At 52.4% G+C, this 57,013-nt stretch overlaps 2 protein-coding genes and 1 non-coding gene across 9 annotated transcripts; 1 reads left to right on the top strand and 2 right to left on the bottom strand.

Annotated features, from left to right (window-relative positions):
* Nucleotides 1–14,091: 14,091 nt before the first annotated feature.
* LOC116910695 lies at nt 14,092–14,223 on the bottom strand. The gene has a single exon (XR_004389223.1). It is a non-coding gene; the product is annotated as a small nucleolar RNA SNORA33 (small nucleolar RNA).
* A 926-nt stretch (nt 14,224–15,149) lies between these two features.
* Hdac5 (histone deacetylase 5) lies at nt 15,150–49,882 on the top strand. Of its 6 annotated transcripts, none has more exons than XM_032911978.1 (27): nt 15,150–15,297; nt 20,752–20,962; nt 27,281–27,352; nt 38,385–38,644; nt 38,733–38,877; nt 38,964–39,078; nt 39,678–39,808; nt 39,970–40,116; nt 40,205–40,317; nt 40,647–40,778; nt 40,961–41,183; nt 42,689–42,900; nt 43,123–43,401; nt 44,045–44,216; nt 44,917–45,050; nt 45,365–45,485; nt 45,798–45,847; nt 46,010–46,117; nt 46,561–46,616; nt 46,740–46,827; nt 47,817–47,936; nt 48,186–48,283; nt 48,446–48,564; nt 48,974–49,107; nt 49,313–49,397; nt 49,507–49,672; nt 49,761–49,882. In XM_032911978.1, the coding sequence occupies exons 2-27, from the start codon at nt 20,941–20,943 to the stop codon at nt 49,798–49,800; spliced, it is 3,342 nt and encodes a 1,113-aa protein (XP_032767869.1). In that variant the 5' UTR covers nt 15,150–15,297; nt 20,752–20,940; the 3' UTR covers nt 49,801–49,882. The 6 variants fall into 6 exon arrangements, with proteins under 6 accessions (XP_032767869.1, XP_032767868.1, XP_032767870.1 ...); XM_032911977.1 differs by having other exon boundaries at nt 27,278–27,352; XM_032911980.1 differs by lacking the exon at nt 15,150–15,297 and adding an exon at nt 31,788–31,903 and having other exon boundaries at nt 20,757–20,962.
* A 1,765-nt stretch (nt 49,883–51,647) lies between these two features.
* G6pc3 (glucose-6-phosphatase catalytic subunit 3) lies at nt 51,648–55,955 on the bottom strand. 2 transcript variants are annotated; one of them, XM_032913509.1, is made up of 6 exons: nt 55,938–55,955; nt 55,510–55,755; nt 53,631–53,737; nt 53,135–53,225; nt 52,475–52,948; nt 51,648–52,273 (listed from the first exon to the last, which is right to left on the bottom strand). In XM_032913509.1, the coding sequence occupies exons 2-5, from the start codon at nt 55,725–55,727 to the stop codon at nt 52,804–52,806; spliced, it is 561 nt and encodes a 186-aa protein (XP_032769400.1). In that variant the 5' UTR covers nt 55,728–55,755; nt 55,938–55,955; the 3' UTR covers nt 51,648–52,273; nt 52,475–52,803. The 2 variants fall into 2 exon arrangements, with proteins under 2 accessions (XP_032769400.1, XP_032769399.1); XM_032913508.1 differs by lacking the exon at nt 55,938–55,955 and having other exon boundaries at nt 55,510–55,884.
* Nucleotides 55,956–57,013: the final 1,058 nt, after the last annotated feature.

Below are 57,013 nucleotides of genomic sequence, written 5' to 3'. Positions count from 1 at the left end.
GGTGAGTCATTGAGGAACTGCTCGCAGCCGGCCCAGCAGGCGGGAAGCGAACGTCAGCCAGCTTCGCAGCGCTACCCCCACCCTGCGGTGGGATCACTCAGCCCCCCACGCACTGCAGATGTGGGGAAGAAATTGACGCGGGCCAATCGAGGCACCGGAGCGACTCTCCTCCGCCCCTTCCTTTGACTTGCAATCCATTCATCCCCTAGCCCCTCTTTCCCTCTCCCTTCGGGTGGCATGTGAGTCATCACAGGATCTCTCGAGGACAGATGCATACAGCTCAGTCCTTTAAGCTCCATCCAACACCCACCTCTCCAAACCGAATTCAGTGGGTTTTCTAAGGCAGGGCGGGGAGGGGGTGCGGGGGAGGGAGGAAGAGGAAGGGAAGTTGGACGCCTGGGGCAGGTTTTTGGCTCCTTTTTAGCAGTGAAGGCATCCCAGTCAGGGGCTGTGCAGGGTGAGACAGGACTTGGGGTGGATTGCAGCTGGCTGGTCCCACGGACTGGCATCTAGTTTGCTTAGGAGGATCATATAGACAACATGGCTGGAAGGAGTTGTTTGCAGGGTGTTTTCTGGAGCATCTGTGGCAGGTTGGGAATAGGGCACAGGGGCAGAACTAGCGTGTTCCTCTATTCCCCTGGGAAGTCCCACACAGTGTCTCCCCATTGCCTGGCCATCTGCAGGACCTAATGGCCTCTTCCCTTTGTACATCCCTTTCCCAGCTTCTCTCAGCCTTCCTCTCTAGGACTGGACAGTCCCTGAGGTTTCTGGGACTATTGGGTCCCACGAGGCTTATTGAGCCAACCTTAAAAGAGCAGTTCAGTGAGGGAATGCTTCTCTGACACATAGGAAGCCCAGGGATATATTCCCATTACTAAACCAAACCAAACCAGAATTGAGCAGGGGCCTGTGGGCTCAGTCGTATAAAAACGAAGAAGAGGAGGAGGAGGAGGGAAGGAGAGAAAGGGCTGGAGTGATGGCTCAGTGGTTAAGAGCACCTGCTGGTCTCGCAGAGGACTGGGGCTCGGTTCTGAGCACCCACATAATGGCTCATAACTGTTCACTGGGATCCTTTTCTGACCTCCGTGGATACCAGGCTTCCATATGGTGCAGTACACTCACATGAAGCACACATACAAAGTAAAAATATCTAAAAAAGCAAAACAAAATAGAACGGGTAATATTATATGCAGTGCAATACAATTTTATTTGGGGAAAAAAGTAGTAGAGGAAAAAGAATAGAAAGGTGCTTGCCTAATTAACAATTATTCTTTTACATTATGGGTTTAAGAATGTGTTTATTGGGCTGGAGAGATGGCTCAGCGGTTAAGAGCACTGACTGCTCTTCCAGAGGTCCTGAGTTCAAATCCCAGCAACCACATGGTGGCTCACAACCATCTGGAATGGGATCTGATGCCCTCTTCTGGTGTGTCTGAAGACAGTCACACAGCTACATTGTACTTTTAAAAATTAAATAAAAATTTTTTAAAAAGGGGGTTTGTTTCCCTGTGTTTCTTTCTTGGCTCCCCTTCCTCAGGAGTTTTCTACAACCAGAGTTCATGACTTTTAATAGAAAAAAAAATTAAGCATTAGGAAGCCATCTGTGGGGGTGGTAGTGAGGATTAACTGTAAAAAGACATTCTCTGTGGTGATGAGACTGCTCTAAGACTGGATCGTGACAGTTCAGTAAACTTACTGAAAGCTCTTCAGTCGCACACTTAAAACTGGTAAGTTTCCTGCTTGAAGATTGGTGAATGCATGTGCACTGTGCATAAAGTTTAATTTTTTATTTTTACTCTATTTTTCATAAATACCTCCTGAACTTTTTTTTCTTTAACTATGTGCACGTATGCGCATGCGTGTGAGAGCGTGTGCGCGGGTTTCCATGGAGGATAGGGGCGTTGGCCCCTCTGGAGCTGCAGGCGGTTGTGAGCCACCAAACGTGAGTGTTGAGCACTGGTAACAACCAGGCGGAAAGCCAGACTTGCCTTTGAAAGGCTCCGCTGCACATGCGATCGTTCTAATGGCACCTCTAGAAGGCAGAGAGCATGCATTCCCTCTCACAGATATGGCGATGGTGACTCAGAGACGTTTAGTAAGCAGCGAGTGACAGTTCAGTCTTCCCCAACACTGAAGGGGCTCCCCTCGAGAGCAGAGATCACCACATCTGTTTCTTCCAGCAATTCACAAGCCCTTAGGACTCTGCAAACAAAAGTCCTTCACTCATAGAATCTGGAACATGTTCCTTCACCCTCAAACAACAGGACCCTGGCACATGTACGAACACACGTAGCCAGTTTACCTGCACCCTTGTGTTTAATCTTCCCAGCAGCCCTCAGGGTGGGTACAGTTATTATAGCTATTTTTTTTGAGAGGGGGGTCTCATGCAACTCAAGCTAGCCTCAAATTCTTGATTTTCCTTCCTCTCCACATCTTGGGATTCAAGCATATGCTATCACACCTGGTTTTCCACTTTAAAACCATTTAACGCCTGGAGGTGTCAGTACACTTCTTTAATCTCAGCACTCAGGAGGCCGAGGCAGGGGAATCTCAATGAGTTCGAGGCCAGCCTGGCCTACAGAACATCGGGACAGCCATAGCTACACAGAGAAACCCTGTCTCACCAGGAAAAAAAAAAAAAATCATCCCCACAACCATTTAAAAATTTTTCGGGGTTGGGGATTTAGCTCAGCGGTAGAGCACTTGCCTAGCAAGCGCAAGGCCCTGGGTTCGGTCCCCAGCTCCGAAAAAAAGAAAAAAGAAAAAAATTTTTTTTTCTATGAAATGTGTTTTATTTTGCCTGATTGTATGTATGTGCACTATATACATGCAGGGCTGCTGGAGACCAGAAGGGGGCGCTAGTCCCCTAGAACTGGAATTACAGAGCGTGGTGCGCTGCAATGTTTGTGCTGGGAATAGAGTCAAGTTCCTCTAGAAGGACAGCAAATGCTCTTAGCCCCTGAGTCATCTTTCCAGCCGTATCCCCCCCCCCTTTTAAAATAATGCCAGGGATCGAACCCAGGCCCTTTGCAAAGACTAGGCTCTACTACTGAGCGGCACCTTCAGGCTCGCTCCCTTTAGAATGGGTTTAAAGCTATGGAGAGTTCAGGTACTTTCCAGAAACCCCAAACCCAGGGAATAAAGATGTTGGATCGGATTCCTAGTTATTGGAATCCAGAAGCGGGCTTAAGCACTGGTTTAGTTGGTGGACTCCATCCCCTCTGTGGAAAACAAAAAGACAGTGGTCTTAGCACTGGGCACGAGCACACTTAGAAGGTGGAGGCAGGAGAATTAGACCCTGAGGCCGGCCTCTGATGCATACTGTGTTTGAGGGCAGCTATATTAGACTTTTAAACATCGCTTTCCTGATCTGTGAAAGTGGACCCCATACCTTCCTGGGTGGGCTGTTGAGAATGGCACGGAGTGCCTATGCGGAGAGCTGGCTTTGGACAAGGTCAAAGGTGAACCACAGGCCCTCTTTTCCCGGCCTTCTTGTTTCTGGCTTTCAGCCACACTCACTCACTGACCTGGTTTTAGCCACACTTGATCACTCACTGACCTGGCGTTTACCTGCCATCCTGGAAGTGATCTTTGCCTCCTAGATGTCTACAGCATCTGGATTCCCCATTCATGCTTCCTGGTTTGTAGAATCAACCTGGGGGAGAGGTTAGGTTGAAGGATAGATAGCAGCCCGCAAGTCTCTTTCCATGTTCCGAGGATCCTGCAGGAATAAGGACCCCATGTCAGAGCCTCCTGGGTTCCCTGCAGTGTTTCATCCCCCTTGTCAGACCCCGGTGGGGCACGCCTGTAGTCCCAGCTATTCCGGAGGCTGAGACAGGAGGATCGCTTGAGTCCAGGAGTTCTGGGCTGTAGTGCGCTATGCCGATCGGGTGTCCGCACTAAGTTCGGCATCAATATGGTGACCTCCCGGGAGCGGGGGACCACCAGGTTGCCTAAGGAGGGATGAAACATTGCAGGGGACCCAGGAGGCTCTGACAAGCCCAGACTCACTGGGCTTGCTGGGATTAGCAAGTCATTAATTTAATCAATTTACTTATTTTGATACCTTTAGAAATTAGGCTTGATTTGGGAACCTAGCAGCACATCTCAACGGCAGACTGCCTGGCAAATGTTTTGGGGGGGGGGTTGCTTTCATTTTTAAGACAGAGTCTCACTAGGTAGCATAGACTGGCCTCCAACTTTCAGCTCTCTTGCCTCGGTCCCTGCAATGCTCGGGCTACAATAAAGTTGGCAAATCGCTTTTGTTTTACGTTTATCTCAAGGAATTTTTAAAATTTTAAATCCTTTCTATGTGTGCGTGCATGCTCGGGGACATGAAGAAGTGGACGACCAGATGGCGGGCCTCAGTTCTCTCCTTTCCACCTGTGGGTCCTGAGGTCATCAGACGTGGTCGGGGGTCCCTTTACCCAATAGGCCATCTCACCGGAACTGGGTTGTTTTGTTTTTCGAGACAGGGTTTCTCTGTGTAGCCCCAGCCATCCTGTAACTCACTCTGGACACCAGGGTGGCCTTGAACTCGGATATTTGCTTCCTCTGACTCCTGATCTCACCTGAACTGTTTAAACATTTTTTTTTTCTTTTTTTCGGAGCTGGGGACCGAGCCCAGGGCCTTGCGCTTGCTGAGCTAAATCCCCAACTCCCCTGTTTAAACATTTTTTTTGCTTTTGTTTTTGGAGACAAGGTTTCTGGCTATAACAGTCCTGGCTGTCCTGGAACTCGTAGACCAGGCTGACCTAGAACCCACAGAGATCCACCTGCTTCTGCCTCTCGAGTGCTGGGATTAAAGGCCTGTGCCATCATGCCTGGCTCTTCTGTTTACTTATTTTAATGTTTGTTAGTTTTTATTTTATTTTAAACTCATTCACTTTTTTAAAAGATTTATTTATTTGTTTAATGTATATGAATACACTGTCCCTCTCTTCAGATACACCAGAAAAGGGTGTCAGATCCCATTACAGATGGTTGTGAACCACCATGTGGTTGCTGGGAATTGAACTCAGTCCCTCTGGAAGAGCAGTCAGTGCTCTTAACCACTGAGCCATCTCTCCAGCCCTTGTTTGTTTGTTTTTTAAAGACAGGGTCTCTCTACATAGTCGTGGCTATCCTGAAACTTCCTGGGTAGACCAGGCTAGCCTTGAACTCACAGAGATCCACCTGCCTCTGCACCCCCACCCCCACCCCTAAGTGCCGGGATTAAGGATGCTCATCACTCTTGCCCGGCTTTGTTTTCATCTTTTTTTTTCTTTTCTTTTCTTTTTTTTTCGGAGCTGGGGACCGAACCCAGGGCCTTGCGCTTGCTAGGCAAGCGCTCTACCACTGAGCCAAATCCCCAACCCCTTGTTTTCATCTTTTTAAAACTTTTATGGGTATGGGTTGTTCTCTGTTTTTACTTTAAATAAACTCTTTAAATTATTTTTGTTGTATTTCATGTGCATGGGTGTTTTGCCAGGGAAGCCGGAATCGGGCATCAGATCCTCTGGGATCAGAGTTATAGGTGGCTATGAGCTGCCACACGGGTGCTGAGACTCAAACCCGTGTCCTCTGGTAGAGCAGTTAGTGCTCTAACCATTGGGCAGCCTCTCCAGCCTCAGAGGAGAACAGTGTAAGGCTAACCTGGGCAGCTCACCAATGCCCTTTCTTCAGTGAAGAGATGTGGGAACACAGCTCAGAGATAAAGCTACTGACTATCAGGTAGGAGACCCTGGGCTCAACCTTAGTAGAGATTTATGAAATGCGGTTGCAAAACGTATGTCAAGATTACTTCTTGGACAGAGCATTCGGTAAGTGTTTTCTTTGATTGTTTTGAGACAATATTCTTAATGACAACCCCAGGTAGCCTTGATGTTACCACTTTCCTGCCTCAGATCCCCAACTTCTAAGATTACAGTTGTGGACCACTACACCTGACTTTGGGCCAGGACCACATAGAGAGACCACGCAGCCACCCCTCACAGACACAAAATAATGCATTCATCTCCATGTAAGATGTTCAGTCCGCTGGCTCGAATTTCCCATTATTTTATGATGTCAAAATTTCAAATGTCAGAGTCTGGCTCTAATCATCCAGGGGAAACTGAGGCTCAGAGAGGGAAAGTGATTTGCCTGAACTTCTACAGTCAGAGGTGAGCTGTGTCACCTCGCAGGGGACGTGCCATCTTGTTTCCGTCAAGATGGCAGGTTTCTCTAGAGCAGGCCCTTTTACATCCTCTGCCCTCTCCCAGAATGCTTGGGGCACACTTGGCCCAGAGAAGATTGTCTGGAAGGAACTCCAGACATGTGGCATGCATCTGACAAGAGCTGATACTTGCACTGTCTAATCCATGTAGCCCAGACTCCCAAGCAGTTAGGGAGAAACCCCAGACACTCCAGGAACATCTTGGTCCCAGCTCCAGATATGAGGTACCAGGGGGGTGAGGGCAAACAGGCTTTCTTCTAGGCCAGCTGCTCTTCCGATCTTCTCATTGCTGGAGGAGTAAGAAGGCTCCTGTGGGCTCCTCTGGTCCCTAGAGAGCACCGTATGCTGAAGCCTCATCCTAGGGTCCTGGGTGTGCATCAGGCCTCTGATCACTTGTTCTCCTTTAGTCCCGATCTAGTAGCTGGCAGCCAAGCGTCTCCATCACAGTGATGTCTGCAGAGGAGGGGGTCGTCAGCCGTTCTTTTCCCTTTTTCCCGTCTGTACGTTTAAAAAAAACACATCATTATGTTCCCAAGACCATGGCCAATGGCAGCCACGGCGCCAGGCGTGATCTTGATTCTTAAACATATTCCCAGTTTGTCGTAGGAACTACCGAGCATAGCAACAGTGACCTGCCTGCCCCCGGTCTCCAGAGCAGTAAGGTAGGAGGCAGCGGGCCTGGGGAAGTTCACAGGTGCAAGAGTCAGCTAATGCTGTCAGCACAGAGTGACTCAGGAACACACCTTGAGTCAGCCCTTCCTAATTTGTTGCTGTTGTTTATTTTCATCTACAGCTCCCAGACAAGAGCTAGTTGGAGGAGCTGGGACCTTAGACACCATCAACATCTATCCAACCAGCACTCCCCTTCCTCTCAAGCTTCATCTCTGAGTCTTATCTTTAGTCCTGACTGGACTCAAACTCATGACACTCCTGCCTCAGCCGGGGACCATGCCCTTTTATAGATGAAGAGACCGAGGCCTAGGGGGCTGTTGTTAACAGCTCTGGTCTGTTACTATTCTTCCGAACATTAGAGAGTCGAGCATGACTTCTGTCAGATGTTGAGCTTCTCTCTGCCTCCAACCCAGAGGTAAGGCCCCTAAGGGATGGGGAAGGAAGGGAAAGGCCTTGAGTTCCATCTTGACACCTTGTATTTCTATAATCCCAGCACTAGGGAGTAGAAGCCAGAGGATCAGAAGTTCAAGGTCATTCCCGGCTATATAACAGGTTCAAGGCCCACATGGGGTAGATGAGACATATCTCAAGCTAATGGGAGGAAGAGACAGGTGAAACACTTGGAATATTCATGGGCTAGCTAGCCTGGAGTATGGGACTCCATGTCAGAAAGGATTAAGATCCTGCTGCAAAAACAGGATGAAAAGCAAAAACCAGCTCCCAGAAATTGTCCGATGATCACCAAACAGGCATCGTGGCACATAGGTACCTGCCAGTATGCATACATGCATACATAGGCAGGCCCACCAACCCCACCCCTGCCCATGAACAGATAGTCCCATTCATATCCCATTGCTGTCACAAAAAGAGAAGAAATGAAAAGTGAGAGAAAGGGGGAGAAAGGAAACTTCCTCACTGTCCTGGGACAGAACATTTTCTGAGGAGATACAACACATTCATTGATTTGTCCCAAATAGGGAACCTAGGGACAGGTTAAAGTACAGATGTCACCAAAGTCCAACATGGCCAGCCAATGATCTTTATTGGGGTTCCTTGCAGGGATAGGGGTGAGGGATAGAGGGGTTCTTACAGGAGCAGAAATGACTCAGAGACAGCTGTACCACCAAAGCCCACCCCAGCATGGCTGACAGCTCACAGAGTTGGGAACCTGGAGCCCACTGCAGAGCCTGCAGGCATCTCAACAGGCCAGAGAGTATCCTTCCTCTCCAGGTGCCTCAGTTACTCTAGGCCTCCCCCAGGCAGCTCTTCTTGTCCGAGTCTTCCCTGCAACGGGGGCTTTGCTTTCTCTGACAAGGAGGCACCTATGGAGTCTGGTCAGTTTCTGGGAGTTTTTTAAGCTCCCAGGTAAGATAGAATGTTTTGATCTCCTAGGAAACTGCTACACAATACTAACCTCCCCAAAAAAGAAACCAAGGGGGAGAGGAGGAGGGAGGAAGAGAGGGAAAGAGGGAGGGAAGGAGGGTTGGAAGAGGGGAGGGAGGGTAGGCTTACAGAAGGTCACACAGGAGACCTATGCCAAACCTTGGCTTCCTAGGGACAATTTTCATTATAGAGTTTTCATGTAGCGCTCGGTCATGAGTAACATGGAATCTACATACAGTGTTATTCTTTAAACTTTCCTGTCTTTTCCCTTTGAATAGGGTCTTGTATAGGCCACGCTGGCGATATGAAGGCAAGAGAATGACCTAGAATTTCTGATCCCCCTGTTTCTACCTCCCATGCTGAGGATCAAACCTAGGGCTTTGTGCATGTCAGGCAAACACGTCACCAACTGAGCCACATCCTGGCCCCTGACTTAAACTTTCTTCCAGCGCTGGAGTTTATTGTAAATAGTCCTGGGGCAAGACTGGCCTTAAGCAACCTGAGATGGAGGTATGCCATAAATTTCAAAGCCTGGGACTGTGCTGGACACTGTCGTATCTGCCAACACATCTAATTTTGTACTCTCTGAGTGTTGGGACTGAAAGAGACCTCAGAAAACAGAAGTCCTGTTTCCCAGTTAAGGAGACCAAGATCCTGAGGGGAAGTGAGTTCTGACATCTTATCTCTGTGTGATTCTAAGGATCTAGGCGCCCTTCCCTCCTGACCTGTCCTTTGATCTTCTCTCTAGTTTCCACAGTGTTTAGCACCGTGCAGGCCTTGGGACTTTCAGTGTGCTCAGTGAAGTCTTGCTGGACGGAATGTGTACAAGCCGCCTTTGTGTGCAAGCCGCTTTTGGCGGTTGACAAAAGCTTTGGGTTGTCTTTGATAAATGTCTCATACGTGACCGTTGGTTAGGCCAGGCAGCCCCGTTCTTCCTCAGCCTGTATTACTTTCTGCCTGTGGCTGTATTGACTGCAGTCACTCAGAATACAATTATTCCTTGGAGAGGCACAGGGGCCACTTAAAGATGGCCCCTCTGAGGACCAGAAGCAGAGGCTGGAGCTCTTTGTCCTCCGGAATCCTGCTGAGGGAGCTAAAGGTTTTCCACTGGGTGAGAGGTTAAAGGTGAGGGCACATCAAGCTGGGTACCCTGTTTATTTCCAGGTATTGTTGACTTCCAGGGCACAGACCTGGGATATCCGAAGGGTTTGAAGGAGGTGGGTGCTGCTAGCCTCTTAACCGGGGAATAAGCTGACTTTATTTCCTGCCCCAAGTCATGGCCAGAACATCTTCATGATTCCAAACAGGAGAGTAGCAACTGCAGTATCCTCAGCTGTGACATTTAACTGCTCCCCACCCCTCTCCCAGCCCAGGTCCAAAGTCCTTTTGTGTCACCACCTGTCAGGCCCTATGGTAAGTGTGTGGCTCTCCACTGAGACATATATTTCTACCAAGAAGCTAAAATCACCATCGGTTCACAGGACTGGAAGTTCCCCAGACAGCTGCTGGAATCCATTTGCAGGTTAACTCTACCTGGAGCAACTGACTGAGCAGGTAACAGAGATGCTCAGTTCCTGTGTCCATGGTAAACAGTCCTAGCAGGAGTAGGGGACTCGTGACACCAGACTGACATATTCTGTGTAAGAACTGGGAGAGAAGCGTTTCTGTCTCCCCAGAAAGGAGCATGTGCAGAAGGGTTGACAAATTACTCAGTGTTGACCTACTTGAGAAGGGGAGATCTGGAAACTACTCTTCAGTATGGTAAATCTTTTTTTTTTTTTAACTCTTTTTTTCCCCCTTTTCTTTTTTTTTTTTTTTGAGCTGGGGACCGAACCCAGGGCCTTGTGCTTGCTAGGCAAACACTCTACCACTGAGCTAAATCCCTAACCCCAAATCTTTTTTTTTTTTTAAGTTACTGTTATTGTTATCTTTTGAACGGGCTCTGATCATTCAGACCACGCTGGCCTCTAACTCACAGAGCTCGACTTGCCTCTGCCTCCAGAGTGGCATCGAAGATTGAACCTAGGGCCTTGGACTGACATTTTTGGACTGTCACTGAGTTGACCCCTTGACCTACCATGCGGAAAATCCTTGTGGGGTCTTTGGCTGATGGGAGCCAGAGGTGATGATCTCAGAGAGCTCCAAAGGAGAGTTTTGGCCTTGAGAATCCTGCTTCCTCCCAGTCCTCCCTGTGAGTAGCGAATTGAGATCTGGCTTTGACTCCCAGGATTGCTTTTATGAACCTTTGCCAGCTACTTAACCTCTTTCGGTCTTTGTTCTTTCACTCGTAGAACGAGGTGTGACTGACTAAGGTGCTGCTGGAGAGAGTTATTAGCTGATGTCTGTCATACCATGTCCGAAACCTGTCCTGAATACCTAGGATTGTGTGAGGCGAGAGACTAGATGCTCGAAAGGCAAAGGAATGTGCCATCTTGTCATCTCCCCTTTCTCCAAATAGCCCACGAAGCAAAACATAAGCATCTGGGAAATTCCAAGCCCACTGCTGCATGGTATCTTTTTTTTTTTTTTTTTTTTTTTCTTTCTATTTTTCGGAGCTGGGGACCGAACCCAGGGCCTTGCGCTTTCTAGGCAAGCCCTCTACCACTGAGCTAAATCCCCAACCCTGTTGCATGGTATCTTAAGGGAGCCAGAGCGTTGGCTCAGTGACTTAGAACAATTAAGGCTCTTGCAGAGGACCCAGGCTAAACTCCCAGCTCCCACATGGTGGATCACAGCCATCCAAGCTCTAGTTCCAAGAGGACCTAGACCTCCAAGGGTTACCAGACACACACGGTACTCTCACCTACTTGCAAGTAAAATGCCCACATACGAAAATACAATAAAATAAATCTAAAAAAGTTTAAAAAGAGGTATCTTAAAATTAGGTAATAGAGGCAGGTGGTGGTGGTGGTGGTGGTGGTGGTGGTGGTGGTCCACCCCTTTAATACCAGTACTAGACAGGCAGAAGCAGATGGATCTCTGAGTTTGAGTCCAGCCTGGTCTACAAAGTGAGTTCCAGGACAACTAGGGCTGCTCAGAAAAACCAAACCAACCAAACAATAAACATTGTGTAACAGTAAAAACAGAATGGTCATGAGAGTAAACACTCGTAATTCCAGCACTTTGGAGGCTGAGGCAGGAGGATTATGAGGTCTTGGCCAGCTGATATAGTGAGGAGACAGAAAGAGAGAGAGGGAGAGGGGAGAGGGAGAGGGAGAGAGGGAGAGGGAGAGAGGGAGAGGGAGGAGGGGGGAGAGAGAGGAGGAGGAGAGGAGGGAGAGGAGAGGAGAGGAGAGAGAGGAGAGGAGAGGAGAGAGAGGAGAGGAGAGGAGAGAGTCAAGTTGACACAATGCTAGCCAGCACAATGGGTTTGTGTTACAGGAAGAAGGACAGGAGGACGCCTAACTCAGAGTGATGTGGGATGTCTGTGTTGTGTCCTTTCTGCCCAGAGTCTACTATCTAGTCAGAGGATGCTACCTTGGCTTGTCCTTATAACACTCCATCATCTCCTTAACAGAGTTCATCAAGCTTTCCAAGTACATTCTAGGAGATGCGCAGATTCTGAGATTAAGACCCTTAGTGCTTAGAGGGTGTAGCTCAGTGCTTAGGACTTATGCTTGGTATGTGTAAGGCCCTAGTGGAATACCCAGCACCCTCCCCACAAAGAGCTGATATTAGGGCAGGAGAGAGATACTGAACCAACAATGCTATAAAGGGACAAATGTTGGGCTGGAGAGATGGCTCAGCGGTTAAGACCACTGACTGGTCTTCCAAAGGTCCTGAGTTCAATTCTCAGCAACCACATGGTGGCTCACAACCATCTGTAATGGGATCTGATGTCCACTTCTGGCGTGTCTGAAGACAGTTACAGTGTACTTATATAGAATAAATAGATCTTAAAAAGAGAGAGAGAGGGGTTGGGGATTTAGCTCAGTGGTAGAGCGCTTGCCTAGGAAGCCCAAGGCCCTGGGTTCGGTCCCCAGCTCCGAAAAAAAGAACAACAACAACAAAAGAGAGAGAGAGAGAGAGAGAGAGAGAGAGAGAGAGAGAGAGAGAGAGAGAGAAATGTTTACAAGTTATTATGGGGTCTCGTTTAATTAAAAGACAAAGAAAGGCCTCTTTCAGGAAGTAATATTAAATTGGACTCTGGGAAATGAGTTAGAAGTAAAGAGAAGGGAATGGAGCATTCTGGAAATGGGGCACAGGAAAAGGAGAGAAAGGTACAAGCCTGGACTTCCAAAGGCTAAACTTAGGAGGGGAAGCTTAGATCATGTCATGCTCAAACTCTGGGCTGGTGTTCTCCCAAGATCCAGGAGAGGACCGACTGCATCAAAATCTATTAAAAATGAGGATTTCTGGGACTCTTTCCCACTCTGAACAGTAAGTGTTGCAGGTGAGCTCCAGGAGTGAACAATTCCGAACAAGCTGCTCTGGTGACTTGCTCTACACACTTCTGGACCACAGACAGGTGCTAGTGACAAAATCAGAATTGTTTTCCAAACTGTTCTTCAGTAGACTTGCATTCTAAACGATCATTCCGACTTTTGGAGGAGACCCAGAGGGAATCAGGGACGGTATTAGTTGCCGGGATCCAGCTGCAGTATTTAAGGAAGGTGTGATCCGGCTAGGACGGAGGTGTGAGGATACAGATGACGGCATGGACAGAGTCATGAGGTACTTTATAGGAGAAACCTTTACTGTTCACCATTTCAGCACCATTTACACATGTCCTTTTTTTCATTTTCTATTTATTTATTTATTTTTTACACGTAACTGTTTCAGATTTCAGGGGCCATAGAAGAAGTCAACAAAGAAAGTAAACATTGCTGGGCATGGTGGTACATGCCTTTAATCCCAGCACTTGGGAGGCCAACCTGGTCTACAATTGAAGTCCAGGACAGCCAGGGCTGGTTACACTGAGAAACTCTCTCCTGAAAAACAAAACAAAACAAAACAAAACAACAAAGCAAACAAACAAAGAGAAGAAGAAGAAGAAGAGGGGCTGGGGATTTAGCTCAGTGGTAGAGCGCTTACGTAGGAAGCGCAAGGCCCTGGGTTCGGTCCCCAGCTCCGAAAAAAAGAACCAAAAAAAAAAAAGAAGAAGAAAAAAAAAGAAAGAAAACATTTGGTTTATGTCTCCTAGGTTTTTTTTATGCATACAGTGTCAGGCACATGAACTTTTGCATCTAGTACTGGAACAAATCAATATTCTGTTTTGTTTGTTTTGAGACAGGTTTCTTTGTGTAGCCCTGGCTGTCCTGGAACTCATTCTGTAGTTCAGGCTAGCCTTGAAGTCAGAGATCTGCCTGCCTCTGCCTCCCTCCCAAGTGGGATTAAAAGTGTGCACCACCACCGCCTGGCATAAATCAATGTCCCTGTTGGGTATGGCTTTGTTTTTTTTTTTTTTTCTCATATGCTTTTTTTATTTTTGAAATAGGAGCTCATGACACTCAGCCTGACACTGGACTCTAACTCACTGGTGTGGAGGATGACCTTGCGCGCGCTCTCTCTTTCTCTCTCTCTCTCTCTCTCTCTCTCTCTCTCTCTCTCTCTCTCTGAGAAAATTTCTTTCTATGTAGCTCTGGCTTTCCTGGAACTTATTAAGTAGTTCATGCAGGCCTTGAACTCACAAAGATCTGCCTGCCTCTGCCTCCCAAGTGCAGAGACTACAGGCGTTCACCATCATCTTCTGCTTTAAAACAAGTGTGTGAAGTGAATATGTCATTATGTTGTTTTGTTTTGGATGCTAGGTATCGAACACAGGCCTCAGATGCTACCCACCTGGTCTACTTCCGAGCTCTGCTCCAGGCTGTAGACCCGTATAATTATAACTTTTACAATATTGTAGCCATTTTCAGGGATCTTAAAAACAGTCACTTGTCTTTAAGGCTCATTACATGACAACACTATTACCAACATTTTCTAAATTATTGCAGAAACACATTCAGATAAGCAGATTAATTGGCTGGCCATAAATAAATAAATATACACACATTTCTGTATAATTTTCTCTCTATATATTTCTATATAATTTTGTGTCTGCATGATAACTTACTGAATAGAGGTCCCCTAGTTTATTCGCAGATACCTACATGATGGAAATTTAGGTTGTTTCCAACATCTCATATTATAAGCAATCTCCTTCTATGCTCATTTTGGAGCACAATATTTTCTTAGAATACATTTTCCCTAGGAGAATTGCTAGGTCATTGACAAAACTATGTAGGGTTAATAACATAGTTATGTTCAGTTCCACTGACGTGGTGGTATGTGTGGTATCAAAGTTGGAGACCAGCGGTCTTTTAGGTTCTTGGTCGGTTCCTTTGAAGGCCAGGGACAGTGACAACCTACGTTGGCTTTCTCCAAGGAATTTCTTCATTAAGATGCAGCATTTTGCCTGATTAGGCACGATGGGTTAGAGATTGTCCAAGCTAATCTTTCAGCTTCGACGCTCCTGCAGAGGCTTCCACTTCCGAGGCAGCCTCTAGGATTCCACACCCCACCTCCACCCCATACCCTCCTCCTAACAAGGGAAGGGCGTGTTAGGGAACAGCTCAGGCGGGCAAAGATTGCACCATCCACCGTTTGAAAAGGAAGTCGAAAAAGCACAGAGAACAAAATCGTAAATCCCACACATCCAGCCCCTGCAGCAGCTGGGATCTGGCTTCTACTCATTTCATTACTTGGCGAAGAGATCGAGACCCCTTCCCTGCCGCCTCCACCCCAGCCTAACCTTGGGCTGGGTTTTGGCCCTTTAAGAAGCTGTCACGGTGGCGCTATTGGTCCCGCCCATCTGAGGGGAGGGCCGATTGGGAGGGGAGGGTTCTCCGCTGAAGCCCGAAAAAGGGGGGTCTGAGCCTATTTTTAGCTCGGGGTCGGGTCACGTGACGGGAGTGACGTCTCCGAATGTTGTTGTTGGTGGCGGCGGCGAGCGGAGCCGGAGGAGCCGCCGCAAAGATGGAGGAGCCGTCGAGGAGGCGCTGCCGCTGCTGTTGCCGCCGCTGCTGCCGCCGCCGCCCGCGAAGCCGGAGCTCGAGCCTCAGCGGGTGAGCGCGCCGCAACCGCCAGGACCCCACCTCCCGCGGCCCGGGGACGCCCCGCAGTGTCTCGTCCTCCCGCCGTCGCTGCCCGCGGGCTCCCCACGACCCTGTCCTTCCTCCCGGCGCGCGCGCCGAGCCAGCCTGCACCCCCAGGGAGCGTCGCGGGGCCCGGGGAGTGTTGCCTCTGGCTCGCCGCGCGCTCCCCTCCTCATCCCTCCCTTGCAGGGCTCCTTCTCTGCAGGTAAGGGAGGGGCCGATCTTCCCGCACCCCGCGCCCCCAAATGGCCCGCAGACCAGTCGGGGATGTCTGATTTGTCTCCTCCCCAGCGGCTCATAATCCGTTGCAACCGCGACTTGAGCCTTGCTACCCGGATTCTGGGCAGACCCTCTCTCTCTTCACTAGACACCCTTGCTTGTTACTCTGAGGTGAGGGGCACAGCCCACCCACAGTGCTTCTCCAAGTGGCGAAGAACATACCCTTGATTTTATGTCCTTGACGTCCCTGCAGGTGGAAGAGGACTGCGGGGCCCACCTTACTTGTCTGTGCTATTCACCCCCTCGCCTGTGAGGCGTTACTGCGTTTATTACCACCCTCTTCTGTCTGACACCCTGGAGCTCGGGAAAGAGCTGGGAGATGAATTGGTGATCTTTCTTGGCTAGGGCAGATCTCCCCACCCCACCCCTGCGCCCAGTTTTCATCTTGGGTTTGTTTCTCATGGGGCAGAGGTTCTAATAGTGCCTTGTTAACTTGGGGGTAGTCGGCTTCCCCCTCCCCACTCATCCCTGGGGCCCTCAGGAAGATGAGAACTGGCTGGATGATAAGTAATTAATCTAAGAGCTGGGGGCGGGGAGTCGAGTGTGTTTCATTTCGGGGAGAAGGTGACCACTGGATGTCCCTGCGTTTGGCCTTCTGAGATGAGCTTTGTCCCTGAAGAGGAAGGGTAGCAACTGCAGTTGCTTTTGGTGTGTGTGTGTGTGTGTGTGTGTGTGTGTGTGTGTGTGTGTGTGTGTGTGTACGTGGACTCTCACTCTGGTAGTGACCACTATGCTTCTGGGTCCTGAAATTAGCTTTGGATCTTGGGGGTGGTATGGAGGGGAGTTTAGGGTTCAATGGGAAGGAAGGTAGAGTCAATTCCTAGGAACAAAAGGAGACGGGGAATGGGAGGTTGATTTGGGCCAGAAGACCTCTGGCTAATCCTGTCATTGGGACCTGTTGGCCCTCCACTTGGGTTCTAAGGTTGCAGGCAGGGAGGATCCCCAGTCTCTTAAACCCTACACAGTGGGACCCAGGAGCCCAGACTAGCTGTGGAGATGCGATGCGCTAAGGGTGAGCCCTGTTACGGGCTCCTGCCAGCTCGTTCCAGTCTTCCCTTTTCTTTCCCTCCCTAAACAAAGCTCTAGGAGAACTTGCTTTGCCTCCTCCTCCTTAAGTCTTTCCTTTTCTCTCTCGCCTCTTAGACTTGGATCTGGACTAGATCTTGTTAGAGACAGAGAGCCTGAATTAAAGGAGCAGGCTGCACCTCCTGACACACTAGGGGCAGGAGAGACAAGTCCCGGGTGCACGTGTAGCAAATGTTCCCTGTCTTCCTCAGTGTATCCTCCAAGGATCGTGGAATCTGGAGGTGGGGGGGGGGTAACCGTATCACACGCACCATCTACCCCCAAGTAGCTGCAGAGCTAAAAGCTCTGCTTTCTATTTCTTGGGGCTGGTATCTTAGCTGTGCGCTTAGGCACGGGGCTTGGGAAGGGGGGGTCATTGTTGTTTTGTATGGCAGAGGAGGGGGGGACAGCCTTAGGAACTGGGGGTAAGGCAGTCGGTGCTGAAGTACCAGCTGCTCTTCAATAATTAATTCTTCCTACTCACGTCCCTCTGAGGAGGGGTGTCTGGAACACAGCATCGGGCTCAGCCAGCCTGCTAGAGGACTCACTCCTGTTGGGGGGGGGTGAGAGAAAGACTCAGTGAGGGGGGGCGGCAGTTCTTGGCACTTTGGAGCACTGTCGCTTGCTTATGAATGAAAACGCGGTGCAGCCAGTGAGGGGGCCTATTGTAGCTGACTTTGGCTAATTAAACTTTCTCTCCCTTTCTTTTCCCCTACCCACCTCACCCCAGCCCCAACCTCAGCCCTTTCTTGAATGAGAGCCCTGTCTGGTAGTGCTGGGGAGGGGGGGGGGATCATCACTCTGTCTGAAGTTTTAGGGCAAACAGACCCAGTCTAATGCCCTCTGTCTCCACCTCCTCCCCTCCCCCCCTTTTTTTTTTTTTTTTTCTAGAAATAGCAGCCTCCTCCATCTGGTTTGTACAGATGCCTGGAGCTGCGTCTGGAGCAGACAAACAGAAATGGGCTGGTTGCAAAAATGAATTTGTCAGCCTGGTGCCTCCCCCGCTCCCTGTTGTCTTCCCCCTTTCCCTAGTTTGGGGGCCTGCGTGGCTTCCATCCTCTTGGACTTCTGTTGGCTCAGCTGGAGGGTAGGTACAAGGCAGTGGAGGCTCCGGGAAGAGGCTGGGAACAGTTGTCTGCTGTGGTTGTAGCCGGGAGGGGTCGAGATGAGAAACTGCTGGTGTCTTTCGATGGGATGTCTGGGCTTTGAGCTTTGCCAGGCGATGAGCGAAGCCCATCTTGGGTGCATAGGATTTGGTACAAACTGCTAGGCCTTGTTCTCTGATTTGGGGAGTAGCCCTTGACCTGAGAGTGGCCCTGGCCTAGGGGCTTAAGACTTGGGCCTGCCTCTCTCAGGCTCCCTTGGCATGTCGGGAGTGGGAGGCTTGGTGATTCTGGAGGGGAATTTGGAGGGAGCTGTTGGAGGGACAAGATCTTTGTAGGAAGGCGTAGTGATGTGGCCCTCGGGTCATGGTATGGCTCTGGTCACCTTTTCCTGTCTCCTTTTCCTCCCACCTTCTGCTAGAGTTTTTATTGCTGATGAGTGGTGAAGGACTGTGCTGCTGCCCTAGGGTTTCTGCCTTGCCTTCTTTAATAGAGCTTGTAGGTGGGGGTTCTGCCCTTCCCTCCTCTCTTCCTTGTCAGGATGCCTTGGATGGAGGTAGAAGGTAGGTTCAGACCCTGGAGTAGCCAACCCTAGAAGGATAGAGTTGACTATTGGGGGGAGGGGAACAGGACTTTGGGGGTGCTGAAGTTGGCACACTGAGTTGTCACCCACGTGGTGGCTAGCGTAGCAGCTGTACAGCTCTGGTCCCCAGCTACCCACCCATGTAACAATAGCAGGCCACTTCTCTGTCGAAGAGGCGTGCAGACGCCTCAGACTGCCTGCTCTTTCCTTGCCTGGCCCTAGACAAGAAGTTAGGTCGGTTCTGATGAGGCTGGGGAGGCTCTACTGTTTCTCAGGAAGCCCTGCTGGTGGGTCTCGTTCACTTGGAAGATCTGTGAACTGGGTCTTGGGGCTTGGTAGAAGCCATTATTTGCAGGTGGATGGCGCCTCTGGGTCCCACTCTGTGGGGGGAGCAATAGCGCATGACTACATCCTGAGCCCACGGTGTGAGTTTGAGGAGATGTTTCTTCTTCTCCCCAGGGGAGGAGACCCAAAGAGATACTAGGTGAGGGTAAATGGGGGTTAAGGGGTGAGCTTCATCAATTTTGGGTCCCTTGGGATCTGGTCGTCTTGAGTGGCCCGCTGTGGAGGTTTTCTTCATTAAGTAGATGGGTTGGGCTACTTAGACTTGCTGGCAGTCGTGGGAATTTCTGAACCTGTGTTCCTCAACCCACGGGAAAGGGTGTGAGCGGGACTGGGCGCCAGCTCTGGTGTGGGCATGGGCTGAGCTGGCCTGCCCACGCGGGCTCTGCCAGGACACCAACAGCCCCACCTGCTGCATTCCTGAACTTGGTCCCAGAGCTGTACAGGTTCTTTTGGTTTTAGTCTCTGTCTTTCAGTTCTGAACCCTGATCTGAAATATACCCTTCTATAGCCCCAGAGTCGAGAGCAGCAGGCTTGGAACTCCTGGGTCTTTGTGTGCGTCCCGTGGCCCTGCCAAGGAAGACTTGGGAGGCTTCTAGGCTCCAACTGGACCCCACCCCTGGGAATCTTTGATAAGAATGGAGGGTTTGCAAAAGTTTAATACTGCCAGGAGGTAGGGCTCCCTGGGAGAAAGTTTGGTATCAGAGTAAAGGGAGATAGGTAATACCTGATACATGACGGGCTGCTTGAGCCTGGGGAGCAGAGTTAGGCCTTTAATGCTGGCAGTTCTGGTCACTCCCTGACTCTTGCTCTCATAGGGCTCTGGAGAGCCTGGCTTCTTTTGGAAGCAAATGAATGAGATCATGTCTGGGTGGATCGAGGGCGGTTTAGGGTCCAGGTGGGTGCTGCCTAGTGTCTAAGGCTTGAAGACTAACTGTAGGGCTAGGGTGGGGACTCTGGCAAAGCCCCGGCCTTTACTCCATTCTCTGTTACTCCGTTGACTTTGTTTAGTGTTGGGCCTTTTGGTGCCTTTGTGTAAATGGGGACAAGGTGTTCCTTATTTTGGTAGACTCAGTATGTATCAGGCCATTGCTTGACCAGCAGTGCACAGTCTGGGTTTCACCGTTCTTTCCACAGGGCACAATCTGAACAACACACAAAGCCTTGGGCCAGGGCCCAGAAACCCCAGCACACTTATAGAGAGTGCTGGATCTGTTTGACTTTCCTAATCCACGAAACACACTCCTGTGCCCTGACTCACTGTGGTGCTGGGGAGACAAGAAAGCATGTTTCCAGAGATGGGTGGCGAAGGCTCGAAACATGGGGAGAAGATCCTGGGCCTGCGAGCCCCAGGGGTATGGGGCTGAGTATCAGTTCCTCCCTGAACTTTAATAATTTTATTATTTTTTTTAATGACATTTACTTGTGTGTGTGTGTGTGTGTGTGTGTGTGTGTGTGTGTACATGTATGTATATGAGTGTGTATATAGCATAATGAATACTTGGAGGCCAAAGGACTACTTTTGTGAGTCGTTTCTTTCCTTCTACGATGTGGGTGGGATTTAACTCTGGTCATCAGGCTTGGCAGCAAGCACCTGCTGAGCCCTCTCATTGGCCCTGGTGGGTTTTTGGAGGCGTGATTTTGTGTATGGATAGCGTTAAGCTTATATAGCCATGGTCAGCCTTGAACCCCTGATCGTCCCAAGTTCTGGGATTAAAGACACGTGCAGGCAAGGTACTCGGTAGCTTTTCTCTGAACTTCTGCCAGGGACCCCAGGTCAGCTCAGCCTATCCCATTGCCACAAATGTGGCCAGCCTGTAGGTGCACCTGGCACCGGGCACTGACGTCTGCAGAGACCACGATAGCCATTTCCTGTCCCTTGGGCACCAATTAGAAAGAGAAAAAAAACGAGTCTGGTCCAATGCTGTTTCCTATGTGCCCTGGGCAGGTGGCCCTCCCTCTCCTCCCTGGTACAAGATAGTCCTCCAAGGTCTCCCCTGGCTCTCAGAGTCCTGAGTTAGGGACCACTAACCCTGCTCCGTCTTTCCCCAGGGATGCCGTTCTGAGTGCCTGACTGCCTCGCCCTGAAGGATGGCCTTGGATGGGCATTAGAGGCCCTGCGGCCCCGGGCTCCTGTCCCGTCCGTCTGTCTGTTATCGTCTGTCTCTCTTGACATCACCGCAGCTCCACCCCCTCCCGTCCCAGCCCCCAACGTCAGCTTCCTGCAGGCCCAGAGCCGGCATGAACTCTCCCAACGAGTCGGGTAAGAGCTGGGAGGTTGGAGAGGAGCCTCTTGGGGCAGTTTTGAATGCAGTGGGCTGTGTGGGTTTCCTGCCCAGGCCAGCTGATTGCCAGTGTCTGAGATGTCAGGGAATGGAGGGGTCAGGAGTGGAGAAAGTCACATTACAAAAAACAAAACAATACAAAACCCAACAAACAAAAACAAGAGGCCAACCTCGAGTCAGACCTGGGAATCCATGGCTCTGGGAGGACCTGGGTCTCTCTCTGCTCCATGCCTGCCTTTGACATGAGAGCACTGGATACCTGGGATGGCGCTGTGAATCTCCCTGGGTAGCCCGGGGCAGTATTGGTAGCATTTTCCTGGATACAGCTCATGCTTCTTCGATGGTGGAGGCTTTTTTCCTTGCTGGAGTACTGTGTTCCTGTATGTACCTTGTTCCTGGTGGAGGTTTAAAGGGCCCTAGGCCCTAGGCTCTATGGTGTGGGGATAGGAGTGGGGTTATGTTTTTGCTGAGTGTAAGTAGATGACCCTCTTTCTCTTGGTGGATTCCTTTGTTGGGGTCTTTGTCTCTCAGTTCCCGTTCCTCTCTGCTGGGACCCTGCTCTGTGCTGCCAGAGATAGTCTGTGGGTGGGACGCAGGGTAGCTCTGTTTGGGTGTGTCCCGACACGTGCCTATGAGGATGTGTCCAAATGACTTGAGCTGGACCCTCAAGAGTTCCCCAGAAGGTCACAGGTCAGCATGTTCGGAGTAATAACTGCCTCTTGTCCCTAGCTGTCACCTTTCAGACAGTCTGAGATGGTCGGTGCCTGTCCTGCGGTGTTCCATCCAACTCTAACCCTTCCCAGCAAAGCCTGTCCCTGTATCTTTTTCTGCAAGCATGGATAGATGGGTATTTTCCCTTTTAGAGAGAGAGAGAAGATGAGGGCATTGGATAAAAACTGAGCTGCAAGAAGCAGGGAGGAATTCAGCCCCCCTACTGGGGAATCCCATTCCCCAGCTACCTTCCTACTGGATTTGTACTTCCCACTGGATCCCGCCCTTGCCTTCACTCAAACCCCTAAGGGTTGATTGCACCAGGTGGGCTCTAGGGCTCTGGCTTCCGGTCTTATCCTCGTAGGTCATAAAAGGGACAGGAAGAGGCCTGATGACTATCCGTCATCCCTCAGTTCTGCTCCTCGCTCAGATGGGCAGACAGTGGCATTTGCTTGCTTTCTCGTAGCCATCTTTAGTCCCTGCTTCACATGGGGGTTGGGAGTTGACCCTTGACCAAGGGCACAGAGGCCGCCCGGGGACATCCGTTGGTGGCTGTAGGGTTTCATTCTCTTGTAGCGAAAGGTGAGTTATTAGGGCTGTGTTCTAGTCACTGATGCTCCAGGTCCTCCTCACAACCATCCTGTCAGAGCTGGCAGGAGTGTGCTATAGCTGGAGATCCCCCACCAGCTTGGCAGCTTCTGAGCTCTGGTAGGATAGGTCTTCTTGGTGACCTGCCTCCTGACTGGCTTTCCAGCTGCCCCCAGTAGGGGGAGATGCTGTCTTTCTGTGTATGGGAGGGAGAAAGAGGGGCACGGGATAAAGAACTATATTTTAAGACTGTTGAGAGGCTTAAAAACAGGGCTCTTTGCTTGTGCCAAGAGGTGAACTGCTGGGGCTAGTCCTTTGGTTTTTCCTACAGCTCCAGGGCTGGCTATTCTAGTGGGGTCCCGCTGCTCTGTGGCACAGAGACAACCTGTCTGCATTCGGCTTTTGCTCTTGGAGGGGGCTCAGCATCTGTTCTCCAAGTTCAGCTCGCATCTGGGTTGGGGCTTCCAATGCCCAGAGCCTGGAAGAAGCTGGGAACTACATGTCTTGGAATTCCACAAAAATAAAGTGACTTTGTTTTCAGAGACCGTAGGTGTCCACAGCGAAGTGGACAAGAGAAGCCCCCCAAGAGAGAAAGATTTGGAGCCCCAGGATAGGCAACAGACAGGAGCGGGTGATGCCACCGATCTCTCCCCACATCCTGGCCCACTCGGTCCTCTCTCCTTGGGGCATACAGCCTCAGGGCAGGCTCAGCAGGGCGCTCTCTCTGTCCCTTGGTTCCTGTCAGCATAAGAACTTTTTGATTTGACACATCCTTGCCTGGCTTCACCAGTGAGGCTGGCCCGTGGTGGAGCAGGACAGGAAATGGTCCATCGCTACTGTCCCAGCCGGAAAGTCAGCATGCAAGTCCCTGCTGAGGGGCGGCAGGTGAAGACTGAGTGATTAGCTTCCGGGCCCACCACCTTGGCCAGTGGACACTCACTTTACATAGCTCTGGGCTGGGCCGCATGCCAGAACTTGACCCTGTCTACCTCCCTGGCCATCTGAGGAACCCTGCTTCCCAGAAGAAGCCAGTCTGTTTCCTTTTACCTTTTTCTTTAGGCAGAGGAGGACGCAAAGGGTGAGGCATTCTTTATTTTTCTGGAGCCAGTCCTGTCTGTACATTCCCCTCTGTGGGGCTGAAGACTTACAGAATTTGTAGCAGCTCTGGCTTGGAAGAGCCTCCCTGGGACCTAGGACCTCAACTGCCCTAGTCGTACCCTGTTCTCAGGGCCATTGCTTAGAGAGGGACAAGAATGTGGCTTGCCACGTGATTCCATCTAGATGTTTGTTGGTGGGGCCCTGGAGGAGGCATCTAGGTTCCTTATGCCCTGCGTGGGAGGAAGATGAGCTGGATGATAACACCTGTCTGCCCAGCACCTCCTAGCGCCCTCTATACTTTCTCTCCTTCCCTTTCCCAGGAGGGAGGGCGACTGCCCCCTCCCTTTGGGGTGACCAGAGAAACTGGGGCATGGGTGTGGGGTGGAGCCAGGAACCTTGGCGTCCTGTCTCCCTGCCTCAGGCTCTGCTACTGAGCCCCTGGGAAGGCAGGCAGCCAGCCAAAGGAGGAGAAAGTGGGTCAGTGCTGGTTGGCATGGGCAGGGGTCTGGGGAGAAGACCCTTGGTCCCCTCTCCCTATAGGTGCCTTGGCAGATTGGAGTCTCCTTTCTCTTCCTCTGCTCGGCTTCCAGAGGGATTGAAGGCTTAGGACTAACTGGTGAGGAGAGACAGTATCAACGCAGAGGGGAAGTAGAAGATGACAAAGTGTGTGTCCATATTCTTCCTACAGTTGCTTTTAAATGAGGAGATTCAGCCAGTACCTAGCTGTGGACCTGGCTGGGCCATACTGGCGGGTCCCAGCATGACTGGGCTCAAAGGAAGAACTACAGGGTAGCAGGGTTGATGTTTCCCAGGCATCTCCCAGCCCAGGGGCTCTGGACCAGCTTTGGGCAGAAGACTTCTCCCTTTTGGTCAGAGCCTCAGGCCAGCCTTTGGGCCCAGGAAATAAGATCAGGCAGAGCTGAAGGAGGCAGCATTGGGCTCTCCCTTCTGCTCCAGCTTCAGAGGATTGGGAGGGCAGAGCGTGGCCTTAGAGGTAGGGAGTAGAGGTGCTGCTGGGAGAACAGAGCTGGTTATGTAGCCCAAGCTGGGCTTGAACTTGCTGATGCTGGCTTAGGATGTGTCTCGTGGACTACACGCTTCGTGAGCACTCTGGGAGATTTGTGGGGTGGGTCTTGGGAGCGGTGGATGGGTAGGGACGGAAAAGTAGGCAGGAGAGAGGGGTGCTGCAGCAGGAAAGCTTGAGGTTAAACATTAGGAAGACCTCGTTACATCATCTGCATCTCTGAAGAGGAGGGATGCTTGTCGTTCCTCCCCCTAGACCTGCCCCGGCACATTTCCTCAGAGGTTTCTGGAAATTGCGTTGAAGATGGAGACCTCTTGTTAAAGTGTAGAAGTCATACCAGCGCTGGCTGTACTCACTGAGCCTTTGAGTGCCCCTGTCCTCAAAGAGTTGTGAAGAATCCTCTTTACCAAGCTTAATAGTTTAAACCTGTAGTCCCAGCAGTGGAAAGGTTGAATCAGGAGGCTCATTGTGAGTTCAAGGCTAGCCTTGGGTACAGAGTGGGGCCCTGTCTCAAACAACAACAAAAGGGAGACCTCCTTTGACATCAGGCTAATCTAGGGTCCCAGGGGCTTTGCTTTCAATTTGTCATAGCTGCTGTCCTCCCCTGAGCAGGGCTCCCTTGTCTCTCTCCTGTGCCTGGGGCAGGTAAGAGTGTGCCAGGACAGGGCTAGCCAGCCCTTCTGCTTGTTCTCAGCGTGGGTGGGTGGAGCCCCGTCTGGGAGGGGCTGCTGCCCCCGGCTTTCTGGGCTCCCTTGTGTCTGCCTGTGACTGTCCTTGGTAGAGCCTCTGGTCTTTCCTTCTCCTGAGAGACCTCGTTGATCTGGATGCAGCTGGGGGAGGGGCAGTAGATAGGTGGTGTTTTCCAGCACCAAGCCCCCGGATTGCACAGATCTCCTGCCTTTCCTTCTAGAATCTGTCGTGACTCCTTGCTCCAGACTCCTCCCACTTCAGTTCCTAGTCTACCACTGGGAAACAAACCCCAAACCCCAGGGTCATCTGCATCTCACCAGGCTTGGAAAAGCTTGTTTCTACCACCACCCTGGTGTGTGTTTTCCTACCTGAGGGAGGAGGCAGAAGCTTGGAAGATGGGTTTCTGGAGTCACAGCCATGTCCTTGGTTGGACTGCTTCTCCCAGGCTCCTGACAGGAGGGTGAGGTCATCCAGTCCAGAGAGAGGACAGGTGTCCCTGGCTCCGTGCCTGGAGTGGGGGGCAAGGAGGGGCCAGGAGGGGTCCAAAATAGTAACTGTGACGTCAGGAGAGGGGAGGAGGCTATAGACCCAGGAATAACCAGTCTATTAAAAGGCTCCAGTGAGGTCAGGGGGCCAAGTGGGATCTCTTTATCAGTGGGAGGCACAACTCGGGAAGAAGGGGGAGGTCAACAGTGCGTGGTGCTGGCAGTGGCACCAATTTTGATGGTACGGTGGCCCCATGGCCCAAGAAGGTAGAGAGCTGGGGCTACTCCACCAGGCCAGAGTGCTAACAGCTTCATGACTAGCTGGAGGGCCTCCAACCCCAAGTCTTTCTATTTGGGCACTGGAGGTCCTGTACCTGGGACAGATGTATATTCTGCCCATGAGTTATGGTGGTCAGTGCTTCAGACTTCTAGTCCCAACCAATCCCGTGAGCAGCTCTATGACAAGAGTAACTTTCGTCTTCCTGTACCTCAGCTTCCCCATCTTGGCCTCTTTCTGGTGGTCGTTGTTAGCATAAAGGCAGTGATGTTCGCGGTTTGTGGTGCTCTCAGCTGGGTACATTGCCAGGAAAGCGTTGACTGAGCTGAGAATGGGCTGGTGCTGACCAGTCCCCTGCCTGGGCTGGGCAAAGCCTACCCAGAAAATCTCTCTGCTCCCCGAAAAGAGGCGGAGTGCCAGAGGTGGTACTAGAATGGGTGGGAGAGCTGCCACCCCACTGCTATTTAGGGTCTCCCTGATAGTAAGACTGTAGGGAAGCATCTCCCAGCTCTGTGGGAAGGCAGAAGTTACACAAACTCCACAGGCTGTAAGGAGGAGGTGTGAGGTTAGACCAGGTGGTTGGGTGTCTGTCACCTCTCCCTAGTCTTTCTGATTCCTTTCCTCTGCACAGAAAGGGGGAAGATAGAAGATCCAGGCTGGCTGCTTGCTGTCCAGTTCATTGTTTGCCCCCAGCAGCAGTGGCCAAAGCTGATCCCAGAAGCATGGGTCCTCTCCTGCACCTTTCTCTAGTCCAGCCACTGGCCACCCAGGTCTGTGGCCTTGGCCCTGAGTGCAGGCCTCCCTTGCCCCCCTCCCCCTTGACTGGCGCTTCCTCCTGGGGTGGAACGCGCCTCCCCCCATGGGGCCTCCGCCAGGCCTGGGCTCCTGGCAGCCAGCCGGCGGCTCCCTGAGCATGCTCCACCTATTTATAGACAGGGCCCTCCCCCAACTGCTATTTCAGTCTCCTGCCAGCTGCCGGCGGCTCATTCGGGGAGGAGGAGCAGGGAGCCAAGCCCAGAGCTGTCACCGGTGGCTCTGGGAGGGAACACTGAGAGAGTCTGCCTGCCCACTGAGCTCCCCTTCCTGTCCCTTGAGCACCCAGCCATAGCCCAACTCCTGGAACCTTTAGACGGACCTCGGTCCATGCTCCCGTAGTGGAGAGCAGGCCTGCAGCCTCTTCAGCCTCCCTGCGCCTGCTGCCTCCGGAGCGCCCAGGCCGGATGAGGTGCCTCCTTGCCTTGTGGGTCCCAGTGGCAGTGGCCTGAAGGAGTCCTTGAGCAGCCGGCTGGCCCTGCTGACCACCTTTCCCTCACCGGCTTCCGCCTCGGGCGGCCCCTCCCTGGCATGCTGCTGGTGCCCAAGGCACAGGGGCTTGTGGAGATGCTGCAGACCATCTATGAGACCGAGTCCTGTTTCTCAGCAGATGGCATGTCAGGCCGGGAACCATCCTTGGAAATCTTGCCACGGACTCCTCTGCACAGCATCCCTGTGGCAGGTAAGTGGCTCTGTGTCCCCACCTGCCCTCAGCTCTTGGGCATCCTCGCACCTGGTTTGAGCACCCCACTGTGAGTGTTGCTCCCTCGGGGTTCTGCTTCAGCCTTTGAGGGTTTTGTTGAGCATCCGTGGATTGGAAGAGCTGAGCGGCTAGAGCAGTTTTCCTTCCCTCCTTTGCCCAGGGCCATCCTCTCACGCTGCCTCCTAGCCACTGTCTCTCCAGTGCCTCTACCTTCACAGGGTCAGCCTCAGCTGCTAGGGGCTGGGGCTTCCTAGAGGATTCTGGCCTAGTTGGACCATGGTCAGAGGGGAGGAAGTGGGTCAGTGACCTGTCTCCAGGCTGCCTTGCTCTCCCCACCATTGAGCAGAGGAAGAAGTTGTACCTGGAGTACCTACAGGAGTCAGAAGCCAAGCTTCTGTGGCTTGGTTTGACCTGGTCAGAGTGTCGTGACTTTGGCAAGTTTCTGGTCTGGAGGCTTCTTAAGAATGGACACTTAGGAAGAGGCTTGTTGGGATAGGGTTGAGCAGAGGCTAACAGCTGGGGTGTTTGGCTTAGTTCCTAGTCTAGTTCCCTCCTATCTTCCTTCCCGGGGCTGTGGCTTCTTCCCACTTTCTGAGGATAAGGAAGTGTTACTTGGACCACAGGTGGGCTTGAGGACCTCCCCTGTAACCTAAGCATGAGGATTCCTAGCCCTGCCACCTTCTCTGGGGAAACTTTTTTGATCCTTGGTAGGGGGTGGGGTCCCCCCAAAGCTGGCCACTCCTTCTCTCACTCCCAGAAACCTGTTGCCACCAGGCGGGCAAGATGCTTCCTCCAGGGAGGGGCTTGCTGGACCCATGCCTGCTTGGCCCCTCCTGGCAGTGGCTGGCTTGGTGAGAGAGAGAGAGAGAGAGAGAGAGAGAGAGAGAGAGAGAGAGAGAGAGAGAGAGAGATGAATATATATGTGTATGTGTGCTAGAGCTCTTGACTCTGGATACAAGGGTGTGGATCTGAAGGTTTCAATTAGAAGGTGGGAGCTCTGTTTCTCTCTGGTGGGTACCTGTGATTTGGCTCTCAGCTGTCCAGGGATAAGACTTCAGTAGACTGGGCTGTGTTGGAAGGATGTTTTGGGAAGGTTTGGAAAATCCTTGGAATGTGATTTGCTATCAGCTTGGACATAGATAGGGATGTCCATCCATTCAGTGTCCTAGTATACAGCATAGTCATGGAGACCAGCTCTGCAGTGTGCCTACCAAGTCCCCGGGATGGAGCCCAAGAGGCTGGTGCTTGTTCAGGACTAATGGAACTACAGCCCTGTCCTCAACCCCCAAACCTGGGCCTCTGCATGTTCATGGGAACTCCTGGGAGGTTAAGGGATGTAGAGCATCACCTAGGGTGGCTTCTAGCTGGTCACCCATTCTGCAGTGAGCTACCAGTTGGCCCCAAGTTCCCGCTGATTTCATCTTCTTTCCTTTGGACAACAGAATCCCTGAAAGTTTGGGACCACATTCTTCTATCCCTGGATATATATACCCCAGCCAATCCCTCTCTCTAGATCTCCACCCCCCCAGCCCCCCCTCCAACCTGGCCTTCAGAGTGTGGCGCAGTCCCTGCTGGCAGGAGGGAGGTGTGAGTCACCCCAGCAGCTCGGGGAGAGGGCTAAGAATGTTCCCCTGAGCAGTTCTGATGCTGTGTCTGTGACGCGGCTGGGGACAGATATAGGCCTGGAGCTTGGCTGCTTTTTTTTTTTTTTTTTTTTTTTTTTTTTGGACTCTGAATGTAAATAGTCGTTTCAAATAGAAACACTTTAACCTTTGGGTTAAAAAAAAAAATCCTCCCTAGATAAACATGGCCGTGAGGGCCCAGAAGCCTGGTGTTTCCCTTCAGTCCCTTTTCCCCTCATGCACCCTCTCCTTCCAATTTCTTGAGCAGTCTCGGGACAAGGCACAGAAGCCTACAGCTAAAAAAGCCCGTTTCCAGGGGTGTGTTCTCGGATGACGTTGCTGGTGTCCCCCACCCAAGGGATTGGAGAAGGGGCCTTCTGAGATGCTAGCTCTCTGTCCCTTAAAGCAGCAAGTGCTGGGAACTCTTATTTGGGGGCAGCTTTTGTTTCCTCTGCTGTGTTGTTGGGTGCTCATTACCCACCCCACCCCCCACACACACCTAGCGCAGTGGGTGGTACTTAGATGAATGAGTGTTGGATGAGGGGGTGGAGGCCCAGCCCTCTGGCAGGATGCCTGGGTGCTATTTTGGGGCTTGACCTGGTGGCTGGATAGAGACAGCTACAGTGGGCACCTAAGGGTAAGAGAGCTCCAGAGGGGCAGAAACACTCACTTAGCTCTTCTTGATTAAGGAAGGGGAAAGGGACCAATTTTCCTCCCATTGCGTGTGACTGGCCGTGTCTCCGTCTGGCTACCCCGTCACTGCCCAGTGTGCAGTGGGCACCTTCGTATACTAGGCTCGGTCCTAGCTTAAGGGTCCTGGGACCTTTGATTCCACTGTGAGATTCCCAACCTGAGCGGGGCTCAGACTTCCCCTTGTCCATTTCTGCTTGAGCTGAGCCCTTGGATACTGTGAACTGTGAAAAGGAATGGCAGAAGAGGCTTCCCTACCAGCTGAGGGAGGTGCGGATCTGGTTTGTGCCAGGAAGGAATGCTCTGGATGTTGGGAAGTCCCATGAGGTTCAGGTTTGCAACCCGGGCTTTCCCTGGTTGTTCCTATTTAGGTTCGTGAGGCCATTCCGAGCATGGCTGTGTGTCAGGAATGTGTAGGTGTGGGGATGCCAGGAAGGTAGGAAGGGCAGGACTTGAGTGGAACTAATATTGTAATCCACGAGGCGACCAGGATACCCGGGACTTTCCTTACTGGTCCCTTTTAGGAAGGATGTTACCCACATCCCATAGTGGAGAAGGGTTAGAAACATGAAAGACTTTACCCAGAGCACAGATTAAGTAGCAGCTAAGCTTTGAACTCAGGTTTGTCTGGGTGGAGCCGTTGTTAACCCATACAAAAGCTTTCTCTTAGATTAAAAAAAAAAAAAATAGTCCTTTGTCTGGGTGGGTGTGTCCTCAGACCTAGTGTCTATGGCTTAGTAACCAGAGCATGGGCTAGATTGTAACTGTTTGTCCCTTCAGTTGGGGACCCATCTGCAGTATCCAACATGTACAACCTTATGTCCTTCTAAAGTCTGAGCTCCTAGAGAATAGGGCTCATTCTGGCCCCACTCCTAGGGTGTCCAGGAGTAGCCCCTCCCCCTTACAAATACTTGGAACCTCTTGACCAATTATCTTTCCCTGCATTGCTTTGACTCAGAGGAAGACGAGCGCCCAAGAACGGAGTAAAACTGCTCTCCCATGCAGACAGCCTCTTCTGCCCCCATGGCCTCCTACCTCATCTTGTTTTTGAGACCCTCAGCTGTCCCTTCCCCTCTGTACAGCTGCCAGACAGGAAGTCAGATTAACAGTGTCCACACACAGCTGTACCAGCTGTCAGACTGTCAACAGGAATGAGTGCAGGCAGTCCGGGGACTTTGCGAGACAGCGGTTCTCCGGCTTTGAATTGCAAGCGAATTGCCAAGGAGATGTGGTTGGAGGCAGGTTCTGAGTCTGCAGGACACCTCGGGAAGCAATGTCTAAACGCCTCCTCTGGCAGTTCTGATGTGCAGCCTGTTAGATGTACAGCGTGTTAGCGTCTGGGCTGCCTCTCAGGTTTCGTGGAAGGCCCTGGTGGGAGAAGGGTCTATGCAGAGGGCAGGCGGGCGGCTGTTATCCTAGACAGGCAAATACAATTCCCAGCAGCCTGGCAGTCTGGAGAGAGGATGTTTTGAGATGCCAGGAGCAGGTGTCTAAACTCACTGGGGGATAATGGCATGCAGCCAGGCGGACAGGGTGCCTTGCTGGACACAGAAGCCGGGGCTGTGCATGGAGAATGCAAGCAAGATCTGACCTGGGGCCCTTGCCACCCCCACTCCGACCCCCACCCCCACCCCCAAGCCAACCCCCACCCCCAGGTAGGAGCAGTCACCGCAGGTTTTGCATGATTACTGTGCCTTTTAATTGTCTGCAGCAGCTTTCAAGCCCAGATATTCTCAGGATGGTGGGGAGGTGGGAATCTTCTCTTCGAGATAGCAACCTAGGATCAGCGCTGACTCCAGGGACATCTTGTGGCCCCTACATGGATTCTGCATCCCTGTAAGGTCTTTCAGCGTCTCAGCCTGCCTCCAGCTCTTCCCCCTCCTCCACTTGCCCCCCTCTCCCTTCTACCTTGGGGCTCTGGTATGCTGGTACCACTCAGGTGCCTTATTTAGGTTGCTGGACCCTCAGGGCTCCTTGTTGCATCTCTCTCTCTCTCTATTTGGTGTCAGCCTCTAGGCTTTCCCCTTTTGCTTTGTAGGGAGCGGGGCAGAGAGAGCCAGGAGAGTCTAGATTAAGCACTGGCTCCTCTGCCTCCTTTTCAGGTGACCTTGGACAAGCCTACTCCCTCTGTGGCCTCACTTTCTCCTCCTGCAGCTGGGGGCGTTGAGTTGCCGAGCTCCTGGGCCTTTTCCTTACTGACATTCTGAGGGTCTCTGAGGTCAGTCTCATGTTGCTTCTGTCTTGCTGGAGGAAGGGCTGAGGGTCGCCCAGCACCTTGCCCCAGGAGGATAGAGAGGGCAGAGGTGTCACCTAGAGTGGGGGACAGTAAGGTCAGGGATGGGAAAGTATCAGACTACTTAGAGCTGGGGGCCTGGAAAGCAGGGACCAAAGCTTGTGCTTATTTGTTTCAGGTGATTTGGGGGGGATGGAAGGGACCCTACTGCTGAGATTTGAGCACAGGCCGTGAAGAAGGGAGATGGCCTTCAAGCTCTAGAGTCGAGAGGACGCCGCTCCCAGAACTTTTCCTCTTTCAGTGGCACCTCGCTGCTGGTCATGGGACAGTGTGTAGGAAAGGCTCTGATGGTTCAGGTCCACAGAGTGACCTTCAGACAACATGAATGACAGTTAAGGCCTCACTGTGGCAGGAGTCTGAGCCTAGCATCCACAGAGCTTAAGTGATCTGTGAAGTTGGCCTTACATAATTCTAAACATTTTCGTTTGTGTGTTTTTACTTTTGGTTAAACAAACAAGCATATTTTTATTTATTTTAACTCCTTTATCTTTGTGATCGGTTTGCCTGTTTTATATGTCTGTGTACCATGTACCATGTGCATAGTGCCTGGGTGCCCCAGGAGGCCGGGGAAGAGCATTGGATCTCCCAGGTGTGTGTGTGTGTGTGAGAGAGGGGGGGGGGAGGAAGAGAGAGAGAGAGAGAGAGAGAGAGAGAAAGAGGAGAGAGAGAGAGAGAGAGAGAGAGAGAGAGAGAGAGAGAGAGAGAGAGAGAGAGAGAGAGGTATGTAGTCCAAGCTGACCTTGAATTTACCAAACTTAAACTTGGGAATTATCTTGCCTCAGCTTTCCCGATGTTAGTATATGCCATCCTATTTGGCTGGTTTTTTTGTTTGTTTGTTTGTCTGTTTTGTTTTACCACTTTATTTCCTAGACAGGGTCTGGCTATGTAGTTCTGTCTAGCCTGGGACTTGCTATGTAGACAAGGCTGGCTTAGAACTCAGCAGAGGTGTTTTTGATCTTTTGAGACAGGATCTGGCTGTAAGCTCAGATTGACCTCAGTCCTCCTCTGAGAACTAGGATTAGAGGCATGTACCACCACACCTGGCTATTTTGTGAACTTTAGAAACATGGTTATCGTTACTATTATTACTGTTGTTGTTGTTGTTGTTGTTATGGTGCTGGTGATCATACACAGAGCCTCACACATTGGGCAAGCATTTTGCCACTGTGGTATATTCTGAGCCCTTGGAAACATTCTGAGTAGTAGTCTATAGATTTTGTTAGGTTGCCAAAACCAGAGCGCACGCGCACGCGCACACACACACACACACACACACACACACACACACACACACACACTCACTCACTCTCCAGGAGCCATTAATGGAAGCCCTGACAAGCTCCTCTGCCGTCTCCCCAGGCCCCGTGCCAAGCTCCCAGCATGAATTCTCTCAGGCTTGGCAACCTGGGAGGTAGGTGCTCTGCTTCCATTTTGCAGATGCTTGCAGGAAGCATGGGGAGGGGCCTGGAGCCTTGACTGACAAGTGGTGCTGCCTTGAGCCTGTGCCATCCCTTCCAAAGCCCTCACTCATAACCATTACCTGATTGTGTCCGCTTGCTCGACGAGTCGTGCAAATTGCTAGGTGAGAGTCATGCCGAGCCTGCACATGTGGAAATGCCGTCTGAATTGCAGTAGAACCTGTCGAGCCTCAGTCGGCCTCTCTAGTCACGTAAGAGCACAGAAATAGATCATGGGAAACCGTCCTCGGTGGGGAGGGGTCATCGGCGTCACGGGTAGAGGAGTAAGCGTGTTCCCCGCCTCCTTCCAAATTCTCTCAAAGCCAAGACAGGGACGAGAGCCTTTTTTCCATCCTCCTAAGGGACAGACAAGGTAATTAGACATTTAAAGAAGCTGCGGATTGCTGGCCAGGCAGGTCTGGGCTACCTGGGGTACTGGTGCGGTGCGCCGTCTTCTTGGGTGGGCTTTCCTCCACCTGTGCTGTCTGGAATGCCATCCCACAGCGGAGCGAGGCTGAGACGCTTTTGCCCGTGCGGGGAGCCAGGTCACCTGGGTTCAGCTCCCTGTTCTGCTGCTCCCTAGCCTGTGGGGTCCTCTGTGTAGCCCTCTCTGTGTGAGCATGGTTTCCAAAGCCGGTCACTGAGGGCCGTAACAGATGTTCTCAAAGGACCCTTTCACCATGTCGTTCCCTCCAGGCAAAACAGCTCCACGCAGTCTCATACTGCAGCATAGGCCTTGTTCTAGTCCTGAGTGGTATGTGGTTTAATGCCCCCTTGTCTTAGATTCCTTCCCACCTTAGTGGCTCCTGGAGAAGCATCTTTCAGAGATAGACACTAAGCACTCGGGTCTTCCAGGTGGGTTCAAACCCTGGACCGCTCCAGGGTTCCCTGGTAGAGTAAAAGGCATTCGCTGCTGGTCAGGGCTGGTTTTCCCTGACTTCTGACTTGTATTGTCTCCAAGAGAGGGAGGCGTGTGGCTTGCAGACTATTCGGAACAGGAGCAAGGTTTGTCCCTCCCTGTTCTAGCGTAGCTAGAGTTAGATCTGTTTACTTTGAACACTGGTTCCCAAAGGTACTGTCAAAACCTGTTCCTTGTGCGCCCATAGCTCCTTATCTGCCTAGAGACCACACCCCTTTGTCTGGAATCTGCTGTTTTAACTGAATTTTATGATTTTTGTTGTTTGTTGAAAGGGTTTTATTCTGTAGCCCAGGCTAGGCTGGAGCTCACTGGGGTTTTGCTCTGTACTCCAGGCTGGCCTAGAACCTACTGTAGTCTTCCTGCCTCAGCTAGCTTGCTTGCTTTTCCCTTCCTTCCTTCCTTCCTTCCTTCCTTCCTTTCTTTCTTTCTTTCTTTCTTTCTTTTTGAGACATCTCTATGTAGCCCTGGCTATCCTAGAACTCACTCTGTAGACCAGGCCCGCCTTAATCTCACAGAGATCTGCCTGCCTCTGCCTCCCGAGTGCTGAGATTAAAGTATCATTTTGTTTTTGAGGCAGAATCTCACTGAGCTACTCATTCTGATTTTTTTTTTTTTTTCGGAGCTGGGAATCGAACCCAGGGCCTTGTGCTTGCTAGGCAAGCGCTCTGCCACTGAGCTAAATCCCCAACCCCTCATTCTGATTTTTTAACTTACAGTCCTCTGGCCTCGGCCTCCTGAGTATCTAGGATTATAGTGTACAACCTCCAGTTCACCCCCTTATTCTTAGGCTAAGTCCACACTGGCAGTGGGCATGGTTTCCCCATTAGTCCCTCCTTCTGAGGGGCCTGGGCATCTCTTGTGTTGTAGAATCTCCTAGGCTGATGGGTTCCTGGAGAAAGAGGCCCACTGGGTGAGAAGGAAGTGCCAGGAAGGTGTCAGCTCTGCCCAGTTATACCCACGAGATAGGCAGATCTGTTTCTTCCGAGCCAGAGCTTTGTATGGGCAGGGCCAGGCTGATGGCTGGGTACATAGCACAGCCCACCTGGATGCTTGGGCTGAGGCTTCTGCATGGAGGTAGCATGGGTCAGTTTGCTCCAAAGCCTGCCACTCCCTGGAGGGAGCAAGGGTCTGAGTCCTGAGGGAAGGTGGCCAGTGCCTGACCCTAGAACCTTGGTACTCTTCCTGGCATTGTCTCTGTCTGTTCTATGCAGGTCAGCAGGAGGCCTGCATGGGGATGGAACAGGTGAAATAAGGACCCAGGGCCTTGCTGTCCTATGTGGTCTTGGCCCTTTGGGGGCTCAGTCATCTCATTGAATGGAATATACCCTTCTGCCCACCCTTTCCGCTTTCCCAAGGTCCACCAGGAGGCAGCCAAGAGCCTCTTCCTGCCCCGACACACCCACTTCCCTTTCCAAATGCTTCCTTTGAATGGCAGCTGCTGTCACCTGCTCTGTTCCTGCCAAGCTGGCAGAGGGCACAGATCCTAAAGGGGATGCCAGGCCAGTCAGGCTCTAGGTTTCGTGCCAGGCAGACTGCATTTTGGGGACCCCATTTCCTTTCTCCCCTGGCTTCCATCCTGAAAGGAGCCAGGTTGCTACCTGGCAGAGCCTGGCAAGATGAATGCTGGCCCAAATTAACACTCTCCGGATTCCTGCCTGCATGGCGACAAGGCTCTCCTGCCACCTGCATGCCAACGGGGCTGCGGTGCCCACAGCAGCACCCATAGCCAGCATCACAGCAGTGCTAGCAGTGGGAGGGTCTTCCTCACACAAGAGCCCCTCATTTTTCTGTAGGGCTCTTTCCTGAGAAGATAGCCTTGCCCATCACCCTTCCAGTTTGGGGCAGAGTTGTCTGCTGGGATCCAGGATCTTTGAGACTCTTTCCGGGAGCGATGGGCTAGCCTGTAGCTCCAGCAGCCGTAGTACTGCAGAGAGCCCTAGGTAGGAGCCAGCCCACTTTTTGCTGGAGTGATCAGTTTCAGGACGAAGCCAGCTCTGGCTGGGAACTGTTCGCCCTCCAGACAGCTTTGGGCTTTGCTCAATGCTCCAGGGGCTGGGGAGGCTAGAGGCAGGCCACCAGCTCCGGACTACTACCCTGCCTTTTTTTTTTTTTTTTTTTTTTTTTTTTTTTTCCTGTAGAGCACCCTTCGTGTGGGTGCTGGGACTGGGCGTGGACTAGAGGGAAAGTGAGACTGTGCTCCTGGGAATGGGGGTGGGGGCATTGTGTATGTCTGTGTGTTTGACTCCACCCTTTGGGCCACATCTGGCCACTCCTGCAGATGTGGCTGTGGCCTGGTGGCCACAGAGTCGTCAGTGTGGCTGACAGAGAAACCACAGAGGAATGTGCTCAGCTTGTGCTGGGGGAGGAGTGGGTACCGAGAGACATCTTGCTCGGAGATCCCTCCACACGCACCTCAAGGGGGGTCTCCCAGGCACATCAGGCATAAAGGTGGGATGACTTGCCCCTGGCCTGGTGACACCCTTCAGTGCTGTGTTCTCTGAGGACTCATTAAAGGGGAGGGGGCCATCTGTGTCTCTTCTTGTCTCTACCATTCCCTTCCCTTCTCACTCTCGATTTAGGGTCAGGTGTAGGGGATTGGGGTGGGAAGAACCCTGAGCACTGGCAACCATCAGGATATTAGGGTTCTGTCTTCTCACTTGGCCAGGGATGCAGTGGGCCACTTTGCTGGGGGACCATCTTCCTATCCCTGTGTAGCTTCCCCGGGCTAGAGTTAGGGACCTAGGATTTTCTTTGGAGAAGTGGAGAAGAAGGATGAGCTGGTACTGCCTTTCTCACTTCCTTCTTCCCAGGCAGTGGTATCCTGTTTTCCCTTCCTGTTAGCTGCGGGTGCCTTTGTGGGGTGTGGGTTGGGCTTGGGGCTCCCTCCTGGTATAGTGTTTGCCTGGTTGCCCTGGCAACTATTGGGCAGTGATGTGGAATGACATTCAGTGGCCAGAGGACAGTGCACAGAGATCAACAGGTCAAGACCCAACCTTCCCATAAGCCAGTTGGAACCTTTCCCGTTCTGCGGCCCAGTGTCCATGCGGACCTCAGAACCACCCTCTACCACGTTTCTCTTTTCAGGGGTTGGAGACTGAGGTCCTTGCCACAGCTCCAGGCCTCCCTATGCCCCCCACCCCCCATCACTCTTCTTCCTGTCTGATTCCCTTTCCTTTCCTGTCTCCTCCTCCCACCTCCTCCCTGCACGCCCATTCTCTCCCCCTCCCCCCAGCACAGCTGCTGTTTGGCTTCCTCTATATATAGCGGCATTTTCAGGGTAATTACAATAAAACTATTGAAAGGAGATAATCCACCAGAGGAAGCGAGGCTGACTCCCAGTCCCATCTTGTCCCTGGCTTGGTGCAGCCCTGCACCCCCTTTCCCCGAACCTCCTGTTCCTATCCCGACCCTCATGCCTGTCCCGCTCCCCCGCTTCCCAGCATGCCTGGTTTGCCCCGACTGGGATGAGATTGAGAGAGCCACGGAGGACAAGCTGTCAGAAGGTCCCCACAGGTCCAATCTCTGTTTCTCTCTTAGGTGGGGACAAGGCAGGGGACAGTGAGTGAAAGTGTATTAGATTCATATCGTGATTCTCCAGTCACTTGGCTGTGTCTGGTCAAGTTACTCAAAACTCTGCCTCAGTTTCCTTATCTGTAAAATGGGTAATAATAATAATAATTGACTCGAACTGGTGTGCCACTGTGCAGTTTAGCGAGTAAGCCATACATATAAAATGTCTAGTGTTAACTGTCAGGGACAGTATCCGGTGTTGAGTCCTGCCACTCGTCAGCAACCACTCTTCACACTCTTGCATAGATATCCCAGGCTGGCCCTACCTGCAGCCCCGTTGCATAGTTTCCTCAGCTTCGCCTAAAGAAAGTGGAAGGTAGAATCCATAAGTGGAGAGGCTGATGTCATTCAGGGTCCAGTGGACCTCTCTGGTAGTCTCTTGGGTCCTGGGGTGAGGCTGTCATGGCCTAGAGCAGTCTGGGGCTGGACCTGCTGACCCTTGTGTGTTTTGCGCCCACAGTGGAGGTGAAGCCGGTGCTGCCAGCAGCCATGCCCAGCTCCATGGGAGGTGGAGGTGGAGGTAGCCCCAGCCCTGTGGAGCTTCGGGGGGCTCTGGCAGGCCCCATGGACCCCGCGCTTCGGGAGCAGCAACTGCAGCAAGAGCTCCTGGTGCTCAAGCAGCAGCAGCAGCTGCAGAAGCAGCTCCTGTTTGCCGAGTTTCAGAAGCAGCACGACCACCTGACGCGGCAGCATGAAGTCCAGCTGCAGAAGCACCTCAAGGTGAGCAAAGGGGGCTCAGGACCCACACGAGGCACAACCCTGCCTGGGCCTGGCTCACCACCGCCTCTGCCCTCCTGCACCACCGCAGCAGCAGCAGGAGATGCTGGCGGCTAAGAGGCAGCAGGAGCTGGAGCAGCAGCGGCAGCGCGAGCAGCAGCGGCAAGAGGAGCTAGAGAAACAGCGGCTGGAGCAGCAGCTGCTCATTCTACGAAACAAGGAGAAGAGCAAAGAGAGTAAGGCCCAGTGGGCGGTTCCTCGACCCCACCACACCGCAGCCCCTGGCTCCAGGCACCCAGCTCAGCTGTGCCCTGTCCCGTAGGTGCCATCGCCAGCACCGAGGTAAAGCTGAGGCTCCAGGAATTCCTGTTGTCCAAGTCAAAGGAGCCCACACCAGGCGGCCTCAACCATTCCCTCCCACAGCACCCCAAATGCTGGTAATGGCTCTGGGGGACAGGGGCGGACAGAAGGGTCCTGCTCAGGAGCTGCCTGATTATAGGAACAGCTCGGGGAACCCTGCCTTGCGACCACAGTTCTGTATCTATTCTAGAAGGGGAGCTCCCCATCCCATGTCTCTTCCTCCCCTTCTCAGGGTCCATTTTTTTCTCTCTGTAATGTATAGCCTTAGCTCCATGAGGGGTAGGGGTGGAGGTAGTTCCCCCCATGCGACCTTTCCGTAACTCTACTTTGCTATGCTGGCTGTGGTAGCATATATTTATAGTTATAGGACTCAGGGGATAGAGGCAGAATAGATAGGGGTTCAAGTGCTAGCCTGGGTTACATAGCAAGTCTGAGGCCAGTCTGGGCTATACGAAACCCTGTTTCAATATATATTAAACAAAATCTCCCAAGCCGGGGTTGGGGATTTAGCTCAGTGGTAGAGCGCTTGCCCTGGGTTCAGTCCCCAGCTCCGAAAAAAAGAAAAAAGAAAACAAAAATCTCCCAAGCCAAACGACTAGTTTTCAGGTGGCAGGTCAGGGGGGTAAGTGGTCAGAGGGTTGGTAGTAACCTAGATCTGCTTCCACCCCACCCCCAGGGGAGCCCATCATGCTTCTTTGGACCAGAGTTCCCCTCCCCAGAGCGGCCCTCCTGGGACGCCTCCCTCCTACAAATTGCCTTTGCTTGGGCCCTATGACAGCCGTGATGACTTTCCCCTCCGTAAAACGGGTACGTGAGTCCTGGCTCCCAGGAATGTGGCTTCTAGGGTAGAGGTGGGCATATGCAGAAGACAGTGCTGCTACTGCTGCTCAAAGCTCCCCTGGACCGGACTGGGCTGGACTTCAGGTCTCTCTGTAGATGAATCTTGAACCCAGCTACTCTCTCTCCAGCCTCGGAACCCAACTTAAAAGTCCGTTCAAGGCTAAAACAGAAGGTAGCCGAGAGAAGAAGCAGTCCCCTCCTGCGTCGAAAGGATGGCACTGTTATTAGTACTTTTAAGAAGAGAGCAGTCGAGATCACAGGCACAGGGCCTGGGGGTAAGATCTCCTGTCCTGTCCTAATGGTGAAGGTCTGGGAGGAGGGGTGGCTCAAAGCAGGCCCAGGTGACAGCCACTTCTCCTGTAGTGTCGTCCGTGTGTAACAGTGCGCCTGGCTCTGGCCCCAGCTCTCCCAACAGTTCCCACAGCACCATCGCTGAGAACGGCTTTACTGGCTCAGTCCCCAACATCCCCACTGAGGTACAGGACTCACTGAGGCCCGGGGGTCGGGTAGGGGGCACAGAAGTGCTTGCTTTCTTTTGGAAGGAGGAGTTTGGCTCTTTCTGGTCTAGCCGAGTGCTCAGCCAAGATGCCTCTGTGTACATTTGGAGGGTTCTTGCCTGGATGTGTTGCCTTGAAAAGAGATTTGTCCCACAGCTTCTGAAGGGCTCTGATCTCTGTCACCTCCACTTGGAGCTCAGGTCCAGGGAGTGAGAGACCAATCAGAGTCCTTGGCCTTGGTCTACGTTGCCCTTCTTGACTGACTCTCCTTTGCCCGTTTTCATATTCTCTCCCAAATGCTCCTCTAGATGCTCCCCCAGCACCGGGCCCTCCCTCTGGACAGTTCCCCAAACCAGTTCAGCCTCTACACGTCTCCTTCTCTGCCTAACATCTCCCTAGGGCTGCAGGCCACTGTCACTGTTACCAACTCGCACCTCACCGTAAGTACAGGGCACGTATCCTAGCTAGGACATTGACCTTCCCAAGGCCCTAAGGGAGCTGAGACTGTGCGACCCGGTCTGGCGGGAGGGCAGAGAGCTCCTGAGGGACGCTGGTCAGAGTTGGCAGCACAGGGGCAGTATCAGTCTGTGCCTTATCTGTAATCACCCTCCAACCTCACCAGGCCTCCCCGAAGCTGTCGACACAGCAGGAGGCTGAGAGGCAGGCCCTTCAGTCCCTGCGGCAGGGCAGCACACTGACCGGCAAGTTCATGAGCACATCCTCCATCCCTGGCTGCCTGCTGGGAGTGGCCCTGGAGGGCGACACGAGCCCCCATGGGCACGCTTCCCTGCTGCAGCACGTTTTGCTGCTGGAGCAGGCCCGGCAACAGAGCACGCTCATAGCGGGTGAGTAAGCGAACGGTGCGCCTGGGAAGGGGTGCTTGGCTCTCATGGGGGTCTCAAGTCAGGCCTATCTCTTAGGGAAAAGGAGCCAGGGATACTCTCCAGCCCTGCCACAACCATCAGCCATATCAGTGATTTCTTCCACATTCTGAAAGCATCAGGTACCAATGTTTGGTGTGCCAGGCAGTTGACAGACCTTGTCGCTATTACCGAGTTCATTCACATCCCAGAGCAGAGCTGGCCAGAAAGAGTCGTGCAGGCCATATTTTGTTTATTTAGCTAAGGTTTTTGATTTGCTTTGTTTTGACTCATTGTGTCACTGTGTAGCCCAGGTTGGCCTCAAACTCATGGCTGTTCCCTTCCCTCAGCCTCCAGAGTGCTGGGATTACAGACACAAAATAGACCCCAGCTACAAACCATACATGTGACCTAGAACTTTCTAATAGCCACATTTAAAATTTTTTATAGAGGGCTTAGAAGGCAGCTCACTGGGTCAAGTGATTGCCACACCAGTTGGGGGGACTTGAGTTCAGATCCCCTGTGTTCACATAAAGCCAGGCACAGCTGCACCAGTTGGTATTCCTAGGACTCCCACAGTGAGGCAGAGGCAGAGACAGGAGAATCCTTGGAAGCTCCCAGGCCCGCTGGCCTGGTACACATGACAGAAAACAGTAAGAAATGCTGGGTTAAACGAGGTAGCAGGCATGGACTGTCATCCTAGGCTGTCCTCTGACTTCCATATGCCCTGCTGCACGCACATACATGAACACATATGTACACACATAGACGCCACACACACACACACACACACACACACACACACACACACACACACTTTCTTTCTCTTTTTTCTTTTTGAGACACAGTCTCATTATATAGCCCTGGCAGACCTCAAACTCACCGCATAGACCAGGCTAGACTGTAACTCAGAGATCTACCTGTAGTTTGCGGGGATTAAATCTAGGTGCCACCGACCCAGCAACATTTTTTTTTTTCTTAAAGAAATGTGTGGAATTAATCTAATAATAAATATTTAACGTCTATCCAAAATATTGTCATTTCTGTGTCTGCGCTTTGGAATTCCATGTATGTTTCATGCTGGTAGCACATGCCAATTTAAGCTGTGCTTCCAGGGCTCCACCACATATGGTCCATGGCAATGATGGTGGACAGCATGAGGGAGTTGGCCCTTAGTACCGCCGGCCAGCGTGCTAAGGACCAACGTGCTTAGGGTTTCCTTGACCTAGAACTCCTCAGCCTGGTAGGATCTGCAAAGTCTGTGGGCAGGGATATTTTGTTGCAATGGGAGAGAACTAGTCATTGTCCCCATGTGGTGAGCCCAGGACCACCTGTGTCTGGCAAACTAAAGAGATAGAAAGGTGAGGCTTGCTGGTGCCAGTGGCTCTGAGCTCACTGTTTAGGTTATAAGGAGGAGAGAGAATGGGGTTCAGCCTCGGGGACAGGGCGCCCCCCCAAATAGTGCTTACTCCCCTTCTCTGCTTCCATAGTGCCACTCCATGGGCAGTCCCCACTGGTGACGGGTGAACGTGTGGCCACCAGCATGAGGACAGTGGGCAAGCTCCCGAGGCACCGACCCCTGAGCCGTACTCAGTCCTCGCCACTGCCGCAGAGTCCCCAGGCCCTGCAGCAGCTGGTTATGCAGCAGCAGCACCAGCAGTTCCTAGAGAAGCAGAAGCAGCAGCAGATGCAGCTGGGCAAGGTACATCCAGAGAGGCTGCGACTCCTGGCCTACCCAGGAGTGACCCAGGCTGGCAAGACACATGGGGGCGCCTGGGAAGCAGGGAGCTTCGCGGTTCCCACTTCACCTAGAATCCTGGCTGGGAGAGGGGGAGAAGGGAGTAGACCTACTTGGGCTAAAGGTTGCCACAGCCGACGCCATCCCCAGACGGCCATCCCCAGACGGCCTGCTTTCTTCTCTCAGATCCTTACCAAAACTGGGGAGCTGTCAAGGCAGCCCACCACCCACCCTGAAGAGACTGAGGAGGAGCTGACGGAACAGCAGGAGGCCTTGCTGGGGGAGGGGGCCCTGACCATGCCCCGGGAAGGTTCTACAGAGAGCGAGAGCACCCAGGAAGATCTAGAAGAGGAAGAGGATGAGGAGGAGGACGAGGAGGACTGCATTCAGGTCAAGGATGAGGATGGCGAGAGTGGTCCTGATGAGGGCGCAGACTTGGAGGAGTCCAGTGCTGGTTACAAAAAGGTACCTCCTACCTACCGTCTTTCCTCATTCTCTGATCTCCACTCTTGATTGTCGGTCCCCAGTGGTGTAGTGGCCAGGCCTTGAGCAGCTTTCTAAAGAAAAAGAGGGACGGAGAGACCAGGAGGGAGAGGGAGGGGCTCCTGTGTGGTCTCTGAGCTGGGCCTGTCTGTCAGTCTCCCTTTGTGACTGCCCTGGTCTTTTAACCGTGTGACTGTGCTTGTGTGTGCCTGGGTGCACATGGTCTGTGTGTGTCTGCGTTTGTGCCTGCGTGGCTGGTTGTGCGTTGGTCTCTGCGTGCATGTGTACACACACGCCCCCACTGTTACTACAGTGCGCCTTGAGCCTGGTGCGCTCCATTCATTGCGGACACAGCCCCAAGCCCTCAGGCCTGACTCATCCCGCCCCCACCCACCCCCGCCCCTCGAAGCCTCTTACCTCAATGCTACTATTTGGGGTGACTCATCACATCCCCCATCTTCCCTGTAGGAGATAGCAAGCCTGGAGCGGCTCCTGTCCCTGGAGGGAGCAGGTGGGAGGAAGTGATGGAAGGAGGAAACTTGGGGCCCTCTGGAGGCTGAAAGGGCCCTGTACTCAGCCCCACCCAGACTGAGCCTTACACAGGCCTCTTCCTACTCCTTTGCAGTTGTTCGCAGATGCCCAGCAGTTACAGCCCCTCCAGGTGTACCAGGCACCCCTCAGCCTGGCCACTGTGCCTCACCAGGCCCTGGGCCGCACCCAGTCCTCACCTGCTGCTCCTGGGAGCATGAAGAGCCCCACAGACCAACCCACTGTGGTGAAGCACCTCTTCACCACAGGCAAGCCTAACACTGCTCATCCAGTCCTTCCCCGTGCACCTACTTGGGCTAACGGTTACCACAGCCACCCCCACGCCCAGACGGCGTGCTTTCTTCTCCCAGATCCTTACCAACACTGCACGGAGGGAAGAGGGGTCTTCATCTCTCCCTGTGTACCTCAGCTATTCATGGGAGGGAGCAGCAGCAGATTCTCTCCCAGCCGGAGGGTGGGCAGCCTGTTCCTGCTCCCTGGGGCAGCACTGCCTTCTCTGTACTCCCCACTCCCCACCTAGGACATTTGCTTTTGCACGTCTTCCCACAAGTCCTGGAGCCTTGGGTAGAATCCATTGTCTCAGTTTTTGCTCTTCCAGCCTCCTATCCGCCCCCCCCCCCATAAGGTTGACAGTAGGTTTCAGTAGAATGTGGAAGGCTTTTGCCCAAAAAGTTGCACATGCTGGGTTCTGACCGGGCAGACTTGCTAAGGATGACTTTATCTCGCCAGTAGGGAACAGTCCACGTGCCAGCATGTTGGGGAAAGAGGGAACATACCCTAGGGACAGTAGAGGGGATGCAGAGGTCAGAGATTGGGACCAGTGGCAGCCAGGCTGTGTTTAAAGAGAGGAATTGAGGAGAGGAAAGAGGGTGGGTATGTAGCTAGGAGAGCCAGGGTGTGGGTTAGGGTTCAGAACAGTCCTGGCTGACACAAGCGTCTGTGGCTCAGGTGTGGTCTATGACACGTTCATGCTGAAGCATCAGTGTATGTGCGGAAACACACATGTGCACCCAGAGCACGCCGGCCGCATCCAGAGCATCTGGTCCCGGCTGCAGGAAACTGGTCTGCTCAGCAAGTGTGAGGTGAGGGACCCCCCTACCTTCAGCCTCCCTCCCTCTGAGCAGTCCCCTCCCGGCAAAGCCCCTCCCACACCCCAGCCTTCCCATCAGTTCTGAGACTTCCTTAGTTCCATCCCTTGTTTTCTGCTTCTCTTGGTCCCCAGCTAACCTGGGGAAGAGTCCTGGAGTAGGGGAGGAGGGTCTTGCCAGGGCCAGGGCATAGTTACTCCAAATCCCTTAGTTCTCCTGCAAGTTGGTTCTGTGAGCATTGGACTGTAGTTGTCAAGAGAGTTGAGCCTTGTCAACATTCTCTGGCCTCTCTCGACCTCCTCTGGCAGCGGATCCGGGGTCGTAAAGCCACACTGGATGAAATCCAGACCGTACACTCTGAGTACCACACCCTGCTCTATGGGACCAGTCCCCTTAACCGGCAGAAGCTGGACAGTAAGAAGCTGCTTGGTAAGCTACAGGACATGGTCCCACATGTGCCCTCAGTCCCAGCGTGATAGCACTGTCCTAAAGACCACCAAGCCAGAGTAGGCAGTGGTCCTACTGGGTGCCGTTAGCATAGATACTGATTGACCACCGTGCGGTAGGGCATCAGGCATAAGGGTGGACCTGACGGTGGTAGCTGGTTTGTAATTTGCTTCTAGAGGTTGGTCATCTCCCCAGAACAGGAGCTAGAGGCTCTAAGCTGGCATAGACCGTGCAGTCCATGCCAACTAGCAAGTGGGATACCTTTCAGAGCATTTCTTTCTCTCTTCCCCGCAGGCCCCATCAGCCAGAAGATGTACGCCATGCTGCCTTGTGGGGGCATTGGGGTGAGTTGGATATGTGGGAATGGGAGTGGGCAAGTGGCTTTCCTGGCTTGGCCCCTTCCTCCCCCATCCCCGTGGCTGCTGGCTTGCTCTCTGGTGCCCACTCCCATTCCTCCCCTCCCCCCCGCAGAGGGCACACTGAAGCCCGATCTCCTGCCCCTGCAGGTGGACAGTGACACTGTGTGGAACGAGATGCACTCCTCTAGTGCCGTGCGAATGGCAGTGGGCTGCCTGGTGGAGCTGGCCTTCAAGGTGGCTGCAGGAGAGCTCAAGGTAAGGATACACCACGGCCTCCAGACTCCTTGGCTGGGTCCGGATGTTTTCAGGAGCAGATGTTTGGGGGCAGCATTGACTTCCTTTCAGCGAGACACTGTCCCTTGCAACTTTTATGTCTTGAGTGCTAAGATGGGGAGAAACTGCAGGGTCAGCCATGGTTGTGAGGGTCACGGGAGACCAAGTAGGCACTAATGCCAGAGACTCCTGTGTTTATCTGCAGGAAGAGACAGCTGTTTGCCGGGTGTGTGTGTGTGTGTGTGTGTGTGTGTGTGTGTGTGTGTGTGTGTGTGTGTGTGTGTGTGTGTACTCACGCAGCTGGTGTTTATAGAAGTGTATTTCTTTTCCCATCACTGTCTGGCTTGTGCTTCTCCCCTGAGTCTGTCTATCCTGTCCCTGGCCACATGGCTTTCCTGACTGCTGTCTTTCCGCTTGTACTTCAGAATGGATTTGCCATCATCCGACCCCCAGGACATCATGCTGAGGAGTCCACAGCCATGTGAGTACCACTCTGCCCTGACCCTGGCCCTCTGCCATCGGCCCTTCCCGTCTATTACTTGAAGCAAACCTCACATCACTCAAGTTGAACTCCCTGCTCTCTTCTCCTCCCCACACCCCTCAGGGGATTCTGCTTCTTCAACTCCGTAGCCATCACAGCTAAACTCCTGCAGCAGAAGCTGAGCGTGGGCAAGGTCCTCATCGTGGACTGGGTAGGAAAGTGGGCTGGGATGCCTGGGCAGGGAAGGGCAGAGCTGTGGCAGTGATGGCCTTCAGAAGTGCCCTGCCTCTGGGCAGCCCACCGCACTTCTGGGTGGCACTAGGACCTAGTCCTTGGCCTCATAGATTGATAACCTTATATCCTTCCTGCTTTATCATCAGGAGGGTCCTTTATTCCAGTAGGGTGGCTCCTCTCTGTGAGACCCCAGTTTCTAGCCTTATTTACCCTGTATTCCCACTAGCAGCCTCCAACAGCCAGGCAATTTCTTACCATGAGCTGTGGGGACAGAGATGCTGCCAGTATTACCAGAATCCATTTTCCTCCCTGCCCTTCCCGTAGGGGTCACTGTATGCCAGGAACCTGACACTGAGCTGCTTCTAGCCACCCCTAGTACTGCAAAGTAGTCATCCATTTCTCTTAGTGAAGACACTGGGTTACTTGGCTGCGATGTCACACTTCCTCCACCCTGAGGCTGGGGTGCTCCCCCACCTTCTGCCATCGTGGTGGGGAGAGTGCACACACCGGTTAGTGGGCTCCAAGGATCACTACGCAGTTGATCGGCGAGGGTAGAAGTCTTGAGACTCAATTTTTGGATTAGAAACTGGTGTATTCGGATGTGACGCACCATTATAACCGCGTCACTCAGGAGTCCGAGGCTAGCCTGCACTGTCTAGTGAGATCCTGTCTCGAAAATAAAGCAAATTCATGTCAATGTTGGATCCTGCTTTAGAATTTATTTGCCTGTGTTAAATTTCTTACCAGCCTGAGTTTCCCTTGCACTTCAGTGGAATGGGTTCTGCAGGGAGATAAACCATATTCATCCCATGGCTGTAGAGCCTGGACTCAGTGTCACAGCCCCGGAGCCACTGGTGGGCTCGTCTTCAGACCTAATGGTAGGGTGGGTGGGGAACACTGGCATGCTAAGCTTTGGATTCGAGCTTAGACTGTTGCCCAAAGCACCGTCCTCTTTCCCCTCATCAGGACATTCACCACGGCAATGGCACCCAGCAAGCATTTTACGATGACCCCTCCGTGCTCTACATCTCTTTGCATCGCTACGACAATGGGAACTTCTTTCCAGGCTCCGGGGCTCCTGAAGAGGTACGGTTCCTAGGCCTCCTTTCGAGTCCTTCTGGGACATAACAGGCTAGGACCTGGCAGGAAACCACAGAAATCTGTTCGTGGTGCTGGTCCCCGTGGCCTCGGAGGGCTCCCAGTGGCAGGGCCACACAGGTTTGACTGCCAACTGGGCAAAGCAGAGGTCAAGGGAGTGAAACCTTGGAGGCAAGGGTGGGGGCAGTGTTTGGGGTCGCCAGGCAGTGATAGCAACCTCTCCTACCTTATTGCCAGGTTGGTGGAGGGCCAGGTGTGGGGTACAACGTAAATGTGGCGTGGACAGGAGGTGTGGATCCCCCCATTGGAGATGTGGAATACCTGACAGCCTTCAGGTGGGGACTGAGAAGGGCCAAAGGCCGGGTGGGGCCCTGAGCTGGCAGGGGCAGCAGACACTCAGTTGGGGTGGTTGGAGGGGTATGGCCTCCATGGAGAACAGAGCGTGGCGAGGCTCCGCCTAGCCTCTGCTGGCATCAGCTTGGGCCATCCTTTTACAGGACAGTGGTGATGCCCATTGCCCACGAGTTCTCACCCGACGTCGTCCTAGTCTCCGCTGGGTTTGATGCTGTTGAAGGACATCTGTCTCCGCTGGGTGGCTATTCTGTCACCGCCAGATGTGAGCCTACTGGGGATCTGGGAGGGTGTGGAACACTGAGGTACACGGGACAGGGAAAAAGTTGGCACTACAGGGAGCAAGGCTTGGCGCCATCTTGCAAAGTCTGCCCACCCCTCTGCCAGCCCTGTGTGTGGGCCCCAGGCAGAAGTGGAGCAGCAACAAAGTGTCTTCCACTGGAGCTCTCTGGCCTTGACCTTCCTGAGACGCTCTTAGAGGATCCAGACACATTCCACATTAGCCTGTTCTCCATTAAGCTCACTGACATATCACCTCCATTGTAGGCGCGTTGCTCAACAACACTGTCAGCTTTTGTGCTGTTCGTCTCATTTTTTGATGTTTGCTTGTTTCTTCTTTCTTTCTCTTTGATACAATTTACTATTCATCCTTCTTTCTTTACTCCTGTGCAAAGGTTTTGGCCACTTGACCAGGCAGCTCATGACACTGGCAGGGGGCCGGGTGGTGCTGGCCCTGGAGGGAGGTCATGACTTGACCGCCATCTGTGATGCTTCTGAGGCCTGTGTCTCGGCTCTGCTCAGCGTGGAGGTGAGTGGGAGACAGAGAGGTGGGACAGCGGGTGGAGACTGATGGGTCAGCAGGGACATCTACTTCCCAGGATCAAGCGGCCCCAAGGGTTTGCCTAGGTCTGAGAGTAGTTGGCCAGCACAGGAATGTTGGGCTGAGTAGGGCTGGTCGGAGAGCTAAGCATCGCTCCTCATCCACTCTAAGCCTGCTCTTCTTTCTCTGCCAGCTGCAGCCCTTGGATGAAGCAGTCTTGCAGCAAAAGCCCAGCGTCAATGCAGTTGCCACACTAGAGAAAGTCATCGAGATCCAGAGTGCGTGGGGAGGGGCAGAGGGGCTCATACCTCAACCTGCCCAGGGGGCAGAGCTTATGGGAGCAGGCTATGTCTGCTCTTCCTGAACCCGCCTGTCCCTCTTGCGTAGGCAAACACTGGAGCTGTGTACAGAGGTTTGCCACTGGTCTGGGCTGCTCGCTGCGGGAGGCTCAGACGGGTGAGAAAGAGGAGGCCGAGACTGTGAGCGCCATGGCCCTGCTTTCCATGGGGGCTGAGCAGGCCCAGGCTGCCGCCACTCAAGAGCACAGCCCCCGGTAAGCATCTCCCCTCCCACCCCTCTCCCCTGGCTGAAGGGAATGCTCTCTACTCAGTGCTCTCCCTGTGCTCTCCCTGTCCCCACAGGCCAGCCGAGGAGCCCATGGAGCAGGAGCCTGCCCTGTGACACCCCGGCCCCCCTCCCTCTGGGCTTCATCATTGTGATTTTGTTTATTTTTTCTATTAAAAACGAAAAGTCACACATTCAACAGCGTGTGCTGCGTGGGTCTCTCAGCCTTGCATCTCCAAGCTGCTTCGGCCTCCTCCCACTCCGTGGGCCGAGGGTCAGCTTTGGAAATCCGGTTCTTCTACGGGGTGTTGGGTGCAGCTCCCACTTTGCCCACGTCGTATCCCATACCCAGTTCCCCGTACTCTTTTTTTTTTTTTTCCTTTTTTTTCGGAGCTGGGGACTGAACCCAGGGCCTCGCACTTGCTAGGCAAGTGCTCTACCACTGAGCTAAATCCCCAACCCTCCCCGTACTCTTTACTTCCCGCTGTGGACAGCGCTCCAGGTAGAGCTTCCCACTCTGGAGCTGCCTGAGATGGGAACAGTAAGTTGGTGCCTGGGCTTCGGCTGGCTTTTGGGGGAATGCCTTAATTTGAACTCTGCCCCTCTCCGCCCTCAGGATGATCTGCTACTATTTAAGATGCAGAGTAGAGAGAAGGTAGGTGTCCACCCCATACTTCCCCTTCCTCTCTGTCCCCCTTGCCATCCTGCAGGCCCCTCTCCTCTCTGGCCTGAGCACTGAAGACTTGTGCCCAGGATGTGGGTCTTAGACCTGTGGCCTGGTTTCTTGTCTCTTACTCCTGGGTACCCAGGAGCTCAGAGGGTACAGCTGGGTGAGGAGGGGCCAAGAGGACCTGCATATGCAGGCAGGTTCTCCATTTTATTGTGTTAAACTCCCCGCCTTGTGCTGGACCAGCATAAGGAGGGGAGAATGTGGACCCTGCGTGGGGGCTTCAGGTTCCTGTAAGCTCCTTTGATGTTCTGGACCAGATTTTCTCCGTTCATCAGCCTGCTGGCAAGCAGAAGGATCAAGATTCAGTTCCCTTCTGGAGCCTTTTTGCTTTGAAACCTGGTGATCATGAAAGAGAATGGACAGGGTAGACATAGTTCTAGAGTGGGCAGGGCCAGAACCCTGTCTAAAAGCCACCCTTGTCCCCGTCCCCCAGAGGTGGGGGGTGTCAGCTCTCAGCAGGAGGTCGTTAGGAGCTGTCCACCTTTTCCAGTAGCCTTGTGTCCAGAGGCTGGAGCACACAGACTTCCAGTGAATGTGGTCTAGCCTGTAGGAAACCAAAGATGGGAGATGGCTCCTAGGGGGCCAATTCTTCCTCCCCTGTACCACATCCCCTGGGCTCAGCTATCTGTTTACAAACTGTCCGGATGGAGGCCTGAGCAGGGTTGAGGGAGCTGGGGATTCCCACCACTATTAGTTTGCTCTGTGTTTGCGTGCTGTCTAGATCCTTGCATTGAGCCAGCCGCTGCAGGCCTCCCACTCTCCCTGTGGGCTGGTCTTATCGTATGTAAACCCACTCCTGCTTTGTCTCCTTGGACCTGGATTTTAGTTAAGTATTTTGTATCCCAATACACTGTTTTGTCCTTGTGTAAATAAACTTGTTTGTGGCAGTGCCTTCTGGGAATAGTGTCTGTTCTGTGGGGTCCCAAATGGGAGGAAAAGTTCTCCTTTCCTAGCCAAAATGCTGCCTTTTCTTCAGCCTTGGACTAGAATTCGGTTTCAGAAGCTGGAGGCCAGGGCAGATCTCTATCCTACTGGGGAAGTTGGGTTCTACTGAACTGTCACTACCATATCTCAAGAGATGTCTGCTATGGCCTTGGCAGGGAGTGGGGAGGTCCCAGCTGAGTTTCCAGCCCCCTTTTATTTTTGTCTTTGTGGAGACAGGAATGGGGTGGAGGCTCCATTGGTACTTATGAGGACAAGGTCAGTAGAGATGTGAGCACAGGCAAGACAGGAATTCAGAGGTTTCAAGGGCTTTATTGGGGCCTTCCTGAGCAGCTCGTCAGTGTCAGGAACCCAGTTCCCCGTCCCACCAGGCCTCCCATTGTTCTTGCTTTGTGGGGACCTGGGGAAAGGCTTAGCCTCCTGGAAACAGAGGTTCTTTTTTAAAAGGGGGGTAAGACTGCAAAGCATGAGGCAGAAATGGAGTTCAAGGTGATCGGGTCTGCTCCTGTGGTGGTCAAGGAGTGTTGTCTTTGGGGAGAGGGAGGCAAAACTCATCAAGAGGAGCGAATGGGCGGGGCTTCCTGGGCACTCAATGTATGCACTATCCAGGGCACGAGGGCCACGACCAGACATGGCCAGAGTGTAAATTTGAGGAAGTTGAAGATGTAGAAGAGGCTCATCTGAGGTGGATGACCCAGCCATTCCAGGAAGACCAGCAGCCCCATGGCTAGCACAAAGCAAGCTATTTTCTGGCCATTTCCTAGGTGTACTCGCCGAATCTGGGCATAACAGGGAGTGTGGAGGGCGATGCCCAGACCTAGGGCAGACCCTGAGTCACGGCTCAGTGAGGCAAAGGGCCGACTGTCAACGAGCACCCACTCGGGCCGATCACACCACTTGGTAGCCAGGTTGATGGACCTGTGGGGAAGAAAAGTCTGTACCAGGAGAGGCCCTGGCTCGTCGCCATCTCACAAGGGGGCCTGCTCCTATGCACCACGACCCCGAATCTCTGTCTAGAAACAGTTAATGTGTCCTTTTCTAGTCAAACAGAGATCCACCATCTAGATACAGGTGACACAGGACAGGGCCTGGCTGCCCAGATTCCAAAGCAGGACTTACCAGGAAAGATCTAGGCCCAGTGTAAAGAGTGTCCAATACATGAGGCTGGCACCCAGCATGAGGGTCAGAGCAGTCAATCCATAAAAGCTAAGTTCCCGCTCCATGGGCACCCGGGGACTCAATAGCCAGCCAAGGACAACACCTGAGGGAACAGGGCAAAAACAATTTCAAGATGTTTGGGGAAATGACCCCCCCCCCCCAGCTGCAATTCATCTCATCGGGGGAACATACTAAGACAGAGGTGGGGACCTGGGGTTGGCTCTACAGGAACTTGGAATGCTGGGAGGTTCCTAGACTGATCCTCCCATTGCCAAAGACACCCTCTTGGGTCACCCTTTTGCCCCAAGTTGCTCACCAGCTAGAAGGCCAGCCAACACTTGGTGAGGGAAATGTGCTAAGAGGAAGACCCGAGATAGGCCGACTGCCAATAGGAAGGTGCAGTAAGCCAGGCCAGGAATCACCCTCACCCAGGGGCTAGAAAGAAGAGAGACAAACAGCTCAAGGGATGTCCAACACGCCTTCGCTTTCTTCAGCATCCACACAAACGCTTAAGAGTCTGAGCCAACACCCCCGGGTCACAACTCCAGTTCCCAAATTAACATGCTGTGGAGACCTTGGAATCCAGAATGCTCCTACAAGTGGGCGATATTCGGGTCCTACCTGCGGGTCTGAGAGGCCACCTGAGATGAAATGGCTATCATTACGGGCCACAAAGCTGCGCCTGTGATCATGCAGTGGCCAGAGGGGCTGCCTGCCGGGAGATCCAGAAGTTCATGGTGAAAAAAAAAAAAAAAAAAAAAAAAAAAAGAGAGAAAAAGAGAGAGCGAGTGGAAAGCCAGGAGCCTGTGGTGACCCCCTCAAGACATCTGAGACGTAAAGGCAGCTTTCCTCAGTGCTAGCTGATCATTCATTCCCTCTTGCCCGACACCTTTCTCTAAAGCCACAGCTCTGGAGCTTCTGCCTTGTCATATCTCTGGCTTTATGAGATGAACAGCTGGCAAGAGGCATGTCACTCAACCTGACCTCCCCAGAGTCTGTTCGAGGACCAGTCACTGAGAGGCTGGGCCCGTCTGGACCACCCTAGGGGGAGTATATGGAAATGTTTACCTGGACCTTAACCACACCAGGGATGGGAGGAAGTTGGAACTTTTCCCACCTGGACCAGTCTCACAAGAAGAAGGGAACTGGTGAATCTGGATTGGAGTCTGGGCGGAGTACCCGGATTCATGCACCCACCAGAAGGGCCTGTCTCCAAACAGAACCCTGGAAGAGACAAGATACAAGACCATATAACATATGGGAATAGAGAGGGGATGGACCGAGTCTGGAGGGTCTGCTTGGTGCCCTCAGAAGGGCACTCTGATTCTAGCTATTACTTTACCGTGATTTTTTTTTTTTTAAACTTTGGAATGCAAAGAAGCACATGTTTTTTCTTTTAAAGTGATGTGGAGGCCAAAGATTGGAGAGGGAGACCTAGACAGACAGACAGTCACCGACACTGACTGGGTAGAGGTATACAAGTGCTTTGAGACATTACCCAACTGGCTGTTTTCAGGCCCCGGTTCCCTGACTTCTCTACCAATCCCTGTTCCAGTTCTGTTTCCCGGTCCCAGCCTGAATTAGCCACTCCTGAATTCTACAGGGTGAGTTTCGAGTGTGAAACTGAGAGGAGGGCATGCACAGAGGAGCCTGAAAAAGAATAAGGGGGGAAGGGGTTGGGGATTTAGCTCAGTGGTAGAGCGCTTGCCTAGGAAGCACAAGGCCCTGGGTTCGGTCCCCAGCTCTGAAAAAAGAACCAAAAAAAAAAAAAAAAAAAAATAAGGGGGGAAAAAAAATCCAACTCCCCTGGCCTAGCAGGTGCTTGTCTAGCCTCTGGAAAAACTCCACAGAGAAGAGGCTGCTGTGACCAGAAAGAGTCAAGATGGGAGAGCAGGAAGCAAAGTGCTGACCACAAAGCTATAAAGTGAATACGGGCTCAGGCATGCTAGTGTACACCTGTCATCCCAGCGCTGGGAAGACAGGCAGGAGGACCACCATTCTGGGTTGGAGTGTGAGACTTTCTCTTAGTGAAGGAGGAGGAGAACAATTTGAGGCTTTGTTACTTGGATATTAAGCACGGGCTTATCCAGACTCTGAGGGAGGAGATAGCACATAGGATAGGGGCCGTTAGGCCTGGAGGAAATGATTAGACAACTGCCTTTAGGTTTACAAGCCCTTGAGAAGGGCGGGAGGGAGAGGGACTTCTAGCCTATTCTGTGTCACTTTATGAACCTTGCTTCCTACTTCAAGGCTGGGGTCTGGGCAACGGCAATGTGGAGTAACTCCCCTCCATACAGAAAAACAAACAAACACTGTGACACAGATAAACACCAAGGGCTGCAGGAGGCCCAGTAATGTGGGATCCCTGGCTTCTTAGAATGAGAAAGCTATACTAACTACTGGGAAGAGAAGGGAAATGTTCCTTGCAGGGAGGGCAAGGATTCCCTTTAGTGTCTTTTAGACTTCACTAGGCACATTGTAACCAGGGGGCTTTGCTCAAAGGCAGATCTGATCTGGAGCCTGAGATTCTGTATTCTAGTAAATCTTCAAGCATTGCCTAGGCTTCCGAGCCCAAACCAGGGACCACATCTTAATTAAACTGGTGCCTAGCTTAATGTCAAACAGATGGATGGATGGATGGATGAATAAAATGTTCAGCTAAGAAAGATTTTTGGCTATCTAAATTTCTCAATAATTTCTTAAATACAGATTTCCAACTACAACTAAATTTGGAGTTATGAAATAAGTAGGTCTGAGGAAATAAGTAGGAAACTGTATTTGCAGTTGAACACGCAACTTAAGTCATTTCTCTGATTGGGACAGTTGAAGAAAGATGAAGTGTTTGGTCTGTGGCCAAGATACAAAGAAACTCAAGGTGAAGATTCAGGCCTAAAGGTTTAAGAGTAGGTAGCATTGCCTTTGAGGTACCTACTTGAGGGAGATTAGGGCCCCAAAGGGATAGGGGACCAGGATGCCCGAAGGCTTCTCTGTCTCACCACTTGAAGACGAGGTTGAGCCACTCAGTAATGAAGGCGATCCAGAACAGGGAGATGCCCAGGCGGCGGGAGGCGTAGTAGACCGCGGGGAAGTAGAAATGAAAGAGGTTCTTGGGATCGGCCAGAAAGGTGACCCAGAGCCACATATTCTCTAGCCCGGGAAGCTGGTTTTGTAGTGCTTCAGCCATCATAATGCCGGCGCTCAGAGTGGACTCCATGGCGAGTCAGGAATCCTCCAGGCTGGAGCTGGTTATAGGAACCTTAGGAGAAATGAGGCGGCTACCTGCTAGTCTTCTAAAGCCCACCCTTTCTAATCCCCAGCCCTGCCCTCCCCGCCAGGGGTCTAAGCCAAGTACCACCCCTGCCTTCCCCGCCCCACCCCGCCCCCGCAGTCCTTGACACCCGCGAGCTGGGACCGTAGCTTTTACTGTTTCCTCCGGCTTTCTTGGCCGTCCTCTCTACTGGACAGCGGAGGGGACAAACCTTTGCGAAGGCGTTTCCTCAGGGCCCCCACGTGGCCGCTGTTGCTAGCACGTGGGCTGCCGGCGTAGTGCAGAAACCCGCTGCTGTTCCGGGTCAGGGAACCGATGAATCTAGGAACTGTGTGGCCCGGTTCCTTGTTCTGCTGCTGCGAAGACATATCTAATTTCCAGGGCCAGGGTATTTTCTGGATCTGATCGCGGTTTTCTAACATCACTACCTATTTCTCTCAAATCTAGACCATTTGGAGAGAAGGGAGTCAAAGCCAGCCTCGAGTTGCACACACTCTTAGTCGACATCTACCTATGTTTTGCTCAGGATTCTCCCATCCTACTTCATCTACCTCTTCCTTCAAGAATCCAATGCTTAACATGTGTGTGTTACGTGCGAGAAACTTGCCCTGCTCTCACCCCTGCCAACCTCCTGCCATTCAAAACCATTGTGGGCAGATAAATCAAGAGACAGTGTTTCCATGAAGAGGAATGACACACCACACCTACAGTTTTCAAAATAATTCAGAGGGACACAGTCCTAGGGGAGATCTGCTTAGAGTAAAGGAAGGAGCTTGTTGATACAGCACTTTGATATTTATTTATTTATTTATTTATTTATTTATTTATTTAGCGTGCGCGTTGCTGGGTCGGAGTGGGGAGGAGTGTTCCAGGCAGGATTTGCTCTCAAACTCAAGAGAGCCTTTGCCTCCTGAATTTAAGGAGGAATTTAAGGCTAAAAAAGCATGCACTACCATGTCCCGACTTTTTGTTTGTTTGTTTGGTTGGTTTTGTTTTTCAAGACAGGGTTTCTATGTGTGGCTCTGGCGGTCTTGGAACTCGCTTTATAGACCAGGCTGAACGTCAACTCTCCTATCCAGAGATCAGCCTGCCTCTGTCTCCCACGTGCTAAGACTAAGGGCATGAGACCACACCCTTGGATTTCTTAGCACCTCAAGTAACTTTGTTCTTGAAATCTGAAGAGCAGATGAAAATGAAGATATAAAATTAAGAAAGTGTTTTTCAATTGAAAT

Source organism: Rattus rattus, chromosome 9 (assembly GCF_011064425.1).
Source record: "Rattus rattus isolate New Zealand chromosome 9, Rrattus_CSIRO_v1, whole genome shotgun sequence".
NCBI classification, from domain to species: Eukaryota; Metazoa; Chordata; class Mammalia; order Rodentia; family Muridae; genus Rattus; species Rattus rattus.
Note: the sequence above shows the minus strand (reverse complement) of the source record. Positions and strands in the feature narration are given on the sequence as shown.

Bases quoted from the DNA above. Each gene is read 5' to 3' on its own strand.
- Hdac5 (XM_032911976.1), top strand. From the start codon at position 27,202: ATGCTGCTGGTGCCCAAGGCACAGGGGCTTGTGGAGATGCTGCAGACC. The intron at 45,848-46,009 runs GTGAGTTGGATA...CTGCCCCTGCAG, and splicing joins TGCCTTGTGGGGGCATTGGG to GTGGACAGTGACACTGTGTG. The intron at 46,828-47,816 runs GTAGGAAAGTGG...TCCCCTCATCAG, and splicing joins AGGTCCTCATCGTGGACTGG to GACATTCACCACGGCAATGG.
- G6pc3 (XM_032913509.1), bottom strand. From the start codon at position 55,727: ATGGAGTCCACTCTGAGCGCCGGCATTATGATGGCTGAAGCACTACAA. The intron at 53,738-55,509 runs GTGAGACAGAGA...TGTCTCTTCCAG, and splicing joins CTCAACCTCGTCTTCAAGTG to GGTTCTGTTTGGAGACAGGC. The intron at 53,226-53,630 runs GTGGGAAAAGTT...ATCTCCCGGCAG, and splicing joins TTCTTGTGAGACTGGTCCAG to GCAGCCCCTCTGGCCACTGC.